The sequence below is a fragment of the Convolutriloba macropyga genome, chromosome 7, assembly GCF_964194025.1.
Source record: "Convolutriloba macropyga chromosome 7, txConMacr16.3, whole genome shotgun sequence".
In the NCBI taxonomy this organism is placed as follows: Eukaryota; Metazoa; Xenacoelomorpha; order Acoela; family Convolutidae; genus Convolutriloba; species Convolutriloba macropyga.
Genome location: NC_134474.1, coordinates 64,667,084 through 64,739,172, shown reverse-complemented (window position 1 = coordinate 64,739,172; position 72,089 = coordinate 64,667,084). Strand labels below are relative to the sequence as shown.

Sequence of the window (72,089 nt, the reverse complement as noted above, 5' to 3'; positions counted from 1 at the left end):
TATGCTGAAAATAATATTTAAGTTTAATTGGTCAGATGATGTATAATATCTAAAAATAAAGAACAGTCTATATCAATAAACAAAATTTGTCTAAATCTATGAATAAAGATTTGACTATGTCTTTATCTATATACAAAGATTAGACCCTATCTATAAATACAGATTGATCTATATCTGTAAAAAAAAGATTGATCTATATCTATAAATAAATTTCACACTATATCTATAAATTAAGATTGATATATATCCATAAAAGAATGATCTATATCTATAAATAAATATTGATTGATAACTATAAACAAAAGTTAAACTATATCTATATTAAAAGATTAGACTACATATTTATCTATACCTTTATCTTCAAGTAAAGATTGGGTTATATCAATAAATAAGTATTAGGCTATCTCTATAATTAAAGATTGATCTACCTCTAAAATTAAAACATTGATCTCTATCTATAAATAAAATATTGATCTATATCTATAAATAACATAAGACTATATCTTTAAAAAAAGATTGATCTATATCTATAAACAAAGGGTGATCTATATCTATGGTTAAAAATTAGACTAAACCTATAAATAAAGAGTAGACTATATCTATAAATAAAGATTAGACTATATCTATAAAGCAAGATTGATCTTACATTATAGATAGATTTTTATCTTATGTTATAATTAAATCATTATCTTATAATATAGATAGATCTTTATCTTATATTATAGATAGATCTCTATCTTATATTATAGAGAGATCTTTATCTTATACTATAGATAGATCTTTATCTTTTGTTATAATGAGATCTCTATCTTATATTATAGATAGATAGATCTATCTTTATCTCTTGTTATAGCTAGGTCTTTATCTCTTGCTATAGATCGATCTGTATCTTATATTTTAGATAGATCTTTAAATTATAAAATAGATAGATCTTTATCTTATACTGTAGATAGGTCTTTATCTCTTGTTATAGATAAAGATAAGTCTTCATCTTATGTTATAGATATATCTTTGCTTTATATTATAGATAGGTGTTTATCTTACAATATGGATAGGTCTTTATCTTAAATTATAGATAGATAGATCTATCTCTTCTTATAGATAGATCAGTAAGATAGTTGCTAAAAAAATTTACCAAGATAGTTTACTTACTTTATTTAAAATTCTATCTAGATTAGACAATAGATTAGATCACACCAGTTTTAATCCAACTGAGACTGCCAAACAAAGTAGATTCTTTTTATAATGAATATTTAGATTCTAAAGGAACAACTAGACCATTCGAGATCTATAAAATATATAAGAAAGTGAAAGGTGTGTTTATAGTGGCTATAATATATAGTGGCTATATAGCTCTCATGGGAGTAGAGGGCATATCAGCATTAGTTTATAGCAAAATTCTAATAAGAAAACAAATATGGGTTCTTTGATAATATAAATTTAAAGGATATTAGTAAGGCTAAGATTATATTAAATAGTGGTAAAAAGCTAACTCTTGGTTATGGAGCTACAGATCTTAGTGATCCAGCAATTATGTTTTTTATAAAGAATATTATTAAATCAGCTATTGTTCCATTCATAGTTGCTATTTATAGTTATTTATCCAAATAAAATGATTGAATGTAAAAAGTGCAATGATAAAATTCATAGTTCTGGGGGCAATGGAAAACATCTATTATATAACCATCATAAAAATACCATTCAAATTTAATATCAGGATCAGAGAGATTTGAACAGAGAATTTTTAGTAATTTTCATTTTTAAGATAAATGCACTAAATCTGGAACTGATAATACCATTATTGTTCACAGTAACACCTATAACAGTGATGAAGAAAGTAGCACATTTGAAGAAAGTAATAAAAACGATGACTCACTGCTTATCGATTTTAAATTAGGTCTTTTGAAAGAATTAAAATTTGAGATTATGAAAGATATAAGAGAAGTTATTTAAAAAATTTTAATTGAGAATAGAAGTATAATAATTGATGAAGTTATAAAAAATATACGATGTAAAAGATGCAAGATTACTACTAATGATTTTTATGAAAATACTTCTTTATCCAAGAAATGTAGACATTTAAAATATAGTTATAAAAAGTAATTATTATAAATAATAGATCTAAAAAGAGAACTTCTCACGCTTTGTAGTTTATTGAGATTCATTGTAGTATATTGATAGGTATTGAAGTTTAATGATAGGTATTAATGTTTTGATGGGTATTGTAGAGGATTTCTAACAATTGTATACCATTTTCAGTTTTGTAATGATTTTACCATTGAGCAATGCTTGATGATAAAATCGTTTCAAAACTAATAATGCTATAAAATTGATAGAAATCCCCTACAACACCATGTAATACCAGTCAATATACTACAAAACCTATCAAAATACTACAATACCTGTGAATACACTACAAAGCGTGAGAAGTCCTCTTTTTGGATCTATTACTTATAATACTTACTTTTTACAACTATAGTTTAAATTTCTAGTTAAAGAATTTCTAATAATTGATAAACCACATTGAAGGCAATTAACTTTTTTCTTTAGACAACATTTACAGATAATCGCCTTCATATAATATTCTGTATAACTTTTATTCTCCTTACAAATAGAGCATGCTTTATTTTCTTTTTCTTTACAATTCCTGCATATAGAGGTAATTTCATAAAAATTACCTGTAATTTTCCATCTATTACATTGTTCGCATTTTTAAATTTTTTCAGTTATTATACTTTAATTCTCAATTAAAATGTTTATAATAACATCTTTTATATCTTTTATATCACAGTCTCTAACTTTAGTTCTTTCATAAGACCTAATTTAAACTCGATAACCACTGAGTCATCTTTATCCTTATTTCTTCATATGTGCTACCTTCCTCATCACTATAATATGTGTTACTGTGAACACTAATAGTATTATATGTTCCAGGTCTAGTGCATTCATCTTTAAAATAAAAATTACTAAAAAGTCTCTGTACATATCTCTCACATCTTGATAATAATTTTGAATGGCATTTTTATAATAGTTATATAATAGATGTTTTCCATTGCCCCCATCACTATGAACTTTATTATTGCACTCTCTACAATCAATCAATTTTTTTGGATAAATAACTATAACTAGAAACTATAAATGGAACAATAGCTCATTCATTATAAAAAACATAATTGCTGGATCACTGAGATTTTTAGCTCCATAACGAATAGTTAGTTTTTCACCATTATTTAACATAATCTTAGCCTCACTAATATGAATGACTCAGATAAGAATGACTCAGAACAATATTCAGAAGTAGTTTTGATTGTATTTATTATAACGCTTGCGTCCTGATCCTCCATTTCTTTATACGAACTATTGAAATAATATTTTATAATTCTTCACATCTAAAAATGAATACTAACAAATGCAACAAATGTAAAGACAAAGACTGGTGTTGGAGATGAGACGAATGTAAAAGTAAAACTTTAATTTGCCTCTATGTAAGGATACTTTAACATTTAGAGAAAAACATAGTCATATGAGTACAATACATAGTCATATTATACAAAACATTATTATGATCTATATTGATCATAATCAATACTTAAAATGTGCCATGTGTAAAATAAATCAACCCGTTGGTGATTTCAGATTTAAGAAAGCTAAATGTAGATTATGTGTATATTTACAAAGATATAGATACAGACACACCTAAGACCAATTCAAAGAATATGCTGAATATAATATTTAAGTTTAATTGGTTAGATGATGTATAATATCTAAAAATAAAGAACAGTCTATATCAATAAATAAAATTTGTCTAAATCTATGAATAAAGATTTGACTATGTCTTTATCTATATACAAAGGTTAGACCCTATCTATAAATACAGATTGATCTATATCTGTAAAAAAAGATTGATCTATATCTATAAATAAATTTCACACTATATCTATAAATTAAGATTGATATATATCTATAAAAGAATGATCTATATCTATAAATAAATATTGATTGATAACTATAAACAAAAGTTAAACTATATCTATATTAAAAGATTAGACTACATATTTATCTATACCTTTATCTTCAAGTAAAGATTGGGTTATATCAATAAATAAGTATTAGGCTATCTCTATAATTAAAGATCTACCTCTAAAATTAAAACATTGATCTCTATCTATAAATAAAATATTGATCTATATCTATAAATAACATAAGACTATATCTTTAAAAAAAGATTGATCTATATCTATAAACAAAGGGTGATCTATATCTATGGTTAAAAATTAGACTAAACCTATAAATAAAGAGTAGACTACATCTATAAATAAAGATTAGACTATATCTATAAAGCAAGATTGATCTTACATTATAGATAGATTTTTATCTTATGTTATAGTTAAATCATTATCTTATAATATAGATAGATCTTTATCTTATATTATAGATAGATCTCTATCTTATATTATAGAGAGATCTTTATCTTATACTTTAGATAGATCTTTATCTTTTGTTATAATGAGATCTCTATCTTATATTATAGATAGATAGATCGATCTTTATCTCTTGTTATAGCTAGGTCTTTATCTCTTGCTATAGATCGATCTGTATCTTATATTTTAGATAGATCTTTAAATTATAAAATAGATAGATCTTTATCTTATACTGTAGATAGGTCTTTATCTCTTGTTATAGATAAAGATAAGTCTTCATCTTATGTTATAGATATATCTTTGCTTTATATTATAGATAGGTGTTTATCTTACAATATGGATAGATCTTTATCTTAAATTATAGAAAGATAGATCTATCTCTTCTTATAGATAGATCAGTAAGATAATTGCTAAAAAAATTTACCAAGATAGTTTACTTACTTTATTTAAAATTCTATCTAGATTAGACAATATCTTTAACTATAACTATAATTAAAGATCTATATAATACTAAAATACTAAAATGGGATGGGTAATTTCGCTGAATTTTGTAATTGTTTCGGTTGTAGTATATTGGTTATATGATCCATATTATGAGCTAAGCAAAAAAACTTTAAGGGATACAAATACTCTGACAAGGAATTATTCGAATATGAAAAACAGACCTTCATTATATAAGGTATATCTAAAATAGATGAAACACAAGTCATAAGAAACTATTGCTCAATATATAAAACTGTTCATGTATTTCGTGAAAATGAAGATGAATGGGAAGGGTATAACACTTATAGTACGAGAGATTTATCTCAATTAGAAGACATGAGTAGATTTATGGATTGTCTTCTATTATTTGATGATATGTGAGAAGAGATTAGATTACATGCTATAGATTCGTTATACTCTAAAGGAAGACATCATTTTTATAAAAAATAATATGTGCGGGTCTTACAGTAACAGATCTTAGTGTTAAATCAAGAGAAAATACACAAATATTTTAGTTAACCATAAATTCTTCTCTATTATCATTTACTAGATTTAAAGATAAGTTTAATATAGGTTAAGATTTTACTAAAAATCAAAAATTATGGCTATGGATTAATAAATTATGACATAGTCAGCAACTATTAAATTGCTCTAGATAAAACTGCTGTTAAGGTTTCAAGAAAAGACTATGATGATATTCTAAAGTATATAGATCCCAGTTTTAATCCTACTGAGACTGCCAAACTAAGTGCGTTTTCTACAAGTAGAATGAAATGCCCTTTGATAATGAAGCCAATTGAGGTAATGTTGTTTTTATAATGAATATTTACATTCTAAAGGAATAACTAGACCAATCGAGATTTATAAAACATATAAGAAAGTAAAAGGTGTAATTACTGAAAAACATAGTCGCTATAGAGATCTTATGGGAGTAGTGGGCATATCAGCATTAGTATATGGTTAAATTCTAATAAGAAAACCAAAAACGGGGTCTTTGATAACATAGATTTAAAAAAATGTTATTAAGGCTAAGATTATGTTAAATAATGGTGAAAAACTAACTATTCGTTATGGAGCTAAAAATCTCAGTGATCCAGCAATTATGTTTTTTATAATGAATGAGCTATTGTTCCATTTATAGTTGCTAGTTATAGTTATTTATCCAAAAAAAATTGATTGAATGTAGAGAGTGCATTAATAAAGTTCATAGTGATGGGGGGCAATGGAAAACATCTATTATATAACTATTATAAAAATGCCATTCAAAATTATTATCAAGATGTGAGAGATGTGTACAGAGACTTTTCAGTAATTTTCATTTTGAAGATAAATGAACTAGACCTGGAATTGATAATTCTGTTAGTGTTCACAGTAACACATATTATAGTGATGAGGAAGGTAGCGCATATGAAGAAAAAATGATAAAGATGACTCAGTGCTTATCGAGTTTAAATTAGGTCTTATGAAAGAACTAAAGTTAGAAGTTATGGTATAAAAGATATAAGAGATGTTATTATAAAATTTCTAATTGAGAATTAAAGTACAATAACTGAAAAAATTTTAAAATAAAAACAATGTAATAGACGGAAAATTAGTAATTTTCTATGAAATTACTTCTATATGCAGGAATTGTAAAGAAATAGACACTAAAACATGCTCTATTTGTAAGGAGAATAAAAGTTATACAGAATATTATATGAAGGCGATTATCTGTAAATGTTGTCTAAAAGAAAAAGTTAATTGTGTTAAATGTGGTTTATCAATTACTAGAGATTCTTTAACTAGACATATAAACCATAGTTGTAAAAAGTAAAAAGAGGACTTCTCACGCTTTGTTGTATATTGATAAGTATTGAAGTATATTGATAGATAATATAGTGTATTGATGGGTATTGTGGGGGATTTCTAACAATTGTATAGAATTATCAGTATTGTAATGATTTTACCATCGAACAATGCTTGATGGTAAAGCCATTACAATACTAATCAAGCTACACAATTGTTAGCATTCCTCTACAACACACTCTAATACGAATCAATATACTACAATACCTATCAATATACTACAAAACCTATCAATAAACTACAAAGCGTGAGCGATCCTCTTATTATATTTATTATTTATAATACTTAATTTTTACAACTATAAGTTAGATGTCTAGCTAAAAAAATTCTAGTAATTGATAAACCACACTGAACATAATTAATTTTTTTCTTTAGACAACATTTACAGATAACCGCATTCTTATAATATTCTGATTAACTTTCATTCTCATCAAATATAGACCATGTTCTATTTTCTGTTTCTTTACAATTCATGCATATAGAAGTATTTTTATAAAAATTATTAGCAGTGATCTTGCATCTATTACATTGTTCATCTTTTATAACTTCATCAATTATTATACTTTTATTCTCAATTAAAATTTTTATAATAACATCTTTTATATCTTTCATAATCTAATTTTAGTTCTTTCATAAGACCTTATTTAAAATCAATAAGCTGTGAGTCATCTTTATCATTACTTTCTTCAAATGTGCTACGTTCTTCGTCACTATAGTAAGTGTAACTGCGAGCACTTATAAAATTAGCAGTTCAAGATCTAGTGCATTTATCTTCAAAATGAAAACTACTAAAAAATCTACGTACTCTCACATCTTGATACTCATTTTGAATAGTAGTTTTTATAATGATTACATAATAGGCGTTTTTCATTGCCCCATCATTTGTATTTTATTATTACACTCTCTAATCAATTTATTTAGATAAGAAACTAACTAGCAACTATGACTGAAACAATAGCTGATTTAATAATATTCGTGGAAGAAACAATTACTGGATCACTCAGATCTTTATTTCCATAACCAATAGTTACCTTTTTACCGTTATTCAACATAACAATTTATTTCTAATATCTTTTTATTTGTTATCACAGACCCATTATTGGTTTTCTTTTTTGAAAATAGCCATATACTAATGCTGTTATGCCCACTACTCCCATAAAAGCTATATAGCCACCATTTATTTCAGTAAATGCACCTCCTACTTTCTTATAAGTTTTAAAAATCTCGAATGGTGTAGTTATTCCTTTAGAATCTACATATTCATTAAAAAAACATTAACTCATTTGGCTTAATTATCGAAGGGAATTTCATACTACTTGCATGAAACGCACTTATTTTGGCAGTGTCAGTAGGATTAAAACTGGTGTGATCTATAAAATTAAGAATATCATCATCATCTATTCTTGAATCCTTAGCAACATTTTTACCATGAACAAAATAATAGTTACTGATTGTGTCATATCTTATTAATCCATAGTCATAATTTTTGAATCTCAATCAATTTGAATCTAAATTAAACTTATCTTTAAATCTAGTAAAAGATAATAGAGATGAATTTATTGTTAAATAAACTACTGGTGTTTTCTTTCTTGATTTAACACTAAGATCTGTTACTGTATGACACGCATATATTATTTTTATATTATGATGTCTTCCTAAAGAGTGCAATGAATCTATGGCACGTAATCGAATCTTTTGTCCCATATCATCAAATATTAGAGGACAACGCTTAAATTTACTCATGTCTTCTACTAGAGATAAATCTCTAGCGCTCTAAGTGTTATACCTTTCCCATTCATCTTCATCTTGACAAAATATATGAACAGTTTTATATATTGAACAATAATTTTTTGGGCCTTGTGGTTTACCGTTATTAGATATACCATTTATAGTTAAGTTTTGTTTTTCATATTCGAATGACTCTCTTTCAAAGTGTTTGTTTCCGTTAAAGTCTGTACTTAGCTCATAATGTGGATCATATGATCAATATTTTACAACCAGAACGATTACATGGATAATCAGCGCAATTAACCACCCCATTTTAGTACTCCTAAATTATATAAACCCTCAATTGTATTTATAGTTAAAGATATAGTCTAATCTAGATAGAATTTTATATAAAGTAAGTAAATTATCTTGGTAAACTATTTTAGTAAACTATCTCGCATTCCAGTCAACTATCTTAATAAACTATCTTGGTAAACTATTTTACTTTTTTATCTATAACAAGTGATAAAGATCTATCTGTCTATAATATAAGATAAAGATTTATCTATAATATAACATTAAGATCTATCTGTAATATAAGATAACCATCTATCTTTATCTACAACAAGATATGAAGATCTGTCTATAATATAAGATGAGGATCTATCTTATATTTTAAGGTAAAAAACTAACTATAAAGAGGATAAAGATCTATCCATAACAAGAGATAAAGATCTATCTACAAATATAAGATAGAGATCTATCTATAATATAAGATACAGATATATCTATATTATCAGATAAAGATCTATCTATAAAATAAGATAAAGATCTATCTATAACAAGAGATAAAGATCTATCTAAAAATATAAGAAAGAGATCTATCTATAAAAAAAAGATAAAGATCTGTCGGTTGTAAGATAAAGATCTATCTTTAATGTAGGAAAAAGATCTGCATATAAATTAAGATAGATAGCTGTCTATAATATAAGATAGAGATCTATCTGTAAAATAAGATAGAGATCTAACAATAATAAAGGCAAATGATCAATTTTAATTATAGATATAGTCTAACCTTCATTTATAGATATAGACTAATCTTTATTTATAGATATATTCCAATCTTTATTTTAGATATCGATCAATCTTTATTTATAGATACAGATCAATCTTTAGTCATAGATATAGTCTAATATTATTTATAGATATAGATCAATATTTTATTAATAGATATGGATCAATATTTAAACAATGATGTAGATCAATATTTTATTTATAGATATAGATTAATCTTTATATACAGAGATAGCTTAATCTTTATTTATAGCTATAACCTAATCCTCATCTGGAGATATAGACACAGATAAAAATTTGTTAGTAGATATAGTCTAATCTTCAATTAACGATATAGTATAATCTTTACTTTGTTGATATAGATCAATATTAATTTAAAGACATAGATCAATTTTTATTTATAGATATAGATCAATCTTTACTTATAGATAGAGCCTAATCTTTGTTTATAGACATAGATAAAGTCTAATCTTTATTTATAGATATAGACCAGTCATTATTTATAGATATAGACTAATCTTTATTTTTAGATATTATACTTCATCTAACCAATTAAACTTTCTTATTATATTCCTCAGCAAATTTTTTGAATTGATCTTTGGTGTTTCTGTATCTATATCTTCGTAAATATAAACATAATCTACAATTAGCTTTCTTACATCTGAAAGCACTAATCGGTTGATTTATTTTACACATGGCACATGTTAAGTATTGATTATAATCATTACAATGTTCTGACAAATGACTAACATAATCTCTAGCTTTTATTTTTGTTCACATACAAAACAAGCTTATTCATTATCTAAACATTTATCGCAACACTATCCATGGTTTGTCTTTACAGTTTAGTATTAGTCGTTACTATTAGTTTTGATAAATACATTAACAAACTATATTATACATCTCAACATATTCTTTGAATCTATGATCTTAAGAATGCCCAAATCTATATCTTTGGAGATGAACACAAAACCTACATCTGAAACTTTAAAACTATAGTATGAAATATGTTTATTTAGTTTACAAATTTTACAGGTTAGATATTGAAATGGACCACTATAATGTTTACTCATGTGTTTATGTTTATCTCTAAATGTTATAGTTTCGTTACATATAAGGCAAATTTAAAGTTTTACTTTCACATTCGTCACAACTGCAACAAGAGGCTTTATCTTTACATTTGACACCATTCAGTTTTAGATTTAATAAAAATAAAAAATATTATATCAAAATTTGGTATAGAGAAATGGAGGATCGGGGCGCGAGCGTTAATTTAATTACAAATAAAACTACTTGTGAAAATTGTTCTGCGTCATTCCTAACTAATGATTACGATAGATAAGTAGAAACATTTAAAAATAAGAATAATGTAGGTGTAATTAATGGAGAAATAAAAAAGAGAGGTGATCGGTATGAATGTATAACATGTAATGTGACTCTAGGTCAATAATCAGAGTCAAAAGATAAAAATATAACTAGAGATATAACTGGATATATAATTGAACATATTAATATAAATGAGGATACAACTACAGGTTATTGTAAGATATGTAATACTAGATATAAAAATAAAAATACTCATTATAATCCTACACAACATGAAGAAAATACTAAAGAAAAGAAACAAGCAGATGAAAAAAGGACATCAAAAGTTAACGTATTAGGATGAGATCATAGTATAAGACACAATCAAATAACAGTAACCAGTAAAAATTGTGAAGTTCCTTTTTTCCTAGAAACATTAGAAGCATTACATAGTATTCAGCTTTATATTAAGTTTAATTTCTTTGATGTAGTACGATATACAAAACCTACTGGTGACAAATTAGAACATGAGTTCATGTTTAGACAAAAGTCTCGACAATATAATAGTTTTATGATTTGGATTTGTTGAATGGCGAATTAGAAACTAGATTTCAGGAGCAAGAGATGAATCACTCTGGTTGGAATATGCACTCTGGTTTTGTCCTACTAGTGGTTGTTATGCAGAACTCCCGTCTAAATCCAATCAAATAATAAATATACGTGGGTTAGCTTCAATTTGATGTCATTGTCACGTGAAATAAAAAAAACAAATAGATCATGAGTATACTGGTAAAGAGAATTATTTAAAACATTGAGACTTCAATTCGCTATACTTCTCTGCTATGGTACAAGCATTACCTACTGGTGAGATAAGTGTATGTGATGATAAAAGTTTTACTAGATCTAGCTATAGCTCTAGCACTAGCTCTAATAACATAGGTTATATCTATACTGTAGATATTAAATATGATGATGAGCTAGAACAAAAGACAAAGAAGAAACCATTCTTTCCCGAAACAACACAAGCTAATATTGATCAGTTTACAGACTATCAAAATGAAAAAATAGAAGATATAAACTAAATGACAAGTTGATGTTGAGGTTTATAGATAAAGAAGACTATGTGATTGATGGTGAGATGTTAGATTTGATTTTGGATCATTGACTACGGTTAGAGAATATTACAATTAAAAATAAACTACAATACGGGAGGAGAGAGTGGCTAAGACCCTAAACAGAGTTCAATATTTGGAAGAGAAAAGAAGCGAAAGCCAGAGGAGATAAAATTGATGGTACATTCTTTAAACTTATGAATAATGCATTCTATGTTAAGACTATTGAAAATGTGTATAATAGACAAGATAGACCTGCACAGCCATGTATTGTTTTCCAGGTTTTACATATTTACCCCGTTTTTTTTAGGACGAAAAGTCGAAAGAGTAAATAGAAGAATCTGTCAAGCGAAAAATTGCAAGAAATGACCATAGGGCTAACATAATTGCCTCAAACTTCGTTTGCAGACAATTAAAGATTTAACGATTCTTATAAGGCCGGATCTTCCTGAATCAAACGCTTTTTTCCTACTTGTTTTGATAACATGAAAAAGCTTTGAATAATTGTCATCTGTTTAGCATTAAAAACATTGAAATAGAACAGAAAAATTTGGACAACCAAAACGAAAAAATTGTTCCACTCAATTTTTCATATGTCTACGCAACGTTTAGGTAAATGCGACTTTTAGGTTCGACTTTCTACTGGATCAGGTTTTGTTAATCGAACAGAGTCGTTCCGTAAATTTAATTGTCTTTGTCTTATACAGACAGTTTAACTACAATGGCATAAGTATATTCTTATTATTTTTGACTTCCGCACTACTTATTTCCACTATGATCATAAAACTTTGCGATTTTTATTCATTTGTTCTTCACTTTGTTACTGAGTATCGATACTGGGATCGTCCCATTGAAGTTCTAACAAAGTCTAAAACAACAAATACAATGTGTTCAATAAGTTGCGAAACTGAATACTTTCGGACTATTTATCATTTTAAAAAATTGCGAATTTTTGAGTTTTTATTATTTTTTTTGTTTGGTTTTATATCACAAACAGATTATTAGCAAGTCTCATTTATCGCTCCAGTATCATGATAACATTAGTTGCTTGAGTTAGCTTTCAATTCTGACCGTTTTTGTAGTTAATTTGTCATATTTGTTGACTTGCCCTGTTATCTCCTTGGTTAAGTCTTGAATTAAATATTGAAAACCATGTGAACAAATTTGGTTTTCGGTTTATTAATAATGTTAAATATTCAATTGAAGCTAATAGATTTCGCAAAATTTTGAAAGATGTTTAAATTTTGCATACATTTGATTTTTTCAAATATCTTCTTGCCTATACCAAATTTTGACAAGTCCGATCACAATTATAGGAATGCAGAATTAAAATTTTTAAGATCCTCTCATTGGTTTTTACTGCTTACCCCACTGTTTAACTTTTTGTGTCAAAGACTAATCGAAAATAAAAACACTTTGGCTCCTCTCTATCTTTTTCTCGAGCTAAAAATTAAACTCATTAACAAGAGGTCTTAGCTGCTTCTCTTTGAAACACATGACTTGGATTTATGTTTAAATTATAACTATAACTTTGCTGAGTTAAATTTTTTTTGTTTTTGTTGATCCTCAGTCTCAATGAAAACAAATCTGATAAGCCTCTTACTGACAAATTACGCAAATTATTCTCCGATTCTTTTTTTAAGTTCAGTTTACTGATTGAAAAACTATTTTTTTAAGTTTTTTTTATTTTACTGAATCACTGTTTATTTTGGCTGTTATTCACTTGCATTGGAATTAGTGTCGTCACTTTCTCAAATGGCAAACTTGATGTTTTTGGTTAAATAACATTAGCAGGAATTGGCTATCGATTTAATCATATCAGTTTGATTTTGCAATTTTGATGCCAATAGTTTTAAAAAACCTTTCTGTATGTTTTTATCCAATTTTTCAAAACAAACGTGTATTCACAATATTACAAACAGTTTTATTTTACAGAATCCAATCACAAAAACTTTGCCGAAATTTGATTGCTTTCTGCTTTTGTCAGAATTTTTTATGTTTTATGTTCTGCAGATGTAGACTTATATGATACCATAACCAGTTTGCCAGATTAACCGCTCCGTAAGTAGGACAAGTTCCAGAGAAAAACATGACTTAATTGACCCTCGGTTTACGTAGCACTTTTCTAGCTTGAAAAAATTCCAGATAATTTTGATCTAGTTTTGCAGAGAAGATTCTAACATCCTAAAGACCCTAAATTGGGATCGAAAACCGAAATTTTGTTTCAAAACGGGATCCGAGTTCTTTTCTGGGTCTTAATTATTGCTGTTTGGTGAAATTTCTTGTTAGAGCTGTTCTTTTTTGCTCGACAAAATTGCAGTAGAATGATCTTACTTCTATCGCTTCGTTTGCCCCACTACTCATTCTGGTGATCAAGAAATTTGATCACACTGATATTAAACCTTTTTGTTTTACAAGTGTCCTTTTTAAAAAATCCATCAAAAATTAAACAAAATATTAGTACATTTAAAGGTAGTATATCTTTATTTCAGTAAACACACAGTTGAGCCAATAATGTGTATTAGCGAGGTCGAAGTATTATGTGCTATTGCACATTAGCGAGCTCATTGTTCAGAGTATGCGAGAAAATTTGTGACGAGAAAAGCAAGATAAGTGAAAAAATTTTCAGTATTTGGAAACTCTTCCGCAGAGAAATTGAAAACCAAATTCTCTTATAAATAATGAATGATATAAACTTTTTAATAGGCTTCCCAACAAAATATTTTACTCATATCTCTCTGCAAAAAAAATCTATCGAAAAAAATTGTCTAACAAAACAGTAGGGCTGATATAGAGTTCCCAACTCCCAAAAATAGTGGACTGCTGGACAACTTAGAGCGAAACCAGTTCTGAGTGTGAACGTCTTCTAAACTTCAATTAGGCTTTTTGTCGATTGCAGGAACTTCATTAGCTCTTTTTGCTATAGAGCGCCAGTTATTCGATGGTCAAAATTGCAGTCAGTCATTTTTGGTGAGAAGTCTGATTTGCGGCCAGACAATAACAAAGAGACTCGGTAATGTGCGTTCGCACCTAAGGTTCAGACCCCGCTCATCCACATTTTTGACTTAATTGTCTATCAATTGAGGAAGAGACGGAAAATATTAAAACTCCAATACTGTTCGAAAACTGCTCTTAACTCAAACCACTAAGCGAATTAATTTATGCCGCACTAGAGAGCCATCGAGACCTGCCAATAGCGAGACGAGTCAAGGCAAACAACAAAATCATTTTTATCACATTAATTACAACTAAAACTCATTTTTTCAAAGAAGCACCTAATAACAAAGACAAAATAACAAATAAACATGTACGTCCCCAGAAAATATGAGCAAAGTTAAAAAAACGCAAATATTATTTGAAAAACATTTAAATTCACAAGTTCCATGTAAAACAAGAACGCTATATTAAGCAATATTAACGTATTAACAAAATTGCAAAACAAAAGATCCTTTTAATGATATATTCTGCGCTGAACGGGCTTTCTAATGATACCACTAACAACTCTCTACGATGAAAATATGGATTGGCCAAATGTGACTGAACAAAAAACGCAGTTGAGCATATAGTTCTTCCCCCACTAAGGTGGCACAGAGCAAAAACTACTTAAGTTGATACTGATCATATGGTCGACCCATAAAGGACGTAAAAAAGCTCGTTTCATGGCCTGATTATGAATTATTGTTAGCTATCATGCATAAAGATTCATAAAGTGTAAGCTTTTCAATTCTGATGTCCTTTCGGAGTGTTTTGTGGAGCTGAAAATTCTGCAATTTAAGCAATTTACGGTTTAAGCGAGTTTCCAAGAACATGGCGCTTAAATAAGTGTCGTAATAACCCTTTTGTCTTTTATTTCAATACGCCGACTAAAAATTAAGTGATGCTTTTTCCAGTTTACTTAGTCACATAGGGTAGAGCTAGGAGATCTAGTCGATTAGACGCTTCTGAGAATCGGAAAAATGAATTGTAGCCGACTTCTTGAATTTCACAGGTCAAACAATGTAATTGGTTTTAAAAATTAAAGTGATTAAGTAATTGTTTTAAAGTAATTGTTTTGCTGCCACCATGCAATGATACGAATTCTCAGAAGTGCAGTTTTGTCAAAAGTGATCCCTCAAATTTGTGAATTCCAGTGAGTGAAAATTCCATCTTAATTCAAGTTCTGACATTGGATATTTTGTCACATTGGGTATGTTGCCCTGACACCAAAATGTAGTATATGGATTTGATTCCGTGAGTTATTTTCAAAATTACTTTAGGTGACTCATATCGCACAGAGGATCTTTCTTCTGCCTTCCAAATAAATCTGTTCAGAATTCACCCATACTAGTGAAATGCACTGTTTTAAATGAAAAAGCGTATTTAAGAAAGAGTGAATTGAACAAAAAGTGTCTGTTAAGTAACTCAGCTGATGATGTGACGGAGAGTCAATCGATTGGTAGATTTGGTTGGTTGGATGGATGTATATGGTCGGTTGATTAACAACAACAACAACAAGAATAACATTAACAATCATTATCACTTATAACTTATAACAAATCTAGTTAACCACAACCACTTTCCGAACCTGTAGCGTTACGTATCTGTAAAATAAATTGAAGCCATAATTTGTTTGAAACCTATTCAGAAAGGGCTAAATGAAAATAAACAACAAAAGTATGCATAATAAAATATAAGACGCAATACACTACAACCATTTAATATATGCACTTTATACATTCTGATCATTAATGACAATCTCCATATTCACAATTTTAGTGTCTTTTTTCTTGTTGTGACTTCTCAAAGACAGCACCGCAAACTGTAGAACCATTGCGACAACGATGAACACGCCTCCGATCACCGAATTGAGAGCAACTGGGCTCGGAATCAACACCATCTGTAGAACGAACGTCAACACAATTCCGAACAGCTTCACCACACAGGACACCGAAGCCAGCGTTAGCTGTGTTCCTATGATCGCCGTTAGACCTCCGAATAGCTGGAATACGACCGCCATCAAAGCCAGACATCGGTCGAATCCAGAACAAGCCGATAGCTGGAACTTATTAATCGAGATCTCCGGTTTTGTCAAGAACAGCAGCCCGATGGGGTAGGCGACCCAGTGCCAGAGAGCTGGTACGGTATTGAGTTTGTTGATGTATACAAAGTATGAAGCACCCACGCAGCCAGAGGTGGATGCGAGAGCAATTCCCTTCAGGTATTTGAAATCCATATCCATATCTGCGATTCCATTGGGCTTGCACATAAGAACCATTCCGATCAGTCCAATAACTGACGACAAAACCGCCAGCCAATGAGGTCTTATTCCCAATCGAATTGCTTCCAGTATCGTAGACCATACAACACCCACAAACAGGACTACCACAATAGAATCTGTAGCGCTTATGTAGTCCAACGAGAGGAAATATACATACGTTGCCAGGCCTCGCAACAATATTCCATTAGCAAGTGCCTTCAAGTATGGTCGAGTAAGGAGCACATCTAATTTTTGATCTTGAAACATGCAGAAGGTGCCGACAGATAGGCAGGTTCCAACAACACCCATCGCCCAAGAGACTTCAACTCCGTTTAGGGAGCTCAATTTGCACAACAATCCGCTGATGGAGGCCAAAGTTGTACTTAAAATCAGCACCAGGATTCCCAAGAACTTGGAACCCTCTCCGACGTGGAGCCGGACAATCGAACTCAATTTCTGACAAATCATGATTGATGTTCACACCTTAGATCTATTTGATCTTTTTCGCTATTCGACCTTTCGCGTGGAGCGGTTACAATTGGCCGACTTTCGCTTCGATCCAGTGAAACACAGGCAGAGAGAGAGAGAGAAGAGACTCTCAAAGTAAAAGTGATAAAGAATTGGATGCTAATTGAGGCACTCTTGCCATTCAAATGGCAATAAGCGCTCGAACAGACTACCGTTAGTAACTTAACTAATAATAGTATAGTAATTATTATAACCAAGTAAACTATGTATAGGTATTGCTTTGAGTAAAAAGTAGGTTAATTAGCTGATAAATTAGTTTGGCAAAGCACAGCACGGTTAAGAGCACAGCGAGGTCAGAATCGAAAGACTGCTAATGCTAAACCTCGCGCTCCAACCACAACACAACGCAACGCAACCCACGATATATATCCAGATAATGATTCCAACAGAATACCAACAGAGATGATATAACTAAAATCCCAGCACAAAACAAGTCTATAACTTTTCTTCTTTTGCAGAATGTTGTATGGTATGTAAAGACGTTAGTCTAGTTACTTTTCTGTCCTTCAGAACAAGTATGATCAAGTAACCAGGACAACTTGATAGTTGGAACCCAGGATCTCTTTCGGTTCCTGAGATGTTGACGACGATGATCACGCTCTTTTTTTCTTTCAATCGAATAGAATACAACAGTCCCTTACAAGTTGCTCCAGATAACTGCAATCTTCTAGCTAGCCGTTTCTAATCTGGGGGGTCTGTGTGTATCTACAGGGGTTTTGAAGGGGTTCGGGAGTGTCGGGGCTTCTATATTAACCGAGACATCGTAATACTGTTTTGGGAGGCTCCCGCTGAGGCATCGGTGAAGGACAAGACCTTCGTTGATGCCATTGCTGCGCCTCCGGTTGGAGTTGCTACTCAAGAGAGAATTAGCACAAGAATTTCTTCGATAAAGAATCCAAAATAAGGCAGGAATTAAGAACAATAAGTCACAAATTTGTAAAACAATAAAACGCGCTGATGCTAACTAGCTAGTTAGTATCCAATAGGCCCGATGCCAGAAAGAGGTTACGCAACAATTAACCACCTCTTTGAACGTATCACTAGGGTCTAGAAATTATAAAGGGTCAATCTCTCTGAAGGAAAACTTCTAACGTAAATGAAAATTTAAATGACCTTATCTGTATGGATAAAAGGTCACGAATTTGACGAATTCTAAGGTCGATCAGCTCTAGTAATAATTGAGATGATCTCTGGTCAATAAGTGAGGAAGCAAAAGCAATGTCTGCACTATTTAATTGAACAAGCACCTAAGAGCACGCAATGATAACGACGATTAACAACAGTTAAGCTAAATTAAAATAAAAAAGAAGCAAGACAACTTAAAATGGATGCAATAATAATAATTGGGATGCAGAAATTAATAACAGAAATTAGAAAAACTCACACTTTGGGGGGTAAGAAAGAAGTTCGGACTTGAAATTTAACGACAAAACAGATTTATTTCTAGTACAGGGTTCGAAGGGAACTTTGTTCATTCTCCCCTTCTTCAAGGACAACACAAGCTTACCAACAGAGAAAGACTGGCTCGAAATTTTGGATGAGTTCGAATTCGAATCGGGTGACGCTATGGTGGGTAATTCACACTTGAGTGAAGATGAAAGGTGTGAATAGGTCGGGGGGCTATAGGTTATAAAGGCAAAAGAGAGTTGGTTGGTAGGTTATGTAACAAGAACCTTTAGCGTTGTTCTGTTTGCTATTATTCCTTCCGTTTTGACAACTCTTTAAGACGGTTATTAACAAGAAGTACCACACGCAGTAACAACGGTGGCTATGTTGGTGGTGGTGGTAATGGTAAGACCTCAAAAGAATGAATAAACGAATTTGAATATTCGAAAATCGTACACTGAATGACCGTATGCGCTACGTTTACTACGAATAAGAGAGAATGCCGTATACTTATACGTGTAATAAAGCGCAAATGTGTTTTACAACGGCGTGCTGTATTCTTTTCTTAACATTGACGAGAAAAAAAAACGACAGAGGAATTATGAAGACAACGTAAAAGCGCTCCTTGAGGTATAATAGAACCAGAGCAATATTACTGTTCTTCTTTCTAAGTATGACTATATGTGAATGTATATAGTCACAAAATACACCGCAAATCCAGCACAGAGAAACGTTTTAAGCGTCAAAATGTATATTAGAACAGCAATAAAGGCAATAAGAACAGGCTTTGTTGTGTGTGTATGTGTGTAAATGTGTTTGTATGGCTTCACTTTTTTCAACTGAGAAAAAAATAATTGAAATAACTGCGCTGCTTTAACAATCCAACTAACTCGTTCAGCGCGTTGCTTAGTACTAATATGGTGTGTAAATGTATGTAATGGTATTTAGTGGTAAAGGGCGGCGGTTTTGGTATAATGTAGGGAAAGATTTCGTATGTGGAAGAATGCAATTTAAGCTGTGGTGGGATAAATATACGTTGCAAGATTCAAATTGAGAAGGGATTGTAATAAAATGTTTGAATATTATATCGAATGGGGGGAACTATATTTGGAAAGTGAAGGGACTACAACTGTATATTTCAACTGACTTACTCTTCGCTATTTCAGGAGTGTGGAATTCAATAAAACATTTATGAATTCCTTTATTTCGTTCCCGCTTATTCTAACAGGATTAGGAGGGAGAGATATAATTAAGGGAAAGCGTAGCGAGGAGGGAGGAAAATAAGGAATAGGGTATTTTCTATGGAATGGGATACAGACGTGAATAAATGCAAGTAGTCGGTGTAATTGAGTGAGAAAGTGTGACGACTAAAAAACACTCACAAACTGTTCTATCTTTACACCAATCTATAAATCTATATCAGATTGTATCTCAAATGAAGTAGGGCTCGAAAGTCTCTCATAAAATAGAGTGACTTGATATGAAAGGCAGTTGTGAGTGTTCTTGCTTCCTTGTACACACAAGGTAAGGCGAGAAAATCACAGGACAAGAGCGAACGGGACACTGTTTCAATTAATCAATGGGAAGAAAGAAAGGGGGTATAGGGTAAAAGGGAGTTACGGTGGGAACTGCAAACAAATCACAGCGGGTGTCTGTGAAAGGGAGGGTTGAATTTTCTTCAGGTAGACCCAAATTAGCGAATTCGAGAGTAAATTTTCTCAATGACCTTTAAGATTTGACAGAACAGAGAATTCTGTCACGTTTTGTAACAAAAACACATGACGAGTCTGAAATAAACAACACTTTATTAGGGACCTACAGAGTAATATCAACACAAAGACGGCCAATGTAATAACATTTGTGTTAATCTAATTAACGTTTATAAACCCGATAATTCCTCCACTAATGCAGTTAGGATTAAAAGCTTCCGCTTTTTCCATGCCATTTATTTGTTTTTCAACTCCGCTTCTTATAATGTCAATTTTTGCAGCCACCGACATAAAAGGAGACTTATGTTTCCGTGATTTTGCTGATTTTCCCCTTCTCTATCTTAATTATTTTTTGATATTAATAGTTTTATGAAGCTGTCCGTACGAAATTGAGCTGCCCTCGTTTGTTCACAGCAGGGGACCTTATTATAATCAAGCCTGACAATATTAGTTTCAACGGTGTCCAGATTTAAAACAAAAATCGCAGATCAGATAGAAAAAACTTCAATATCAGTAGCTGAGACAATAAACTAAAATCAGACAAAATAACCTTTAGCAATAGGTCTTTTTTGCAGAAATCCAAAAAGTACTGAGCTATTAATTTAGCTGGCCAAGATTAATTTATGTACATTACAAATGATAATTTTTGAAGTCAATTTTTTGCTACTATTTTTTTTGTAATTTTAATAAATTGATTAGTTCATAAGTGTAAAATCTTGGTCAAAATTACTGATATTGGTAATATGTCATTGTATTACTTATCTTACAGTGGAACTTAAATGTTTTTGTATTTAAGAAAAGTGAGCTAAATATGAGTTGCATAGTTAAGTATAAATGCATGTTAAGAGCCATATGCGATTAATGACATTTAATTTAGATACAAGACTTTTTCGGAACTGAATTTTGAAAACAAAAAAACAAGGAAAACTTATGGAAGTACGTTGTTGGCCTGGTGGTAGCACCGCAGTGATCACTCAGAAACAACCCCTACAATTATTACCCATGTGGCTTTTTAATACAAGACCATATTTTTGTTGACGCAGCACCTGTACATATGGCGGATAGACTTTGGCAAAATATTCGTCATAAACATGTGTCAACGTGGGGATTATTACGGTCCAAATTAAGAGTGACTTCTGCGTTTAATTTAAATCTGCAGGAAAACAGTATGGCCAGAGTACACCTTGACAAAATTATAATGCCTATAGAAATAATCATGGGGTTAAAAATATGAAATACAGGCTCGGAATGAGAAATAATGTCTAATTATAGATCAAACAAAAAATCGATTGCAGATAAATGTCGTCGAAATGAATCGAGTCAAAATAAAAAGGGTGATATGATTTCACGTAATAATTTGTTAACCTGAAACGGAGACTAAATTCAATTTTTACAGTTGTACAGCTTTATTAAGCATATTAAGCTGTTTCGTCTTGCATCGGTATCTAGCCTAAAGAACTGGCCTATCTAGCTCTAAACATCATGTAAAATCCAATTTTAAAAATGAAATTAATAACCAGAAAAAGATTGGCAGACTGTTGACAGCTTGTACTTTGAAAGAACAGAAACGATATTATCGAACAACTTGCAGCAGAAAACTTTATAAGTATACGATTTGCTTGGAAAATCACGTAATAAATTACAGATGAAACTATTAAAACGAAGAACTACTCCAAATAAAAGAACTTAAATTCAATTTTACTGCTCTCGAATAATAAGCCAAGGTTCGGCTTTAGTTGTAATTGGCTTAAGCTCAAGGATTCCAGCCCCATCGGGTAAAAGCAAACATAACCAATAAACCTCGGAAGAATTGCTATCGTACGACTAGTGGGAGCTCTAATCTATTGTAGCCTGCTTCAGCCGGGGGGGGGGCTAAAATTGCCAAGGGAGCTTCAAATGGGGTCATTAGAGGTAGTTATATACCATTATAGCCATTAATCAAATTTAAATTAAAAAATGACACTAATTTGGGCGCATTTTTCATTTCACTTTTAGTAGTGAACCGCCACCACTTGAGTTCAGATGTTTACATTTGTGAATGAGAGAAATTTGTATCACGCAAAACGAAGCCATTTGCGCAAAAATCACTCGAAAAGTCGAATTGCCCGAGCAAATACTTTGCATAAAAAACACACGTTTACAATAACTGCTTCAAACTCGTTCGAAAGCAATTAATAACACCCAGAACAACTAAAACTATGCTTGACGATATGGCAGTGCAAACAAAAAGAACACGTACGTTGCACGACATAATCCAAACTTAAAGTTGGCATCATGTGAGAAAAGAAAACATCTAATGGATTTTTTTTTGAAAAGTAATGTAAAACAATTCATTATCTAAATAGAAATATGGGTAACTACGTGGCAAATGTCTACAAAGTAATTCTATAAAAACATTTTGGTCAAACGAATGACAAAATTTTTTATCATTTTGTCAATTTGCATAACCATTGTTCTTTTTTTATAATAATTATTTACTCAAATCGTGGAAATTAGGGACAAAAACATGAATTTCGTCACTAATATTAACCTATGAACAACATAGCTGGCAGATTGCCAGAAAATAGCCGCAATAGCTTCGTAGATCTGCAGTCTAAAAAAAACAGTAAAAAAGACAGACCAAAAAAATCCGTCTTTTCATTGAAGGCTGATATGTTATATTTTGATTAAAAATGTGTTTAAGTTTTTGCTGCATCTATTAGCTGCTCTCCAATAATCTTCATTTAGAGTGACACACACCCATTTGACCTTATCTCTTTGAATTAAAGTAAATAAAAGTCAATTTCAAAGTGAGCAAGTCATTTTTGAGAGTGAGGTAAGTCAAGTGTGACCAAAAATTTAATCACGCGAATGAACAAAAAAATTCGCTCCATTAAGAGCGAAAAATGACGTCATGCACGCATTTCAGTTGAAATTGCACAGACGAATGAACAAAAAGCAGATTTGAAGTGGTTGTGACGTCATATGGTCGTAACAAAAATCGCGACGACGAAAAAAACAGCAGGACAAGTACTGACGTACAATTCGAAGAATTTTAATTGACTAGACAAACAATTAGACCAAGAACAGACTATGAGTGAATTGGGAAAACCATTTCTAAAAAAACCAGTTCGAAAAATTAAAAAAAAAACAGAAAATTGATGTCAAACTGCCGCATGTGAACAAAAAACCATAAGCGAGAAAGAGAAATTTGGTTCAAACAAAAAAAAACTAGTCCTACAATGAACCAAAAATGGATTAAGAAAACCACTCAGAAAAAAAACCCGATCCAACAAATCGAAAAAACAGTAAAGACAGAGTGAAACTGCCGCATGTGAACAAAAAAACCACTAGCGAGAAATTTATTCCGTAAATTTCAAACAAATATCATCTCAAAGCAAATGACTAGATATATCAAGTTTAAATAAAAATTAAATTTAAAAGTCCCTTTTTCATCGAAATTCCCTTCCAAGTATCCGATAAACCCAGATAAGATTTTCCCAGATAATCTGAAACACTTTGGCAATTAGTTTCAGCAACGCTGCAGTAAAAACTTAACTAAACATACATATCGTGAAATTAATTACGGAAAATAAGGACACCACTGACAACTAAATTGTGGAAATGAGTTATGTTGAGATAGTGGAAACAAGATGCAGAAATCTGAAATCCTGTAAAAAGTTGACGCATAAATCTGTGACCTATAGCGTGGCACTTAGTTGCCTATATTGTAAAAAGTGGTGCAGAAATAGCCCCAAAAATACGCCTCGTTAAAAAGTGACAAAGAAGCAAATTTGTACTAAACTTTACTAGTGTCACCAAGTTCCACACAAACTTAAAACATAGTAGCAAAAAAAATTGTGACAAAATCGAGTAAAATTATTCCCGAAATCCAACATATACCACGTAACGACACAGCAGAAAATAACCCCAAACCATCAGACTAAAAATTTAGAATTTTATATGTATTCAGGACGAACTTGAATTTTTGATTACAAAAATTTAGAAATGTCAATGAACACTGCAAAACTTTGCGGTCCCGAACTAAAAGGAAAAACTTCGTAGAAAACATAGCTGGAAGATTGCCGGAAAATAGCCATGATAGACGCTTGTGACCTTCCATTAATTGGAAAAAAACAGACAGATCGACCACCAGTCCTTTAATAGACCACTAGACATTTTGAGGTAGATTCGGATTGTCAATTTTATGACACATACGGTCTAACAGGAAAAAGCCTAAAGCGCTTTTTCAAAATTGATATTCAAAATCAAAAACTTAAGACTAATACTCAAGAATTAGGGCATAGAATTTTGGCACTACTTAAATACACACTATTGATCTTTAACTAGTAAACGTTCATAAAATTTCAAGTTCCATAAGTTCGAGTTCAGAAGTCATTTTTTGAGGAGTGAGGCAAGTCACGCAATTGAACAAAAAGCAGAAATGACGTCAGACAAATTTTAACTGCAAAGTAGTAGATGTCACTGAAGTCATTGAAAAAGTAAATTCCAAGAAGTCAGGTCGTAAGAATCATCGATGGAAACGACGAATTAAAAAAAACACGATGTCCCCAATAATATCCGCTACCGCTTCGCGGCTATTAAAAACATTTAGTAGAAAAAATTAGTTAAAGTTAAGTTTTTGTTCTCGTAAAATTGAGGTTTTCAAAGCAGTGTGTAATCCCAATTTGGTCTATTTTAATTGTCTGATCTTCTAAAAAAGGTAACTGATACAACAACGGGAAAATTGCGAATGTTTTTGTTCGTTAGATTTATTCATAGGGTCAGATTTACAACAACTTAAGTTCAAACCACAAAATAATGGTTGCTACTATTGCAAGAATTTTTGGAATGTTTTAATGTACACAATTTTAAACGTTTAAGCATGCTGTTGGCAATAACAGTTATATATTTTTTGTTGTATGTCCACTGCTGCAAATGTCCACTGTTGCAGTGAGACATTTTTGGCATACATTTTCTATTGTGTATATTTACTTGACCGTCTTCTGAATAGTCTAAATTCGTTCAAATCTTTGATAATTTTTGATGAATTTTTTAACGAATTAATGAGAGAGAAATTTAGATCACGCAAAATGCAAAAAGTTAAGGGCGTAAAAATAAAAGTCACTCAAAGAGTCAAAACAGTCCAGCAAAAATTTTGCATTAGACAAACACGTTTTCAATAGTTGCTTCAAACTTCGTTCGAGAGCAATTCATAACTTTTACATATCCGCTGTTGTGAAACAAATTTTTATTTCGAAACAATTCTTTTGATAGGCAATTAACATCGCCCTTATTTCAAAACAATGAATATTGTCAATATGGTTAAATGCACTTGCTCCTTTTTGTCTCCAAAGGAGCAATCTGTGTCACTTGAATACGAAACAGATGTCACATAATTTAGAACCAAGGCACAGAAAACCGTTAACTAAATACAAAAGATATAAATACATGATGGCATTTTGACTTTGTGCTACGATATTTTTGCATGTGAAAGACGACCAGCATCTGATATGAAACGTAAAGAACCATTTGATCAGCAATATTGAAATTAGGTCCTATGCCGAAATTGTGAAAGCTCCCAAAATATATGACTAAAACTAGCAAATCATAGACACTTGACAATGAAATAAAAACATCCAACTTACGTCATCTATTGTTAGAATCAGTTGATCAAACAAATGTCACACTTAACTCTGTCACAAATACAACTTCACGAAAGTAGCCAAACCAGGTCATCAAAACAAATTCGGATTTGGAATACCAAAACAGGAATAGTAAACATTTCTTTTGCAATTACCGAGTCACCAAAATATCCTCTACGTAGCCATAACGTTTCAAAAAATCTGATCCTAAAACGAATATTGCAAGACCTAAGTGTTCGATAAGTTTTTGCCTGCTATAGTCTGTACCTACAATTTTTTGTTCTTCAGAGCGGGCAAATTATTTAATCAAAACAGCAATAGGATACTGCTATTGATCATTTCAACAACAATTATAAATACAAACAATGCATGACTGAGAGCAGGATATAAATATAGTCTCATTTCTTAATAAAAACAATATCACTTTAAATAAAAGTATATGGAAGATTGCAGAAAATCTGTGATAATTTGCAAAGCAGTTTAACCAAAAAAGATAAAAAACATAGAACTTTGATTATTATCAACAAAAACCATCTCCGCTTCATAAAAAATCAGTTAAAACGAAACCAAAGAAGAGGTTGACCTTTGTTTTCCAAGGGTGACATTTGTTTCAAAGTGGATGGAACCTGTCATTGATGAGACCAAGTTAAAAGTTGACAAAAAGGGGCATCCATGTTCAAAAAACTGATATATTTCAAAAGAATTCAAAATCATTACAACCATTTGCTTTCATTCATACCACAATAGGAAGCCAGTAAGACCAGCCATTAATAAGAATAAGTCTTACGACTAAATAAAACATGCAAAAACCAGAAAAAGCTATTAAAGTGCAAGAACAGTCGACGCCATTAAAACTATCAACTATACTGTGAAAACATTGAGGACCCGTCATTATGATGTAGAAAAAGAAAAATCTTAAACTGAATATAAAAAAAGAACATAAGGTTTTATGAAAACTCGTATTCATCAAAATCATAAAAACATTAGTTGAAACAGAAAACCGCTAACGCGATCAACTTAAGTTTCACTAGAAACAACATGGGAGGCATCTATCTTTAATGACACTGAGCTTCAGATAAAAAGGGGCAAAGTTAAAAAATCTTCTATGAAAAAATTTTTTATGGTCATAAGTCATTGGTTATCAACTGAAAAAAATAGATATGGTGACTTACCCACCCCTCTTTAAGTGAAAATTGTATTTTGATTAAGGAATCCAAGTCATGAAATACAAAAAAGTAACAAATGCAGGCAAAACTAATGCATGAAAATGGTGACCTATTCTCTGGAAACATGGTATATGGCCATTGGGCCTCATTTAAACGTAAATAGGATCTGCCATTAATGGAATAATGATATGAAAATTGACTTGTCTGTAACGGTCATGAAAAAACAAATTGTGATAAGATTTCAAAAAACGGCGACCCAATACAATTCGAATCCGTTGGCTGTAAAAATCCAAGATGAGACAAGAGCTAGTTTTTCTATCGTTGCACGTCCACTAAAAACACATAATTGGTTCAAATGATAGTCGAACACTTAATTTCAATTGAACAAAAAATCCGTTAAATATTTTTTATAAAAACACGTTAAATATCGTTCTCCAAAAAATGAAATCTCAAAAAGACCGCGAAAAATGCAATGAAAAATCCGAATAGGTTTCTAATGATACCACAAGTCCCTACGACGAATATATTGGTCGGCCAAAATTGTCTGAGAAGAGAACAATTGAGCAGATAGTTCCTCCATCCCCGCCCTAAGGAACAAGAAATTATGCTCAACTAACTCTCACTAAACTCTCAACAATAAATTTCAAAAGCTGTCGCAGCGCAAATTGAGAAATAAGGAAACAAATTTAGAGCAATGAACTGGCAATCTTCTGCATAAACCAAATCAGTTTTATACAGAACTAAGCAAAGTAACTCGAAACGAATGCAAAGCCACGGCCGATTCCACAGAAATCGCAAAGTCATTCAATAATTAATTTGTCTCCATAGGCGACATCATAGCAAAAACAATTGCAAACCTACAAAGTATTTCTATCTATCTGTATCAAACCGAATGGTAGAAAAATAACAATTGAATTCCCAACAGATTAAATACAAGTTTCAGAAACTTTGGTAGCTCATATCGCGGCGTAATGCCTCTCATTCGTGTTGAAATTATGAACAGATCTATAAGCGACACATCTTTAAGAGAGTCGTTCCAACGGCATCAAATCAAAACTTGATAAATTGATTATAAATTCATATAATGGTTTCCACTATTTAAACATCTTTAGTCGTCAGATATTGTCGTCCTTCAAGCATACAATTCTGATTCTGAATTCTACACCTGAAGCGGAAAAAAGTGATTCAACACGCCTTTCAACAAATAAAGTGAAAACGAGCCTATAATAGGCAAAAAATGAAAGCTCCCTAAAAGGAGCGCAAAGTACAGCTTCCCAAATTTCTAGACGTTTAATTTAAACTTTTACGAATCATTTGCCGATGGTGGTAAAATTGTTATAAGCTGCCATTAAACTGAAAATGAGAAAAACAGGAGCTTACACAGATATATGCAAAAAAATAATGTCTTGCGAGAAAATTCCGCATAAAATTAAGGTAAGTCTCACAACTTGTTTGGCCAATACAATGAGACATTTTTCTCTGTTGACTTGGAAAGTTTTGCCCTTGGAAAGTTTGTAAAACAACTTCCGGCACCTGATAAGGATTTTTCAATCTAAAATCGCCATAAATTTGAACTATTGGGACAGAAGGAAAGATCTGAAATAAGGAAAATAAGAAAAAACAAGAAAAGGAATTTATTTAAAATAGCGAACACGGAAGACACTAACAACAAATAAAATTCCAGATAGAGAAACTTTGCTGAAAGAATCAAATGATACTTTCACGTAGCTGGCAGATTTCCAGAAAATAGTCGCAATATCTCCTTAGATCTGCAGCCTCATAAAGATAGTAAAAGAAACAGACTAAAAAATCGAACTTCTTATAAATGTTTAGATGTTATAATTTATTCAAGAATCCGTTTAATTTATTGCTGCTTCTATTAGCTGCCCTCAAATACCCTTCTTTGAATTAAAGTAAATAAACGTCCATTTCAGAGTAAGGCAGCAATTTTTGAGAATGAGGTAAATCACGTGAGAGCAAAAACTAAATCTTGCGAATGAACAAAAAACTCTCTCCGCTAAGAGTGGAAAATGTCGTCATGCACGCGTATCATTTGAAATTGTATAAACGAATGAAAAAGCAGCTTTGAAGTGATTGTGACGTCATATGGTCGTAAGACAAATCTTGACGTCGAAATAACAGCAGGATAACTCCTGATACAATGCGAAGAATATTTATTGACTAAACAAAAAAACTAAACCTAGAGAGGACTATGAATGGATTAGGAAAACAATTTAGAAACAAAGATCCAAAAATTGAAAAAACAGTAGAAATCAATGTCAAAATTCCGGTAGAAATCAATGTCAAAATGCCGCATGAGAACAAAAAGCACTAGCGAGAAAAATTTTTATTCAAACAACCTTTTCTCACTAGTTAGAAATTAGAGCAAAATTTTACGCCGCAAAACCACTCGTTTTTCTGCTCCACTTCCTGTTTCAAACGCATTTCAATTTGAACTGAAATCACGAAAACGTTTGAACAGATCTTAAGACAGCGCCCCAATACAATTCAAATTCTTTGAAATGTAAAACTTTAGCGTTGCGGCTATAAAAAAGAATTTTGAACTTCGTAGTTTCTAGAGAAAACAGAATTCAAAAATTCTATAACCTAGTTTACGCTCGATGAATTTGCCAATGATATCACTCATATCTTTCTACGTCAAATAGGTCATAACTGAATGGCATAAATAAACAGAAGAGTTTATAGTTCCTCCCACACTAAATGGGGTAGGAACAATAAAACAATAAATATTCCCCAACTGCCATAGTGTAATAGTGACCAACCAAAGGGACTCTTCAGAGCACCATGTTGATGACCTTTAAATTACATGCTGTTCTCCAATGTATCCTTTAGCACAGTAAAAATAGCCCACGCAAACAAGAAGTACTTAAGAGCTCTTACTGCATGAAGGAGAGAAAATTTAATATAGCGGAATACATACAACAAAGAAACACAAAGCAAAAGTAACTGGGGGCCTCTAATAAATAAATAACGGCTGACACGGCCGATAGTTATCCTAATCAGGTCCTGTATTTAAGCTTTAGTTCAAGACTGTTTCAGATAAAAAACAGGACATGACTATTACTCGGACACAAATGTAACGGAATTCCGCACTTCAGGCAAAAGTAAAAACGAATTCTAAAAAATTAACCCGATTTCCTGGAGAAGGGGTGTGCAGAGGGATCTAAACAAACAAAAAATTGGTTTTCGCACCTTGATATGTCTTCTCAGCAGGTTCAGTGAATTGTACACCAAGATTAGTAAAGCTCGAAGAAGCTCAGCGACTTAATATCACGTTTCTGATGGCAAAAAAACAAATTCTCAGACGAAAATAAAACTATCAGACGAAAATGCAGCAGTACAAAAAATTATAAAATAGACAAACGGGACTATTATAATTGCTACAACTTCGTTTGAGAGGTATAGGAACTAATTTGCAATTGATAGAGCGCGATCGATTACCGTAAAACTAATCTGTTAAGACTCGTACGTGTAAGCAATATTCGCATAGATTGGAACAATCTCTGCGTTGCATATCATACATTTCTGTGTATAATTATAAACACCGACTTTGGATGTATATCCAACCATAAGAGCTGTTCGATGCGTCTTGTACAAATTATTACAACCAAGTGCAGAATTATTTAATTATGACTTAGCTATCGTTATTAACAGAATGATGCAAATTTCTCAACAAAGCTAGCAAGACTAAAGGCGAAGATCATCATCCCAGATGTGACGTCAGCTCTTTTTTGCAAGTATCAAGGCAATTCCTTCATCTGAACAAAACGGGGAAGACAACAACACTGTTGTTCAAAATTAATTCAAAGCATATCGCTCGCAAAACTTAGTAATCATAGTTAATTAGAAAGACTAAAACATCTTTACAACATTACTTCTCCAAAAACATTTACGCCATGAGTAACTTCTTTTCAACATTTTGAGCTCAAAATTGAACCATGCTAATCCGGGACTACAATTATAAAAGCATTATGCAGACTAATGATCTGAATTAAAACCCTAATTTTAAATAGCTGCCAGAAAAATTTAGGCGACAAAACTTGTGAGTTGAAAAGAATTTGCAGACAACGGGAACAAAACTATCATCATAAAGATTATTCTCATTAAGGAACAAAAACTATTCACAATATATAATTCATCACTTCATTCGCCGCTTCCCTCGAAATTTGTCACTTCAAGTCCATATAAACAAACAACAGTAGGTACCAGCAATGCTTAACAAAGACAAAACAAACAAATTTGTTCACGCTTATTCGATCGATTTTTGCGTACATAAATGTTGAACTAAATAAGTGAAGTCTGGTTTGAGTGTTGAACAAACTTCAATTGAGAATTTATGACCTCCAATTACATTCACGCTTCGTTCAGCATAAATAGCTTCAAAGTAGAGCCTAGACTTCGTGTAGGCAGAAAGCACAAGCTGTTACGTAAACTGACAGTTTGATCACTCACTGAACAAGAACGAATATTCAACTTTCAAACAAGTGTGAAGGTTGAACAATCTGTCAAGTGTAAACATTTCATGCATCAAACCTTCCGAAATATTCCGTCTTTGCATTGCTTTCAAGTAGAGGTCGTTAAGGGGGAAAGATTAGCAACCCTAAGCAGTACGCTTATTTGTGAAACAAGCCCTCCTCCCATGTTGAATTTTATTCAAAGGTCTTAATAGCTGCCGCAGAGCCAAAGCCAATCTCACAAAAATCTTTCCTTAACTTGACAACAACTTTTTTCTTGGCACATGCTTAATTTTTTAAATAAGATCTTTGAAAAAGGTTTTTGCTTTCCGATGCGTGTTAAAAGTTACACAGAAGACGGCATATATGCACAAAGAATTTCTATTTTTTTTTAAATTTACTTTCATCAAAAACTACAACACATTGCTGGACAATTGAATTATTGGTTCGATTGTGAATGTAATTCAACAATCATTCTGAGGAAAAAACAGAAGCATCCGTTCAACAACTTCAATTCAGGTATGTCAACTTCTTGGATTTGTCATAAAGACACGTCATGACTTTTTCCAGATTCTGGATCGTCTCCAAGACTGCCTCGTAAGTTTTGTCTTTGTCGTCTGTCTGGAACAACTCCAGTACTCCGGATCCCTGGTCAATGGTACCTCGCAACAGTCCATCCAAAATCATCTGACTCAGCTTCTTCTCAACGTCTGCTTCTGGGAGCTCAATAAGTTCTGCCACTTTCCGCACCTGCACATAGGGTGAAAAAAATGGCATATCCGAGGTTTGAAACATTCCCCTCTGACCAAATATCATGCAAATGGTGATGAGAGGAGTTTTAGACACCAACCTCCCTTAGTACGAGGGGAAAAACAAAAACAAGAATTTAATTAATGTCCATTTGGTAACTTTAAATGTTGTCACATCTGAAAAAATGTGAAATTCATACAAGCCCCACTTTCTAGTTCAGAAAAACTTCACATTTTGAAAGCATCCCAGCCTAAAACAGTTGGCACCATTTTAAGGCACAGTAGAATTTCATTACATTGAAAATTTTCATAATGTAAATTTGATAAATTAATAACTCTATGCCTTCATCAATATATCAATCAACTCGAACGTATGAGCTCTATATCCATCAAGAAAATGACTGAGGGGTTGACAAAGGGGCATCAAACAGTTAAGACTAAGAACCGCTCTTCACACCTTGACATTGTCTCCTTAAAACAGTTTTGATGAATCGCATACTTATTAAAGCTCAAAGAGAGCTGCTCGATCACTTAATGCCCTCAAAGCGCTATCTGTTTATCTTGGTTTTTTTTAAAAAAAGTCAAATGAGTCGGATAAAAAATCGGTCAAGCAAAAAATGGCATACAAAAAACCACAGGACTAAAATAATTGCGACAAACTTCGTTTCAGAGGAATTAAAAATAGTGATATCAACACAGTAACCGTAGTTAAAAAAACTATCCAAGAGTGAAAATACGTCAAATACTTAGAAATTCATCTCAACAATTAGTTAAATTATCAATAAGTCAAGTATCTCCTGAAAAAAACCAACTCACAACTGCTTTCCACAATTGCTGCTAAAAACCGTTTCAAACGTTATCGTGTTCAGTCATATGCACTATTCTGTTTAGAAAAGAGCATACTTATTTAGAAAACAAAATTGGAGCATACGAGATTGCTGGGGTAGAAAAAAGAGAGACTATTTTATTGAAATGATACGATTGATTTTTTTCGGAAACTAAAAAAAAATATCAACTACCATTTCAGCCAATACACGAATCAACAGTTACAGCTGCCATGCAGAACTATTTTTAGCAAAATTTCAAGTCAAAGCAGATCGCTTTAGCATCAAGCCGCCGAAAAAAAGACCACTTGAAAAAATAGTAGCTCGACAGCAAAAAAGTTTCCGATGAAATTAACAAATTAGCTTTTAAATCATTTAAGAGGTTTTGAGGACTACAAATTGTATGAATCAATTTACAATTGTGGTATTAATTTGAAGTTCTGCATCTAAAGTTCATTACAAAAGAATTTTTAAAAGTCATTTCGTAAAATATAGTGACACAGACAACGTCCGCAACTTAAAAATTTTTGGGAATTTTAGGAAACAATTTTGGGAATTTTCGACAGGTTTTCGAAGAATTTGTTTATTTTTAACCAAAATGCTGATTTTTTATCGCTTTTGCCAAATTTGAGAAAATTTCATCCTGAAAAAATTACCCCCCCCCCCCCGCTCTTCCGTTTTCAGATAATTGTTTAACTACGTCTGCCCAAAACACAATGTGAAAAATTAGCCTTTTAATATTGACAATTTTGGGGTTTTGGATTGTTTGTTCTAATTGGATGCTAAAACTGGCTTCTAAAGGAAATTAACTGGACTGTGGGGACAACTTTTGCACAAATTTTCAGTTCTTCGCTTTTTTTCTGTCGAGAGAGGTGATCCTGTAATTTTTTGCTCAAAAAACGTGGTTTCTAAATATCTTTTCATTGAGAGAACAAAAGTCTCCCTACGATTGGGTTTTCAGATATTTGTAAAAAACGAGTTATTGGGGGACTCCGAGAACTCTTAATTTGTTTCTTATTATTTCCCTATGGTAAGACAACAACAAATTGGTCCTCCTACCTCTGAAAATGGGCTCAGCGTTTTTTCGCGAACTTTAAAAGCAATACAAAGACAATACAGAAAAAACTGTTTACCATCTTGGTCAACAAAAATGGACACTTGAAAGTGGTCCATCTATAGACATACTTTTAATTCAGTATATTGCGGGTGCCTAAACTTGTGCCTAAACTTGTCGCATTTTATCCTTTCTCAAAGATCCGAAATGCATCAAGAATTACTCTTTTGCCTAAGCAACAAGTTGAATTTGATAAAGACTCATATTTTGACTTGCCAAAGTGTGCGAAAGTCGTTCAAGCTATTCAACGATTCTTTCCTGGAGATAACAAACGAATTTGCACCTATGAAAACCTTTATAGCCTCGAAGTCTAAAAATCCAAAATGGCTATGCAACGAGATTAAAAACTTGAGAACACAAAAATTGACGCCCATTGCAAATGGAATCAATCAAGAAAACTCTATTTATGGAGAAATTCAAGGAATTTAGAAAAAAGTTAGATTTACTCATCAAAAGCTAAAAAGCAATATTTTCAAAAAACTTTAAGTAAATGCGTCGGAGACTCAAGACAGACATATAAACTACTCAATGATTTAAGTGGCAAAAGCATTCGTAGTCAAAGCATTCCCTTCAGCTATAATGGAAAGGTAAAAGATCAAAAAGAGATGTTGCCAATTGTTTCAACAAATTCTTAACAGGAGTAGGGAAAAATGTCGCACACATGATTCCTCATCAACCGTTAAAACCCATAGAGAATCAAATACAAAGTATGCAGCTGTTTGAAACTGATCAAAGTGAGGTTATTGAGATCATATATAGCTCGGATAATAAAACATCATCTGGGCAGGATGAAATTGGCAATGTGTTGGTGAAAACGACAGGTCAAAATGTAGCGCCGTTGTTGACATATTTCATCCATCTATCATTCAAGAAAGGAAAATTCCCAGGTGAATTAATAAGGCAAAAGTTTTACCTCTTCATAAAGAAGGTGATAAAACTGATGAAAACAACTATAGACCGATATCTTTATTAGTGATCTGGAGCAAAATTTTTGAACGAGTGATGTTCAATAGATTATACCATTTCTTTGAGAAGTTCAGTCTGTTAACAAAGAGCCAGTTTGGTTTTCGCAAAAAACATAGTACCATTGACGCTTTAATTCATCTAATCGAAAAAATACGAGCCAATAAGAACGAATCAATTTAGTGTCATTTTGGACCTCAAAAAAGCATTTGACACAATAGATCACATAATTTTGTTAACTAAATTAGAAACCTATGGTGTACGGGGTAATGCCGTGCTTGGTTTCAGTCATACCTAACTACGAGATACCAAAGGGTCGAATTAAATGGCGCTTCTTCCTCTTGGCTACCAGTAAACTGCGGGGTCCCTCAGGGATCAATTTTGGGTCCTTTGTTATTTATTATCTATATTAATGATCTACCCTCATGCTGCAAAGCTAGCAAAATTACACTATTTGCTGATGACACCAATATTTGCTCCATAGGACTTACACAAAATGAAATTCAATCAGATTTAAACAAAGTAAGCAATTGGCTGAATTCCAATAAATTTTGTTTGAATAATACGAAAACTGTGCAAACGAACATAGGAAATAGTGCTTCCGGAAATAGCTATACTCTTAATAACTGTTTAATTTCTTTGAGCCTGTGTAAGTATCTTTGTATACGCTTGGATTATAAACTGTCTTTTGTTTCACATGTCGATTATGTTAAAAAGAAAAACAGTGCGGGATAATATCTAAGTTAAGACACTATGTTCCTAGGAGGCAATTAATACAATATAACAAAAGAAATATTAACCCTATCATCTAATATGGTATCTTGGTTTATGGATGTATATCATATTCCTCTCTATCAAAAATATATCTTCAGAAGAAAATTTCAAAATTCAATTTCGCAAACATATGGATCACAGCGAAGATATATTTGTTTAGAACAAAATTCTTACGGTCTATGAACTGCACATCTATGAGCTTTTGAAATTTGTTCTAAGGTCTATAAACCAATTGCATTCTAAAACGTTTTTGAATGACCTATTTGTCTTTGAAAAACCAAAAATTACTAGAAGTGATGCTTTCTGCCTTTTGAATGAACCATTTTGTAAAATTAAAATTGAAGGTGCTCAGTCAGATATAGAGCTGCTAGGCTGTACAATGTGCTTGCCACGCAAAACTTGTTTGAGAGCTCAACAGGATATACAACAAATGAAATTCGCCTATTTTATCATAAATTAAAAGACTTCTATCTACTCAATAATCAAGAATTAGTGAAACATATTTTCAGCTTTTGAGCTGGTAATTTTCCTTACCTTTATCCTGCATGCTAAAGGAGTACCCAGATAGGGATGGCTTTTCTGTGGAAAAAACGTTTTTTTTTTTGAAAATTTAATTGAACGCTAAAAGCAATACATGGTAGGGTAAGAACAATGCTGACCGGCGATTCTGGCATAAAATAGTATGGCATCATACTTAATAGAAGAACTAGACTTAACCCATTATCCAAAAAAATATATATTTTTTTTATTTTTGATATTTTTGGATATTTAGATATAATAAGTGGTCCAATTGAAGGGCAGGATTTAGCGGACCGCTCGTCCCGTTGCCTGTCCCCTCTGGGTCTCTTAAATTAATATGTTTCTATATTATTTTGTTTATTATTAACACCGGAGAAATTCTTTCTTTAAAATAAAACAAAAACTAATTGATCAACAAAGTTCACCCCACTGAAATAGGGAAAAAATTCAACGTGAAATTTGTGTGCCTGAATTGCATGACTCGACAGCTAACAAGCTTAACAAATTGAAAAACTCAATTTAGAAAATAAGGTATTTGAACAAAAACACTTTAAAAAGGTTTACAGGCATTTTATGTAAACAGATAGTTATCCGACAATCTGTCTATTTTGACAAGGTCTTTCTGTTCATCTGCTTACAACTTACTATTTTCCCTGTAAACAGTGCCTTTTTATGCTGGTTACAGCTCGAACATTAACGATTCTTGTTGAGCCATATTTGTTCCTACCCCTCTTGAAGGGGGAGGAACTATATACTCAAATGGTTTTTTTTTCAGAAACTTTTGGCCGATCGATATATTCATCGTAGAGAGTTGAGACTTGTATCATTAGAAAGCTTGTCCAGTGTAGAATATGAAACTCAAAAGAATTTTTTAATTTTCTTTTTTTACAGGGAGTAATCGAGGTTTAAACTTTTGGGAAAATGGAGTGAATTCCGTTGATTTTATTCACATTTTCAGGAATTTTTGACAAAATTTCGTTAAATTTGCTAAAATTTGTTAAATTTTTTCAAGAAAGTGTTGTTAATTTTACTCTTAAAGTAAAAAAAAACATTGTCAGCTATTTTCATTTTATTTTTTTGTCAAAAATTCTGGCTAAATATTTCAAAATTCAGACTTTCATCAAAAACAGCACGAAATAAGTTTCTTCAGTCCCCTTTGATTAAATTTGCAGGAAGTACACACGCAAGCACCACTAACACAATCTTTCTAGACTCAAAAGGGGGCTATTTTTACTTCAAATTCCGTTGCGAGTGCTCCATAATTAAAACTTTGCCGTTTTTTGCTAACTTTACTCGTTGATTATCACAAACGCAACATTTTTTTGATTTTTTAACTAAAATATTTAAATCCATAACAGTCGAAAAAATAAGCGTTCTTAAGGGACAAACAGCAGTAGCAGAGCTAGTTTTGGACCAATCTTGGACTGTTAAAATCCAAAAATAATTGGGATTGTAATCAGTCGCTCTTTTTTATGAAAAAAATTCGATCTTTTTATATATTAATTAAATAACAGAACATTTCCAATCAAAGCTCACTAGTGAGAGGTGCAATTCGCTTCCTAATAAGCTCCAAATTATTGTATCCAGTTTATTACTCGAAAGCTTATGGTCGTTTTGACTTTTAAAAGTAACTGATCTTCAAATAAGTAATGGCTTATTGCATTTTGCTTCAATTTTTTTCGTAATTTAGTCAACTTACAGCTTAGTGTCAGCAAGGAAAGAATGCTTATTCTTTGTACTTAATTAAAATTTAATGTTTATTGTGGTTTTACACTTGAATTTATGGTTTTCTGGCTTTGATACTACTAGATTCCACATTTTTATTTTCAGGTATTTGCCCATTTTTCATGTTTTCCAGTTTGTCACATTATCACGTTATTGACAGTTCATACATCACATAATTGGCGTTCAAAATAAGGCACATTCGATAATATAAAAATCCTTAAGGATATAGACTCTGGTTTTAACGGCTTCGACAAAACTTTCTCAAAGATTTTAATTGATTCTTTTTTAATTTTGTCTTTAACTGTCGTTTTTACTTTGTCTTTTTAGTCGTATGAAATTTCCTGTACAATGATCCTTTTTCATTGGCTTATCATGGAAGAATAGATGGGCCGACATTCTGATATTAGTAGATAGCTGATGGCTTTCATCTCATTGAAAACAATTGTTTTCAAAAAGAAAAAAAAACTTTTCAACTTTTTCAACCTGCTATCGTTATTTACAGGCCAAATAAGACAAAATTGTTAAGGGACGGTGTCAAAGGTTTTGGTGACACAAAATCTAATGTTTTTAAAAAGAAGTCGTCATGACTTTACTGGTTTCGATACGGGTTTTTCACAAAAGAAAATTAATTTTTTATTTTTGTCATATTTTACGTTCTTTTTGTAGACGTAAGGTATATTCTGGATAAAGGCAGGTCTCAAGGGCTTCCTTTGGAAGAATGAACGAACCTATTTAATTATTTCATTTTGTAATTAATGGCTTTCATGTCTTTGGAAATGTACTGGTTTCGATACGGGTTTTTCACAAAAGAAAATTAATTTTTTTATTTTTGTCATATTTTACGTTCTTTTTGTAGACGTAAGGTATATTCTGGATGAAGGCATGTCTCAAGGGCTTCCTTTGGAAGAATGAACGAACCTATTTAATTATTTCATTTTGTAATTACTGGCTTTCATGTATTTGGAAATAGTTTTTTTTTTCGAAAAACAAGCATTACTTATTTTTGCCTTTTTTTCTCTTTTGTCTACTTGTTACCTGATTTCATTAATGAGATATGCTAAAATGCATTACCGGTGTTTGAAGAAGGTGCAATCAAACATTTTTTGAGGGCCAAAGTATGGCTTAACGGCTTCGAATGCATTTTCTGGCAAAACTTAACTGATTTATTGTTTGTTGTCTACTTGTTGTTTTGTAACCGCATAAAAAATTGAACACCGGCAGTTCTTAATTCCTTCTATAGAAGCATTGGTAATCCTACACCTATGGGATATTTTAGTTGATTTCTAACGGTTTTCATTACTTTGGAATTATTTCTAAAAAAATAACAGGCGAATTTTTCAAATCTACTGTTTTTGTTCTTTATTGTCTAATTGTTACCAACCCTTATTATCGATTGGTCCCATATATTTCTGTGAATTACAAGTTATTTTGTTTTGTTTCAGTTTCATCTGACGCTATTTTGACTTTGTTATTAGGTTTTGTTTTTTAAAACAGACATAAATTTTTTGATGTAATTAATGTTTGTTGTTGTTGTTTGATATTGCTGTTTGTCTTGACTCGCTTTCTTAATATTGACATATCTCATCAATCAATGCATCATTTTTTTACTCCACTGAGTTATTTGCTTCAGAGGCTATCTTTTCGTTCATACAACAAATTTTTTGAAAAATTCTTGAATTTTTGGGGTTTTCTATCGGTTCCTCATTTGGTAGACAATTATGCCAAAATCGTGGATGAGCGGGGTGGGAACCTCCAACCGCACATTACCGAGCCTCCTTGTCTTTTTGATACTTTCTGACGGGGAAGCTTTTAAACAAAGAATACAGAGTCAAAATCAAGCTGGTGCAACACAAAAAATTTGGTTAAGTTCCGTTAATTAGGAGTTCTATAGGTTCTAGCCCATTTTGGACGGAAAAGGGGAACTCACGTGAACTGTAGAGTAAGGCTGTACAACTCTGCACAGATTCTGCTCCATTAGTCGTTCATACAATTTCTTCAAATGGTGCACCATAACTGGGTCACTTTGGAACACATCACTGTACTCTTGTACATAGTTCTTGTACACTAACAGTTGCTTCTCATGATAGGCTGTTGCAATATTCTTCAAAGCATCGATATCTCTCCCATTGTACTTCAACGCCAACTTACCACTCACAATAGATTTCACTTCATCTGCTTGATTCATTATGATTTTGCACAGAAGCATGTATTTAAGAGCGCGTAATGCATGTGGCGAAGAGACACTGTCAAAGCCTTCGAAAGCTTCATAGAAATACGAGTAGGCAGTTTTGAAATCCTTCTCTTCTGAGGCGTGAATAATTCCAGACTGCAAATCGAGCTGAGCTTGCAGTTTTGGAGGACAGTATATGGTAGTGACTGTGGTCCTTGCCGACGTTAGCGAGGCACGCGCTTTCGAGATATTGCCCAAGGCGTGATAAATTCTGCTTTCGTGTAGGAACACTTCCACCAGCAGTGACTTGTCATCCACTTTCTTCAGCTCGTCCAGTAGTTTGGCAGCAAGGTCAATACCGTCTTGGAATTGCCCGAAAGTGAAGTAAAGTTCGACCAATCTAGCCTGGAGATTTTGTCTGAGGAATATCCGCTTCTCTGTGGTTGCCCACTCGATGCAGTCTTTACACAGTTGAATCTCGACCCCTGTTTTGGCCTCCATGTCCAAGTAAAGGTCAATGAGCGTTCGCACCATTTTGGCCGCCTTAGCTTTGCTGACCTATAAAAAAATGAATACTCAACACATTCCTATTTTTCATACAAAAACCTGGGAGCACTTATCAAGAAGCTATCAAAACGTTCAAAATTTGAAAGGAAACGCAGTATTTTAACTTCATGTTTTAACTAAAGTTCCAGTTTCATTTTATGGTACCAAAAAGCGTTTGCTTGACAGAATTTCTATATAGACTCTTCTGAAAACCGCTTCTAAAAATAGAATTGTTTTGAGCAATGATTAAAAATAGGGTGTTTCACTCCAACTTAACTTAAAATTACTAATGGGCTTACAGGCTCCTGTTGAAAAGAAACCATTTTGTGACATTTGAAAACATAGTTGGCAGATTGACAGAAAATAGCCGCGATAGCTTTGTAGATCTGCAGTCTCCAACAGATAAATAGCCGGAAAATAGCTACCGTTAAAAGCATCTTAACTCATATCAAGATTGAAACAGAAAAAGAAAATAGAGATAGAAATTGACAAAATTTTTTTCTGAGTTCGAAAGTGTTTAAATTCGGCGTGCAGTTTCAGTTAGATTCTAAAACCAAATTCTCGCTTCTCAACTTCAAACTATTAGGCTTAATACTAATGTCAGCCAGCAATCACTCCAATGAACTTTGATATAAGGCACTAAGATTTAAAGACCGGGCTTTATCAGTTTATCCGTTTCTTTTGATTTTGCTCTTTTGACACCGAACGTATTTACTACATTGCGTAAATCAATGAGTGAAAAATTTAAAATTCGTTCAGTTGAACAGTGAATGACGTAACTCTGGAGTAAAACGTGAAAATCTTGAATTATGTAAAACGAAGAACGTGACCGAAAGTTAAAGCGAATTAAAGAAAAGAGAGTGCCTAAAAAATCAGTTGAGAAGCTAACGGCGGCCATTAAAAAAAAAGAGAACCATCTATTCTTTTTAATAATTGCTAGAATTTATCTTTTGATTCTGTATAAAACATTGCTGCTTTTATAAGCAGCTCCAAATAACATTTAATTGCAGTGACAAAATCATTTTTGAGAGTAAGGTAACTTATGCGACCAAAAACTTAACCACTTGACTGAAGAAATACTTAATCCACTAAAATAGAAAAAATTATGTCACGCACTCAGCTCAGTCGAAATTGCAGTAACGAATGAACAAAAAGGAGATTTGAAGTGATTGTGACGTCATGTGGCTCTACAAAAACGGTAAAATGCAGCTCCTCAATTATTGCATGAGGAACAACTTTAATTACACTCAATCACCTACCCAATATTTCGCAGCCAAATATTAAACAACAAATTGAAAGAGCAAAGAAAAAACCTGAATAAAACCAAAAATTTATACAATTCATTACAGTGAAAAGTGATTTGTCTAGCTTTCAAGTGTCACTTCATAGTAATAACACCTATAGGATTGCTCTTATTTAAGAATTGATCAAAAACTACAGCAAACACCATAAAATTCAAAGAAATGCGAAAACGTTAAAAAAGACAATTGACAAAAAATTATTCGATTTTCTATAACAGAAACAAATTTAAATTGACAATTATCAAGAGATAACCCCGAAGTGCTAGAACAACTAATTTTAGCCACAAAACTCCCAAAATGCAATCACAAATTAAAGAGCAACACAAATTGGTGAAAAAATCAAACAAGGTAAGTGGAAAAAATAACAGACACCAAAACTCGCTTTAGATGCTCAAAAATGTTTCCAAACGCACCGCACTTTTACCAGATTAGATAATTGAGAAAAAACCATTGACGAAAAAATTCGGAGGACAAAAAAAAACTTTCAAAAGTCACATGTGACCAAAAAACTATTGCTCGCTTATTAAAAAATTTTTTGCCCCTTCTTTTCTCGCTCTCTCAAATACGCGAAATGAACAGACAACACAATCTCTTCTTCAAAAAGTTGACCTGAAAACTTTCACGCATTTCAATTCCTGTTTCTAAAAAATTTTCCGAAATGTTGAACAAAATGATCTGCAAAATGCTAAAAATCTACCTTCCATCAATTATTTTGGGAGCAGGTTTTATTACCGAATTTGCTCCGCCATTTACACATCCGACACCTGGCAAAAACATTTAACAACAAAAATATAACGAACGAAAAAACAAAAAATTTGCATTATTTATTTTATTTCAGTGAACAGAGCCCGAACTAGTCTTCAACGGCATCTTTAAGGATTAAAACCTATAGAACAGACCTAAACTAAAAACTGATCAAGAACAAACGAAGCGAGAAGCCTAAAATCAAAAGAATTATGCATTAAAATATAACAAAAAATCGGCTTCAATTTGCTTAAATAACCCAATTATCTTCAACAAGAACAACAAAAATAAAATCAATTATATTCAAATACAGCCAAAACACCTAAAAGAACTAATTTGAGAAAGGGAAATCCACCAAATGCTATAACAATGATGAAGAACAAAAAATCTGATTTAAAAAGCGTCCAATATAGCGTAATGGTAAAAAAGCTCAAAATCGAATCTAGAAGTTTATTTTTTTTTGCTTCAGATGCTTAAAAAATTGCTTCCGAAGGCACTCGTACTAAATTAGGCATGCAATACAAACATATTGAACTGAAAAAGAGAGTTTGAGCTAAAAACTGCTCGTGATAAAATCCCTCAGCTAACGCTCGCAGTAGTAAAATTTGGGGTGGTCTACCGCACAGAAATAGGATCCCTCCCAGCCCAGTCTCGGACCAACTTCAAAATCATACAGCTTAGTGCTGGAAGCATGCCTACATTGCCGAGCTACGGATACCAAAACTTCTTAGACGAAATCACGCTAAAGCTGAGTAATACAAACTTATAGTACGATTGCGATTAGCGATTCGCCGAATAGTCATGCAATATTTTCTTAACCAATACATAATCTAACTAAGTTTTCTTTTTAAATCATTAAACAATAAACCTGAAATAAGGCAACATGGCCCAGATGGTAACTCGCGTAAACGCATAATCACCTGGGTTACGTTGCCTTTTGGATTCCATTATAATTTATCAAACACAAACAAACAAAACTATCTCACTTTTGTCTTTGTTATCAAAGCTATCTCAGTTTTGGGTTTTTATCAGACCTAATTAAAGAAATCGCTCTATAAAAACAACGAAGAAGTAAACTTCTCGCATTTATCAAAAATAACCATGAAAAACAGTCCAGAAACCTCAGATAACTTCCGATATATTGTTTACAGCGCTCAAGTCCTAATTCCATCTCAGTTTTCCTTTGAGCTAAACACAAAAAGACGCAAAGTTGATCGCAAAGAGAGGGCAACCTCACCACGCAAGTTCAGCCGAAAGGACTAGCACATTGGATTGACCAATTTACGGAATGGCAGTTTGCAGTTGTTAACCATGAGCCACAAAAGACACAGCAGCAGTTCAGATGGTGTAATGACATACCATTTGAGCACCAACACATTTTGGTCTATTCAAACGATAGTCCAAAACACATGGAGAAGATTATTAAATCCTATATCCGTCATGAGAGTAAAGTCCTCTTTGAGATCAAAGCCAGAATTTTTACGCCAACAAGCGCTTCCCAGACCTTCAATGAGCAGTTCTTGCGATTTAATTCATCAGATATTACAAGACGAGGAGATATCTTCGAGCAGTTCACCAGAAACGCTGATACAGTAATGGACATATCACCTAAGCGTTGCAGCGCAATGGACATAGTATGGGAAATTGAACGCTCTTGCCCGAATAGACTATTGGAATCTGCAAGCATGACAGAATATCAGAGGAGAATTATAGCAAAAATTGAGAGCCTTGAGAGTACCGACTCCCCATTTAAACAAACTTTGGAAGACTATATTGATATTTTAGCGACTGGGTGGGGATCGATTTACAGAACTGACCACTCAGTTTATTTGGAAGTTCAATGTGGAATGAACAACGCACAGTGCACATGCTGGGAATGTTGGGATGCCCCATTAGAGGATAGTTGTGACGTATACGAGGAAAATTCCGATGAGTCATCAAAACAAACAAAAGAAAGCAGATAAAAGAAAAACTTCTATGCAAATCATTTTCTGTAAATGCACTCTGTTAAACAGTTTGTTACGTAATCATTTTCATGATAACAATTCCTGATATTAATAAAGTTTTAAGCAACTTTGAAATTGTATCTAAATTGTTTCCTAAGAACAAAAGAACAAAGAATGCGTTTTTAGCTGTCTGTATGTTTATTGATCCGAACACCGATCTGCAAATCATTAACAAATTGGCTCCGCATGGTGGGTTGATAGGACCTGGTGACAGTAATTTGCATGGCTATTTGAAAAATTCAAAGATCTTGAGAACAAATGCTGCTTTTCATGATGCTTACGGCTTTATGAAGGAACAATATGATATAGGACCTGGGTATGTCTACATGTTGTCGGAAATTCCAAGCCACTTTCTTCTTGGACACCTTACAGGAATTATCTTTTGGATTTTGTTCAAACTGGTTTTTTGGTCCTACTTTGTAGCTCTTCCCTTTTGAATGAATAATTACGATACAGATAAATTCACACTGCGCATCTCTAAGCTTGCATCTCTTCATTTATCTCAGACAAGCATCAAACGAGAAATTATTTTGAGAAAACAGTGTTGGAAAAAAGTGGGTCAGAAGTTTGTATTGGTACGAACCGAAATTGATCTCACAATATCTGAAGTAGAGCTGCTAGTAGAAGCATTCAGGTTATTGGAATATTTTATTTCAATATCGCAACAGTCTGACCAAATTCCGCCACCAGAGGCACCTCCCAGAGCTACATTTTAAAAATGGGGGATGACTTGCCAGACTGTCAGTTGGATTTTGCAACCAAAATTTTATTTGATCAGAACGACCAAGAAAGGCCACCGTGGAAGCTATGTGGAAGCATAGAAAGATCATTAGTCTTTTACAGTTTACACATTTTTCTTTTACTCGGTGCCATAGCAGTTAGTCTTTGTTTTCTATTCATCACAAAATTTTCAACAGAACGCCCTGAAATTTGGTCGCTGCTAGCATTTAGTATTGGTTGTTTAATTCCAACACCAAAATGAATAAGGTTATAGTGACTGATCCTCATTTGTTGATGATGGTGGTAGGACCCAGTGGCTCAGGCAAAACTCGATTGGTTGCCGAACTCTTCATTAAACAGAAAAAACTGTTTTACCCCTGCTTTGACAAAATAATATACGTTTATCAACATTGGCAAAAAATTTATGACGAACTCCACAATAACTTGGGCACAGGAATCAGTTTTATTCAAGGACTTGACTGGAGCAAAATTAATTCTACTCCCGATAAAGCTCGCCTACTGATAGTTTTTGACGACGTCTACACTGATGCAAGCCAGCAGGAGGAGTTTTTGCATTTAGTAATTTCTGGTCGACACAAGAACCAGCATGCAATAATACTGAAGCATAACTTATATCAAAAGAGCCGAAACTCAAAAGCCATTGACCTTAATGGTACTCATATGCTTTTGCAGAAGAATCCTAGAGATATCTTACAAATTGATGTACTTGGCCGTCAACTGGGCAACCGCAAGCTCGTCTTATCGGCCTATAAATTAGCAACCAAGGAACCTTTTGGTCATTTGTTAATTGATCTGGATCCTAGATGCAGTGAGCATTTACGGCTGTGTTCCAAACTGACAGACCCTCACACAATATTTTACTGCTCAGAAATCTCGCAGAACAAACTTGAACTTGATGAATATTTCACATCATCGGACTACTTTCAAACTGCTTATAGACTTCAAACCTGTTCTGAAGCGCTTCGCAATACTTCACCTAAATGATAATTTCATAAAATTTTTACTGGATTATATATATAACATTGTTCAGGGAAATGTCTCATTAGCAAACAGTGTACTTAAACAGAACAAATTACAAAAATTCAAAAACCTTCTTTCAGTTCTGTGCAACAAGAAAGTTAAAATCAAACAAAAACGAAAGCTGTTAGCAACAAATCCAGGACTGCAGCTTGTTAAGTTGATCTACGAGCCAATTCAGATTCATTTTGAAAATGAACAATTGCAATAAATCGATCGCTCAAAAATTCATTCTCATATCACAACAAACATACAATGAGCTGCTAAACGCAAACAACACAATTAAACAAGAGTCCCCATCAGTTAAAGAAGTTTTACTATCAGACAGCAGGGCAAATGAATCTGATATTGCAGCCCAATTGAGCGTTGCAGCTACATTAAACAAAAAGAACTTAAAACAGGAATCAGATCAGGAACCTCGCGAAATGCTAGCCAATGAGCATCTTCAGACGAATCTGAGCGGAAACGAGGTAAAACAAATTGTAGAAGAGTTATTGTCAGCTGGCATGTCGAGTGGTAAAGTTGAAAAATCCAAAACAATTATCAAACTATTGCAAAATTCAGACACAATAACTGTTGACAAGCAGACTGGAAGGATACAAAGCAGAAGAGGAGGCCCTCAATCAGATAGCAATCTATTTGAATTGCTGATCAATATCCAGCATCCAACAAAAAAAATTTCCAGGAGATCTTGAATTGATAAAGGAATTAAAGATTGCACAACACCTGATTGCAAACACAAACGCCAAAGCAGTAAGCCCAAAGCTGACAAGAGACTCTAACACCACATGGCTCTCCATGTTTGCATCCAAGTTCTGAAGATCTTATCAGCGCAACTTATCAAACTGCTTCTAATATTAGGCGGAGTAGAGAAAAATCCAGGCCCAACAAAGAAACTTAAATGTGGAAGTTGCAAGAAACAATTAGGAAAAGGTACAAAAAACAAGCCCCTTTATTACTGCACGATATGTGGTTGGGTCCACAATCAATGCTCTGGGGTGCTTAATGCAAACGAATACAACAGCTATAACTTTACCTGCACCAAATGCAAGCGCGAAAGAGTTGTATCAACAGCACTTTCAAACAACAAGGACCTACAAAAAGTACATAAATTTTTCACGGAAGTCAATCATCCTTCAGCATATGGTAGCATTAACACGTTAATCAAGGAAACTGGAATCAAACGGCAGACTGTCGAGAACTACCTTACACACAACTCAACATATACCAAATTCAAACAAACGCGACACCGTTTTCTACGACTTAAGGTACAATCCTACCGGTTGAACGAAATCTGGTCACTAGATCTTGCTGATATGCAATCTCTAGCCAACGACAACAGGAATACTCGTTATCTATTAGTGGCTGTCGATACATTGAGTCGCTTTCTGCGGGTCCAACCAATGAAAGATAAGTACGCCTCAACAACGAGGCGTGCTTTTGTCACCATGATTTCCAAAACAAAACCAGAAAAAGTGTGGACTGATGATGGTAAAGAATTTCTAGGTTCATTTAAAAAACTTTGTGAGCAAAAAGACATAATCATTTACCAAACAAGAAACGAAAAGAAGAGTGCATTTGCAGAACGCAACATCCGATCAATCAAATCATTAATACATAAATATTTAAACGAAAACCACACCAGCACTTACATTGACAACTTGCAGAGCTTCGTAACTGTATTAAACGCCCGAGTGAACAGGACAACAGGGCTTGCACCAAAGAGCGTCACAAAGCAACATACAAGCTATTTAGTATCACTCAACCTGAACGATAAGATCCAGAAACCACGTTTTGCTGTTGGTGAAACTGTTCGTATTAAAAGAAACATCGAAACATTTCACCGTGGTTACAAAATTCAATTCAGTCATGAGATATTTAGAATAGATAAGATACTCACTCTCAACCCTCCAACCTATCGAGTAGTTTCCCACGAGACAAGCGAACAAATCTACGGCAGATTTTACGAATCTGAGCAGACAAAATTTTCAGAAACATAAAAATGGTTAGTGTAGAACACTCAAATAGTTTCTCGATAAATTTAATCTCCAATTCCTCCACATACACCTATCCCGGAAACACAATGTCATCTTTCACCAACTTTCTCCCCAGATCAATTGACCTCAACAAAAAATTCGGTCAATGGCAAGTGGCGTTGGTAGAAATCTCATGGCCAGCAAAATTCAAAAATGTAACGCAAGGAAATACACAACTTTACAAACTTCAAAATGAAAGTTCAGATTCAGCCGACAGCAACGACGACGACGACGAGTCAATAGAACCAACAAGTGCTGACGAATTATACGTCGGAATAGGTCGTCGCCGCCGTCACCATGGAACAACCAACGCAGCCACAACTTTTCAAAAAGCTCGAAACTTGAGAATCAAAATTGAAGCTGGCTATTACCCAACTCTTGACCACTTAATGACAAAGATTTTTTCTAAATCCTTTGGAAGTAAACGAGAGTTTTGGCCATTGAAATGGAGCGTGTCGAGTCATAGTCAAAAGCTAAAACTATTGTCCACAGACAACATGAGCGGTATCCTATCAACAGAAGATTATCAAACGGCCACAAGCGAAGGAGAGCAAACAGAGGGAGATGAATCAAACAGAGCTAAAGGTCCCTCTAGTATTGAACTTCTTTCTACAGAACTTCAAAACATTCTCGGAACCAGTCTCCTGAAATTAGGAGTCGAGCCTAAATATCCTATTGACCTACTGGGTGGGCGACATACGATGTTTGTTTACTGTGATCTCATCCAAGATGAAATTCTGGGAAGCACCCTCACTTCACTTCTTAGATCCGTACCCCTAACAAAAGTTACCAACAAGAATGAAAACACAGCAGTCATATGTCATCATTCTTTCTCCAACCTGCAGTGGAAACCGGTTGTGAAGTCATCATTTCAATCAATAACCATAACAATTCGCGACGAAACAGGCCATTAATGCCATTTCTATCAATCGGTCGCAGTTGGCTAACACTACAATTTCAATTTTTACCTCATTAAATCATTCTTCCCACAGCCGACGGTAAAACCAGTCGCTACGAATCAATATTGAATAATGGACGCACACTATGACGCACAAATTGCGAGAAATCAAGACAACTATGTTACACACGGCGGCCCCGCAAGGCAATTTGGTTCAGGTGCCGCTGGCCTTGGCGCCCTCGCGGTGAGAATTGGTCGATGCACATTACCACTTTTGAGAAAGTATGCGTTTCCTTTTGCTAAAACAGTTGGACGGAATTTGGTGAGCGCTGCAATCCCTGAGATTGGAGAAATAATATCAGGAAAGAAGCGGCTGAAAACGGTAGCAAAAACTTCTATCAAGAAATCAATTTCTAAAAGCATAGCAGACACCGTCGCAGGAACGCGATCGCCGCACGCGCGGGGGCGAACAGCCGCGTCGGGCGGGCGAATCCGCGCTGCCGTTCCGCCCGCTTGCCGGCCGACCGGCGGGAGTCATCCTAAACAAACACTCTTATCAGCAAACAAACAGCAGATAAAAACATCTCCGGCACAAAAGCGACGAGCGAGTACGACCATTTCTAAAGAAACAAAACCCAAACGCAGTCGAAAAGATATTTTATCAAACATACGGTACTAAAAATGGCCGAGTTTACGAGCCTAGCAACCGATATTGCAAATCCAGTAACCCATACAGCTCTTGATTTTTTTGAAAAACCGAATGTTCTAGTTAACTATGAGAGTGGATTTGATCAAGAAATTTACCCACAAGTGGGTTCAAGAGGGCCCACATTGGACTTTTTAATCAGTGGAGACCAACGCAATTGCCTGGACCTTAACTACATACAATTGGGGCTTCAAGTAGCAATTTATACAGCAGAAGGGAAAGATCGCGTGAAAATAAATGATGCTAGCAAAGTCGTGTTTGCTAACAACACACTCCATAGTCTGTTTTCTCAAGTTGAAGTATATGCTAATGGAATTCTGATCTCTGACAGCAACAACAGTTATCATCATCGTGCATTTCTCGAGACTGAGCTGACAACAAACAGCGATAGTAAGGAGACATGGGCGGCCTGTCAAGGTTACTGTTACGATCCCGAACCCTCCTCTGATGCCAATAAATCTGAATGGCTTCAGAAACGAATGAAATCTACCTTGGAAGCAGAATATGTCTTCAGTCTTTACGGATCACTATGTAGATTTTTTCAGCTGTGAAAAACTGATGATACCGGAAGTCGATATTCGAATTAAACTTTATCGCGCTAGCAACGAATTTAGCTTGATAAGCTTAGGCGATGACGCTGACCAGTTGTTCACAGCAGTTATAGAAAAATCTTCATTATTTGTTCGCAAAATAACCGTAACTGAGTCTGTTCGGCTTTCCATTGAGAGAGCATTGCTTAAAGCCCCAGCGAGATATCCTTACATCGAATCCCTATGCAAGAGTTTTATTATGCAGTCGGGGCAAAACTCTTTTGTCAAAGAGTCCATATTTGGTACGGAACCCATCAGGCGACTAACATTGTGCATGGTGGCAAACGACAAGTTCAGAGGTTCAAAGAACTCAAATCCTTTTTTGTACAATAAATACGATTTAAAAAGAATTGAAATTATACGCGGTAACGGTTTACCAATAGCAGGCACTCCAATAGACACCGAGAGCAATGTTCGTATGTATCACAACAGTCTCTCAGCACTCGGCTTCAAACGGTGGAAACAAAATTTCTCTAGAAGATTTTGCAAACAAATTTATTGTGACTTTTGATTTGACATCATCACAGGAGGCATCAAAAAACCTTACATTATTCCCGGAACTAACAGGAGCACCTATTACTCTCAAATTATTCTTCTCTGAGGCTCTTCCAGAAGCAGTTGAGCTCTTTATGATTGGAGAACGCTTCAGTCAACTGTTCATTGATGCAAAAAGGAACGTTTCCAAGAACCAAACAATATTCAATGGATAATGTCAGCTTAAAAAACATTATGAGAAATTTTCGCTTGCTCAAATTTTCTTTTGGAGGTGTCTGGTCAGCGGACAATTTCCCAAGAATAGAAAAGGGGCCACGTTTTCAGATAATTAACACTTCACCTGTTAAACTAAAGGGAACTCACTGGATACTGCTTGTTGCAATAAGCTCACTTGTATCTACTATAAACAGGCAACGGAAAAAGAAACTGAAATCATTTGTTAACATAATAATTTGGAATAGCCTCGACATTCCATTGAGTTTCTTTATAGATTTCTATAAAAGATTGGGTTTGCTTTACTCTGATAACTCCGCTAAGTATACCATACATGAGACTGCTTCTTCCCCTCACCCGCAATCTCCCTCCTCCAACCTATGTGGACTCTACTGTATATACGCAGCATTAAAAATTTTCGAAAAGGTAGGGCATGCCGATTACGGAAACGCAAGCGACCGACTCAAGGCAACGAAGCAGTTAAAACTAATCCTTGAAGCAGCAGTAAAAAACATTGGATTGATTAACGAATTAAATTTGATAAGATATTTTAATACCACACTGCAGTCAAACTATACTTTTGAAATTTTTGTAATAAAATTTTAACCCAGAAAAATTATTCTGCATCTGAGTATTGAACAATCATCCGAGATCGCTTGGGAGGCACTGATTCAAAATAACTCTCATCACAATTATCCCCGTCGTCATCAACAACACTTTGAAAAGATATACAATCCTGTGCATTGCACTCCTCAGCTTCATCAAGTATGAAAGGGTTTCCCCAGCCCTCTATCTCATGACAATCATCGTCTTGGTCACTGAGATCGCTCCAATGCACTACTGCCTCCTGTTCATCATATTCTCGCGGAAAAAACCCGGGATCAGGTGGGGCTAAAACAAAACGAAATTAGAACCCTATAATTCAAATAAATCAAAGTAAAATAACCATAACCAAAGGAGGAGCTTGATGGACAACTTCCGGACACCGAGTCCAAATCAAAGGATGACAGTTCCCTAAATTCGGTAAACTGCTCCTCTTCATCAGTCGAGTCGCAGCTGTCGTCATCGTCAACAACATCAGCACAACCATCAGAGCTAGGTCTTGAGCTGGTCTGCAAAAATTGAGGAATCTGCTGTAGGCTATAATGTCCGTAAGGAAGTGTATCTACGCCATTTGCAAGTATAAATCGTTTGTCATCGAAACAACTTAGAGCCGTTTTATTTGTTGTAGTAACTTTGATCTGATGATTGGATGAATGAATCCTTGTCATTGGCGCGCGGCTGCTGATACCACTTTGAAGACATTCCAGGTATTTCTCGTGATGCAGAGTTTTTTTCAGGACTTTTTGAACACCTTCTGCACTTTGCTTAACACCACTCGTAAATTTGATACTGTACATTTTGGACCGCAAGATTACGCTTTCTTCTAAAACTGCCCCGTTTAACTCATCCGTCATTGTTAAAGGAACCTTTTTATTTGTTGGATCAAAGAGAGGATGCGAAGTTGGGTAGTCACTAAGATCCAGTAAGTGCTTGAAATCTTGCATGTCTCTGTAGAGATCCTCAGTTTCTATGCGATAGAGAAGCGAGTCAGTGTCTTTATACGTAACACAAATTCGCTTGCCGTATCTAGGTCTCATCTCGTTATAATGAAAATTGTATAGAGCAAGCTTTGAAAGATCCAGGATCGCTGCTCCAACAGGCGTTGGTTTGTCCCACTTTATATTTGGTACAGATAAATATACCGAGCACAAGTTCTCACTAATAATTTGAAAAGATTTGAAGGTTGGCTTTGACGTAAGTTTCGAGGCTTTGCTTTCTTCAGAAACAAATTGAATATTTTTTCTATTTCGTTTATTCTCCATTGTTTTACCGAAACATGCGTTAGACATCAGTTTGTAAAAATTTTTCTCAAAGGCTGTTGCCGCCTGTTTACGCATAGTCGTATTTTTTTCTATATAAGGGCGCAGCCAGTCTGATTGATTGAATTGAAGAACGCGGTAAAGAGCCAGTACTTGAAGCCCCTGCGCTAAATAGAACATTAGGTTTTCAATATGGCAGATGTAATGCTGCTTGGGAAACAACGTCTCCACTAACTTTGCAACAGATGTCCTGTTCGCAGCAAGATTCTTACTATAGGGTGACAACCATTCCTCACTTATTACTAGTTTTTCAGGCGCTAAGGGGAAATCAGAGTGGTCGTCATGAATTGATGCTGGGTAATCCAGGTCTACTTCAACAAAATAGCCCAAACTATTGTTTTTCTTATAGGTGTCGATGAGTTCCTCAATATTTGAAAACTAAGCCCACTGATATCCATCTTTTGGTAACTTTTTCATCATGATTCCTCCATAAAGAGAAGTAACGTCAAAAAACGCTCCGTACACTGATTTCTCGTTCTTGTTGTAATTATGCAAATCTTTGTTGTTGGCCCGGAAATGCCGAAGCGCCCCAACTCCATTCAATCCCCCTCTTATCGCCTTTTCGCAGAAAAGAAGCATATCAACATCCGATAACAACCCAAGTTCAACTTCGGTGGTTACCAACATCGCATCCCAGCTAAGATTGGGGGCACTATAGAAGTAAGCTGGATCCAAGCGGTATACCTTAATACAAACAGATCGGAACAATTCAAATACATCAGCAAGTAGGAAAACGTCAGTTTGCAAATACGCATCGTGATAGTCGCCAAAAGAGTTGCATTTGAACAGATGATACATGTCAACTGCTTTTCTGTACATCTCTTCCGTAATATCTATCTTCCCTGTTAAAGTATTTCTCCAGTCGTCACCGAAAGGGGGCAGACCAATTTCATCAAATTTTTCGAAACAATTCAAATAGGAGTAGGGAAAGAGACCTTTACTCCTAATTTTTCTGAAGTCGGAATTGGAATAACTTTGAAAATGGTGTCGGAGAAGTTTTAAATCATCATCTTGAAGTGTCTGCGCTAAAGAATCAAGACCTGAAGCCATAAAGTTGAAACTATCAAGAAATCGAATTTCGTTCCGAACAATTCTTTCAACACCAGATTTGTTTATATAACTACGTATCGGAACTTGAACCGAAAATGAAATAAACGTTTCCTCATTTCTTGAAATTGCCGAAAGAATTTCGTTATCCTTCAACTTGAGGTATTTGACAATGTGATGCGCATCATAACGAGATAGATTGTGGAAGAAAACAGGGAGGAAAGATCCTACGGTAACCTTCAAATTACACGCATTGTGAGCCACCCCAAAAACTGTTCCTGTTAAATGACAATGATGGATAACCTTATCGTCGTCCATTTCAAAACATTTTTGACAAATGCAACAGGGGTTGGCCCAATGTTCAATAAGCTCACGTTTTTTTGAATTCGATAGCTTCAGAAATCGAAAGCGTTGGCGTTCCGATTCCGTCCATTTGACCCAGCTCCGCAGAGTGTCCATCAAAACTGCAATACAATCTTCGCCTCTATAAAACTTTTCCATGCGGACCTCAGAATTTCTGCTGTCAACGAGAACAACACCAAAACTACAGGGATACTGATTTTCGATAACACAACTTGAAGCACGTCCATTATTCAGGCCGTTTTCAATAAGCTTCTCAACGGATTCGAATGAATCCGTGCGCACATCAAGAGCTTCTAAGTCCGCATACACAACAAAAGGACACTTGAAAGTCTTTTGCCAGTTTTTAAATTTTACTGTTGAGCCATCTTTGGGCATTTCAATAACTTGCGGCTGATGATGCTCACAAAGAGATTTGTGAAGTTTTATTTTTTCTCGTGCAATGCTCTGCAGACAACGCTCACAAAACTTTCTTATATTGTTCTTCGACCTCGCAGTGGCGGGAGATCGGAGCAGAACTTTCATTACACGATCCAAGTTTTTAATCAGACAGTAATGCCAATTGTTCTCTTCAGATAGGAGAAGCAAATCTATCCGCTTCGCGGAATTTTTGTACTTTGTCAAGTAAACAGGGTAAATCTTTTTTTGTTCGTACGCGAATACATTGATTTTCAAATGATTGTTTTTCTCAAACGTTGGAATGTCAGCTAAAGCTATTGGCATTTTTCGTGGATTGTAAAATAAACGGCTGAGATGTTTCCGATAACTTTGAGGCCTGTCCTGATTTTGTTTTACCGGAAAAAGTGCAGCTAACACAGAGTAACGGAAGCACAGATTGTCTTTCCAGTTTCTAATGTTAAGAATTGACTTGCGTTGATTTTCAAGTTCTGGCGGCGAAGCGATATAAGAACCAGCCCGAAGAGGCGCAAATTTCGAAATTTTTAGTTCAACCAGGTTTAATTTTTCAATTACCCAGCCACTACCAGCCGTGCCGAAAACGTTCATTTTAGACAAAAGTTTATCGACGTGCGAATAATATTCGTCAGCGGTTAGAGTTGTTGAGAGACTTTCCATTGGACTGTGGAAGTAGCAGACAGTGCTATCGTCTGTTAAGGGCTTGACGAAACTTACTTCAATGCAAATTCCAAACTTAATTGTAATCATAGTCTCCAACTTTTTGCTAACAAATTCTTCAATGGCAGTTTCGTTATTCACAAGGAACTCAAAAGGGTCGAAGCTAGAGTCGTTTGTCATTTTCAATCGAAAAGACTGAAAATGTTCTCGCACAGCTTTTCTCTCACGCTCCAATACAAACTCATGGCTCTGCTGTATTTCAGATGGATTAGTTCTACGTGTAGAAGCGAAAACTGAATGTTCGGCAGAGCAGTGATTCTGCCAGTCCTCTTCAAGACCGAAGAACGTTTGACAAGAGGTGCATCTTACCGAACGATTATATTTATGAATATTCTTGAGATGACGTACTAAATTTTTGGCAAGCGTAAAATTTGTTGGGCAATGACCGCATCGAAAAGTTGTATCAGGAAGCTCGGAGTGCTTTTGATGTTTATGAGTAAGAAGGTCTTGTCGTTTCGAAAAGTTTTCGTTGCAAAAGTCGCATTTCACCATAATTCCTAAACCAAAATTTATTATAGAGATTTATCCGGATGTCACTAACAAAATATGCCTAAGTTAAGTCTGGCAAGGCTTTAACTAGCAAGACACGCCTTCCAAAGAAATTCTGATTAAAATTAGTTAGAGGATCAGGAACAATTTTTGTTCGATTATCCTGCAATCCTTGTAGCAGTTTGGCCACAAGGAAAGCTCTGGCGTTGTTCTATGAACAGCGCCAGAAAAGATGCGAGGGTCCAGTTTATTGAAAACCGGGAAGCCAAGCATCTTTTGTAAGTTTTAGTCCCGAAGGGGGGTGGAGGATAGTCTAGAAACAGACACCGAAAAACTGAAGTTTTTCGAAGTCTGTTTCCTAACTATCCTCCACCCGACTTCTGCCTGGTCCCTTCGACGAGAGGTAGCCAGGTCTGACAAAAGCCAGAGGGAGGTTTCAGTACCCTTGGTGAGGTATAAGAGAACTGCAGGAAACAAAAAGAACAAAACCAAATAATTTGATTATCAACATTGATAATCAAATTATTTGATTCTGTCCTTTTTGCAACCAGCAGATCTCTCACAACACCAAGAAAACTGAACACTGAACTCTTAAGTCTCTTTTACAAGTAAAAATATGTAAACTAAACAAGAGCTAAAAGGATGTGAATGATATGTTCCAAAAAATTTGATGCATTCTTTTAGCTCTTGTTTAGTTTATATTTTCTAAGACATAAACGGTCCGTCCCGTGACGGCCAGGACGACTAATGAGTGCGTACAGTTTTAGGTCAATTCCAACCATCTTTCTCTCAAAATACGGAAGAGCACAACTCTTCGAATTCTCTTGGCATAAAGTTCCTGCTGCTTGCGAGGCAGTCTGATCATATAAACAGGAGTATTTGCTCCATATTTAAAATTTAAAGATACCTTTGAGCATTTGCAAGCACCATCCATATTCAACTAAAGCAGAACAGCTTTAAAGAGAAGAGCGCGACGCAAAGAAAAACGACGGGATCATACTATACTAAATTTAAAAAGAACGGCAAAAATATTAATGATAGGAGCTGTGATAAATGATGATACCAATAAGAACTCCTTCCAGATTCATTTTAAATACAAAACGTTTGCAATCCGAAATCAGTATGGTGCTGACCATACACTTGATAATTTATTTACGCAAAAAAAGATAAGCTCAGACGCAAAGGAAGAACTTCGTTCTTCTTTCTTGGTAAAAAAAGGAAGAGCTTTGCTCTTCGGGAGCACCTGGCATAAAGTTCCTAAAACCCCAATTCCTTCAATAATTTTTTTTTGTGAAATTCTTTAACATCCCAAACACCTAACATCTTTTAACAGAGTTTGTCTTTGACACCAAAAACCCTCACCTCGTAGAATTCTATTATATTTTGCAATCTTTGTTTCACAGTAGAAGGAGAGAAAGTCAGAGAGAGATTAGTGTTGCTATTCAGAGGTTCAAGCAGTTGAGAAATAAAACCTATGAGTATAGCTTGGCCTCGGTTATTGAAATCAGACAACCGCAAATGATAAGAGTTCCTGATTTATTAAAGAAAGTTGAATTAAGATAATTGAAATATTCGCATTTCCGTGTCATCAAAGGAGAATTTGTTCACGCCAAAAGATATAATTAACTAAAGTAATCAAATTTACGCCACAATGGGGTGCTCAAGGTATGAATACGGAATATTGTGATCCCCCAGCTATTAAAATGCCAAGATATTTTTAATTTATGCAAACAATTAGAATTATCGCAAAAAGATAACCACTATAAAAGGAGGCCACCGAGCAACCGATTCATCTCGTCACTCAAAGTTAAAATCTAAACGAATCAAACTGGTCAGGCATGGAAAGTACAGTGGGATACTTCTTCGAATATCGAACGTCAACGCGATTGCTTAGAGTGTCACGAGATCAATCGGAGGACGGGAGCAATATCGAGATCACACTGTTCAAGTTTGCGAACAGTGAACGGTATCTAAACCAATCAGTTTCGGTGCCTGAGCACCACTTCACAGAAGTAATGGATTCGTGTACCCTTGATTCGGACATATTGAAAGTTATCAGTGAGGGGAAATTCAATAGTGAGAGGAGAATTGTGGTTAACTTCAACGCTTGCGAGCGAATGCGGGTTGACAGTAAGAACTGCGAAGTGATTCGCGATATAAAGGGTAATAATTTGTTTCATCTATGCTGTAGTCTGCTATAGGTTGGGGGTAACAAGTTTTAAAACGGTATATGGCTGGCTTGATGTAAGCAATAGGATTGATAGATAAATGTCTAGATAATTTTGTTTCTATTTAGATTCCGACACCACGTACTACCGGTTCGCGGTCAAATACTTTGACCCCCAGGACATCATCTTGAGTGTCTTCTTCTACTTTAAGAAGTTTTGCCTAAATGGAGATATGTGGGAGCTTAGGTATACGGCAATGCATTTGCGAGAATTTACAGCCCTAATGATCTACCACAGACAGTACAATCGAGCGAAACGAGAGAGAATCACTAAACGAATGATTCCTATTGCTGAAATCAAACCAACCAAAAGGGTAAAGAGTGAGAGCGAAAACAACCCACCCGCGGTTGTTGACTTGGCGTCAGAGGATGATTTGCCTCTAATAAATTTCAGAGAATCATCAGATTAGAACTTTAGAAACTTAATCAAGAAATTGAAAACTTGTAACTTTGTGGAAAGTGTATACACTAATACTGTTGTAGTACTATATTTTGTTTAATTCTCTTATTAATGCAAAACAACTCCATCTAAATTTGAAATCTTTGGTTCAAATTTTGTATTTCGTACTTCAGCATAAGACGGTTGATTTCGGGTTGATTTCAATAGACAATTCTAGATAAAGTTGGTTTGATTTGACGAGGCCAAAACACAAAATGTGATGAATGAAAATCAGACAATGAAAATTTTATTGTCTTCTTTTGTCTACTGTTGAATTGTTTTGGATTCATTTTTATTTTCACCAAATAAAGATTCGGTAAATTGAGCACACAAGACAAAGAAGCACAACGGACATCAAGCAAACTGGTCAATTTGCAATATGTCAAACACAAAGATAAAGCAGTGAATAATGAGCTAATAAACGAACTTTGTATGAACTAACCTTGATGAAGTTTGGTATATGTTGGCCAAAAAATGTGCCAAAAAGATGCTCCTGTAGTACGGTGGTTTAGGCTAAAAAGCTATAAGAAACAACTAAAAGGTATATAAAGCACCAAATGATTGGGTTCGAGACTAATTGGTGAAGGGAGACATTTTCTGTGCGGTAGACCACCCCAAATTTTACTACTGCTCGCTCAGCTAAAAAATCCCTCGTCGGCGGCAATTTTAGCCAAACACTTTGTTGTCATGCATTTCACTCCTGTTTCAAATACCCTCCAACAAAATTGACGGAAAACAAAGACGCTCCACATGTACTCCACTTCGAGTAGTAAAAAAGATAGCTCCTGAATTGTGAACAGAGCCGGCAGGTTTCCGGAATGGCTGCGAAAGAATAGACTTGCGTGCCGTATAATAGACAAAGAAACGGATACAGATATAAGTTGAAAAAGTTATCGGCGCCGCTCAAAAAAGCTTTGTTTAGCGATAAAATAATAAATTTTGCATAAATTCATTGCTCAGAAGCTTTTTCATTGGGGACTTTTATTACATATATGGGTTGATTTGACCTTAAAATAAATCAAATTAAAGTTTTAAGTGCAAAAATTCATTTTATTGAGCGAGGTGTCAGGTATGTTCAAAATCTATTCACGCAAATGAGCTAAAAACGTTGGCTAAAGAGAGTGAGATTCGAAGTCACGAGCGAAATGCCGTTCGTGTGAGGAAGAAATCATTCAGAAAATCTGACTTCAGCTTTGCTGTGTGAACAAATATAAAACTAAAAAGAGTTTCAGACGACGAAAAAAACATAGCAGGACAAGTCCTGAAGTACAATCCAAAACATTGAATGGAAAATTAAAAACTGCTGTAACTGATCAGCAGATGAAATGAACAATGTCAGCCAGAGAGAAAGAGTCTCCAAAGTTAAAACACTAAAATATTCAAATAAACTAAACAAAAATATTATCATTGCCAACACTATTGAAGATTTTACAATAAAGGCCAAATTTTATCCGTTCAAAAATAACCATTAACCAACGCAGAAGCCTTGAAAAGGTCTATTATCCAGAAAAGATTTAGCATAAACACTTAGAACAATGATATGAAATAAGATAAATGCTTAAAAATGAAAATTGCAAATTTCTTTAAGTTTTCTAAACCTCGCATTATATATATATATATATATATATATAAATATATGACCAAAACCAATTGTTTGATTTTCGAACCTTTCCAGTAGCCCATCTGCATTGGCCCTTAAAGATCACTGAACTCAGAAAATGACAAAAAAAATTGAAGACAGTCGCTAATTCTAAAACAATGCTACAAAAATTTGTGATATTAATATTTTCACAACTGTTTCATTGTCACCAGAAACTATTCAGTAACCTAATTTCAAGCCTAAAGTGCTTCACAGGCCCATAGTTTGATAAACTCGAACAGGAAACTGACCAGAATTTTCAGTTAATTTGAAAACGTCCGGAAATTCAACTGTTAAAAACCCTACCATTCCAACTAGAAACTCGGCAATAACCTATTATCCACCACCAGAGGGGGTTCCCTGGTCCTAGGGGCTGGAAAAACTCTAAAAAATGGCACTTTCAAAAAATTGAAAAAAGAGCAAAAATTAGTATATTTAGTGTTTCAAACGTATAATGTTCTAACGCATCAAGTTCGAACGTATCATGGTCACACCGAATTTGTTCAAACACATCGAAACATAGCACAAAAAAAGTTATAAAAGGTAATTAACTCTTTAACAGGTTTCATAATTTTTGTTCGATTATCCTGCAATCCTTGTAGCAGTTTGGCCACAAGGAAAGCTCTGGCGTTGTTCTATGAACAGCGCCAGAAAAGATGCGAGGGTCCAGTTTATTGAAAACCGGGAAGCCAAGCATCTTTTGTAAGTTTTAGTCCCGAAGGGGGGTGGAGGATAGTCTAGAAACAGACACCGAAAAACTGAAGTTTTTCGAAGTCTGTTTCCTAACTATCCTCCACCCGACTTCTGCCTGGTCCCTTCGACGAGAGGTAGCCAGGTCTGACAAAAGCCAGAGGGAGGTTTCAGTACCCTTGGTGAGGTATAAGAGAACTGCAGGAAACAAAAAGAACAAAACCAAATAATTTGATTATCAACATTGATAATCAAATTATCTGATTCTGTCCTTTTTGCAACCAGCAGATCTCTCACAACACCAAGAAAACTGAACACTGAACTCTTAAGTCTCTTTTACAAGTAAAAATATGTAAACTAAACAAGAGCTAAAAGGATGTGAATGATATGTTCCAAAAAATTTGATGCATTCTTTTAGCTCTTGTTTAGTTTATATTTTCTAAGACATAAACGGTCCGTCCCGTGACGGCCAGGACGACTAATGAGTGCGTACAGTTTTAGGTCAATTCCAACCATCTTTCTCTCAAAATACGGAAGAGCACAACTCTTCGAATTCTCTTGGCATAAAGTTCCTGCTGCTTGCGAGGCAGTCTGATCATATAAACAGGAGTATTTGCTCCATATTTAAAATTTAAAGATACCTTTGAGCATTTGCAAGCACCATCCATATTCAACTAAAGCAGAACAGCTTTAAAGAGAAGAGCGCGACGCAAAGAAAAACGACGGGATCATACTATACTAAATTTAAAAAGAACGGCAAAAATATTAATGATAGGAGCTGTGATAAATGATGATACCAATAAGAACTCCTTCCAGATTCATTTTAAATACAAAACGTTTGCAATCCGAAATCAGTATGGTGCTGACCATACACTTGATAATTTATTTACGCAAAAAAAAGATAAGCTCAGACGCAAAGGAAGAACTTCGTTCTTCTTTCTTGGTAAAAAAAGGAAGAGCTTTGCTCTTCGGGAGCACCTAGCATAAAGTTCCTAAAACCCCAATTCCTTCAATAATTTTTTTTTGTGAAATTCTTTAACATCCCAAACACCTAACATCTTTTAACAGAGTTTGTCTTTGACACCAAAAACCCTCACCTCGTAGAATTCTATTATATTTTGCAATCTTTGTTTCACAGCAGAAGGAGAGAAAGTCAGAGAGAGATTAGTGTTACTATTCAGAGGTTCAAGCAGTTGAGAAATAAAACCTATGAGTATAGCTTGGCCTCGGGTATTGAAATCAGACAACCGCAAATGATAAGAGTTCCTGATTTATTAAAGAAAGTTGAATTAAGATAATTGAAATATTCGCATTTCCGTGTCATCAAAGGAGAATTTGTTCACGCCAAAAGATATAATTAACTAAAGTAATCAAATTTACGCCACAATGGTGTGCTCAAGGTATGAATACGGAATATTGTGATCCCCCAGCTATTAAAATGCCAAGATATTTTTAATTTATGCAAACAATTAGAATTATCGCAAAAAGATAACCACTATAAAAGGAGGCCACCGAGCAACCGATTCATCTCGTCACTCAAAGTTAAAATCTAAACGAATAAAACTGGTCAGGCATGGAAAGTACAGTGGGATACTTCTTCGAATATCGAACGTCAACGCGATTGCTTAGAGTGTCACGAGATCAATCGGATGACGGGAGCAATATCGAGATCACACTGTTCAAGTTTGCGAACAGTGAACGGTATCTAAACCAATCAGTTTCGGTGCCTGAGCACCACTTCACAGAAGTAATGGATTCGTGTACCCTTGATTCGGACATATTGAAAGTTATCAGTGAGGGGAAATTCAATAGTGAGAGGAGAATTGTGGTTAACTTCAACGCTTGCGAGCGAATGCGGGTTGACAGTAAGAACTGCGAAGTGATTCGCGATATAAAGGGTAATAATTTGTTTCATCTATGCTGTAGTCTGCTATAGGTTGGGGGTAACAAGTTTTAAAACGGTATATGGCTGGCTTGATGTAAGCAATAGGATTGATAGATAAATGTCTAGATAATTTTGTTTCTATTTAGATTCCGACACCACGTACTACCGGTTCGCGGTCAAATACTTTGACCCCCAGGACATCATCTTGAGTGTCTTCTTCTACTTTAAGAAGTTTTGCCTAAATGGAGATATGTGGGAGCTTAGGTATACGGCAATGCATTTGCGAGAATTTACAGCCCTAATGATCTACCACAGACAGTACAATCGAGCGAAACGAGAGAGAATCACTAAACGAATGATTCCTATTGCTGAAATCAAACCAACCAAAAGGGTAAAGAGTGAGAGCGAAAACAACCCACCCGCGGTTGTTGACTTGGCGTCAGAGGATGATTTGCCTCTAATAAATTTCAGAGAATCATCAGATTAGAACTTTAGAAACTTAATCAAGAAATTGAAAACTTGTAACTTTGTGGAAAGTGTATACACTAATACTGTTGTAGTACTATATTTTGTTTAATTCTCTTATTAATGCAAAACAACTCATTCTAAATTTGAAATCTTTGGTTCAAATTTTGTATTTCGTACTTCAGCATAAGACGGTTGATTTCGGGTTGATTTCAATAGACAATTCTAGATAAAGTTGGTTTGATTTGACGAGGCCAAAACACAAAATGTGATGAATGAAAATCAGACAAAATTTTATTGTCTTCTTTTGTCTACTGTTGAATTGTTTTGGATTCATTTTTATTTTCACCAAATAAAGATTCGGTAAATTGAGCACACAAGACAAAGAAGCACAACGGACATCAAGCAAACTGGTCAATTTGCAATATGTCAAACACAAAGATAAAGCAGTGAATAATGAGCTAATAAACGAACTTTGTATGAACTAACCTTGATGAAGTTTGGTATATGTTGGCCAAAAAATGTGCCAAAAAGATGCTCCTGTAGTACGGTGGTTTAGGCTAAAAAGCTATAAGAAACAACTAAAAGGTATATAAAGCACCAAATGATTGGGTTCGAGACTAATTGGTGAAGGGAGACATTTTCTGTGCGGTAGACCACCCCAAATTTTACTACTGCTCGCTCAGCTAAAAAATCCCTCGTCGGCGGCAATTTTAGCCAAACACTTTGTTGTCATGCATTTCACTCCTGTTTCAAATACCCTCCAACAAAATTGACGGAAAACAAAGACGCTCCACATGTACTCCACTTCGAGTAGTAAAAAAGATAGCTCCTGAATTGTGAACAGAGCCGGCAGGTTTCCGGAATGGCTGCGAAAGAATAGACTTGCGTGCCGTATAATAGACAAAGAAACGGATACAGATATAAGTTGAAAAAGTTATCGGCGCCGCTCAAAAAAGCTTTGTTTAGCGATAAAATAATAAATTTTGCATAAATTCATTGCTCAGAAGCTTTTTCATTGGGGACTTTTATTACATATATGGGTTGATTTGACCTTAAAATAAATCAAATTAAAGTTTTAAGTGCAAAAATTCATTTTATTGAGCGAGGTGTCAGGTATGTTCAAAATCTATTCACGCAAATGAGCTAAAAACGTTGGCTAAAGAGAGTGAGATTCGAAGTCACGAGCGAAATGCCGTTCGTGTGAGGAAGAAATCATTCAGAAAATCTGACTTCAGCTTTGCTGTGTGAACAAATATAAAACTAAAAAGAGTTTCAGACGACGAAAAAAACATAGCAGGACAAGTCCTGAAGTACAATCCAAAACATTGAATGGAAAATTAAAAACTGCTGTAACTGATCAGCAGATGAAATGAACAATGTCAGCCAGAGAGAAGGAGTCTCCAAAGTTAAAACACTAAAATATTCAAATAAACTAAACAAAAATATTATCATTGCCAACACTATTGAAGATTTTACCCTAAAGGCCAAATTTTATCCGTTCAAAAATAACCATTAACCAACGCAGAAGCCTTGAAAAGGTCTATTATCCAGTAAAGATTTAGCATAAACACTTAGAACAATGATATGAAATAAGATAAATGCTTAAAAATGAAAATTGCAAATTTCTTTAAGTTTTCTAAACCTCGCATTATATATATATATATATATATATATATATATATATATATATATATAAATATATGACCAAAACCAATTGTTTGATTTTCGAATCTTTCCAGTAGCCCATCTGCATTGGCCCTTAAAGATCGCTGAACTCAGAAAATGACAAAAAAATTGAAGACAGTCGCTAATTCTAAAACAATGCTACAAAAATTTGTGATATTAATATTTTCAAAACTGTTTCATTGTCACCAGAAACTATTCAGTAACCTAATTTCAAGCCTAAAGTGCTTCACAGGCCCATAGTTTGATAAACTCGAACAGGAAACTGACCAGAATTTTCAGTTAATTTGAAAACGTCCGGAAATTTAACTGTTAAAAACCCTACCATTCCAACTAGAAACTCGGCAATAACCTATTATCCACCACCAGAGGGGGTTCCCCGGTCCTAGGGGCTGGAAAAACTCTAAAAAATGGCACTTTCAAAAAATTGAAAAAAAGAGCAAAAATTAGTATATTTAGTGTTTCAAACGTATAATGTTCTAACGCATCAAGTTCGAACGTATCATGGTCACACGTAATTTGTTCAAACACATCAAAACATAGCACAAAAAAAGTTATAAAAGGTAATTAACTCTTTAACAGGTTTCATAAACGTCAATTTAAGACTGGTCAAGCAAAAAAAAACTCGAAAAAGACAAAAAAACGTTAAAAATTGCACCATTACCGTTCAATCTTGAATTCCGACCTTCCGAGCAACTTCACCACTCTAAGCACTCAAGAGATTGCCAAAACCATATAAGGGAGTCTAATGAAACCTGCGATTTACCTGTTTATCCCGTTTTGAAAGCTCAAAGCCATGGAAAAAGGTGTGAAACCATCTCACAAATAACATGGCATGACAAGTGTTCTGAAGTACAATCCAAAGAATTGAATGAACAACTGAGAACTAAAGAACCTAACCAGCAGCTCAATTGAACAATCCCATCTCAAAAGTTGAGAAAATGAAATAAACGAACCAAATAAACAAAACATTAATGATTGCTATAAATCTTGAAGCTTTTACCCTGATAATAGCCAAATAAAGTACAAGTATGATACAATTCAATAAAATCATTAACTCAAGCACAAGCCTTAAAAGATATTTATTTGCCGCTACAGTTAAATATGACAAATGCTTAAAAAAATGAATGCAAAATTTGAGAAGCTTCCAAATCACGCAGGGAAAAAATGTTCAAAACCTCTCGAGTTCTGATATTTAACCCATCTGCACGACTTAAAAAGTCTTCGTTGGCTAGTAAAGATCGTTAAACTCGAAAATGACAAAATCAAAATAAATTTGAATTAAATGCAAATTTTAACAAAAACTTTCTAAAATTTGTGATATTAGTATCTTCAGAACAATTTCATTAGCTCCGGAGACTATTAAGTATCCCTTTTTGAAGCCTTCAATACCTTTACTGGCTCAGAAAGATCGATAAACTTGGAACATGATAATAATATTCAGAACATTTGAAAAAATATAAAATTTTATGAAAAAATTGCCGAGACTCGTGTTAAAAAAATATTGATAACCATTCCATTACTTCTAGCAGTTATGCAGTTATCTATTATAAAAACCTAGATCAGGAGCTTCCTCGGACCCTAGTGCCGGAAAAACTCAGAAAATATCAAAAATATTCAAATTTGAAAAATGAGAAATTAAAAAAAAACAATTGCTATGACTCGTAAAAATAAAATCTCAGAAAACACTCCAATACCAATAGAAACCATGCAATAACCTATTATCAAACCCTAGAGCAGGTTTCTTGGCTTTTGAGGCTGGCGAAACCTAAAAGAATGACATAAATATCTAAAACCTTGAAAGAAGTTCTATCAGAAAATTGCTTGAAAGAAGTTCTATCAGAAAATTTGTGATATTAAAATGCTGAAAACCATTCCATAGCCAATAAAAAACATTTAGTAACTTCTTATCAAACAATAAAGGAGATTTGCTGGCCCCTGGGGTTGGAAAAACAATGATAAAAAATGTCGAGAAAAATTTGAAAAAAATTGCAATTTTAATTTAAAAAACTGCTAAAATTCGTGATCCTAAAAACCATTCCATTACCACTATAAACTATTCAGTAAACTATTATCAAACCCTAGAGGGGTTTCCTTGACACAGGGCAGAGAAACTCAAAAATGAGAAACTTCTCAAAGAACTAGAAAAATTGAAAAAATTGGTATGGTATGCTTGTTTATGTTTAGAGTACCAAAATAAGTAGCTCTTAAAATGGTCATAAGAAGTTATTAGGTCTTGCAAAAGACCTTAATCAACTTTTGAAAACCTCTATTTTAGACTGGTCAAACAAAAATTTCGAAAAAAAAATTGCAACATTTTGGGCTCAGAAATTCATAAAAATGAAGTTTTAACCTTGAACTACGACCTTCCCAGTAGCTTCACCACTTTAAGCTTTGCAAAGACTACCAAACGCGGCTAAATCTTACAAATAAACATAACAGGACAAGTTTTGAAAACAATCCAAAGAGTTGAATGAAAAACAACTAATGTATCTGACCAGCAGATCAATTGAACAATCTCAGCCAAAAAGACAATCTAAAAAGGCGAAAAAACAAAAACGATCAAACAAACTAAACAAAAAATCATTGCTAAAACTCTAGCAGCTTTTATTCTGAAGGCCATTTACGATAATGACAAAAAACGCGAAAAATTCCCCCATTTTGGGGTCAAAAACTCCTAGAAATGACCTTTTTAACCTTGAATTACTGCCTTCCCAGTACCTTCAACACTCTAAGCACTTGAAGGACTACTAAACGCGGCTAAGGGCGTCTAATGAAACTTGATGCACGCTGATCTTTACCTGTTTTAAAAGAAAGGTGTGAAAACATCTTACAAAAAAAAGACAGCGCCCCATTACAATTCAAAAATCTTTGAAGTGTAAAAAAACCAAGAGCACCGCAATATATCTCCGCTAAGGTTACCGCTTCGCAGCTATAAAAATTTGAGACCCAGCTATTGCTTTGCGGCTATTAAAAATAAACCTGTAGGAGTTTTGGCCTGTTGTCGATGATGAGCTGTCTGAGGTTGTGGTGGTCTTTCTTCTCAGCCATCTGTCTGGCCTCACTCAGGATAGTCTCCAGACTGGCATTGATGTCCACTTCCACTCCCGCAGCTGAAGAAGAAGCGGATGGTGTTGATGTGGTTTGAGGAGGTAAGACTGCTGTGCCTGCTGCCATTCTATCTCAAACAACCATCAATCAACTCATTCAATCATTCACTGAGAGAGATAGGGAGAAAGAGACAAGTTCTCAGTTTACGTTCTTTTAAAACAGCTCGGCGGTGAGGAATCAGCCGAACAAACAAGGAGGATTGGTAATGAAAAACGCTCGCACATTATACTCTAACGCGTCAAAAACTTGGAAAACAAAAACTTGAAAACACTGAAACGTTAAAATATTTATCCTAGATGCACATCCTCATTTATGAATTTGAACATAGTTATGCTGCTACATAACGAGAGGACTCACCATAGAAGGCCAGAGTAAAGGTTACATTCCATTTTCGAAAGAACAAATATTCTAAAATGTTTTGAACTAATTGTTCTGGCAAGTTAGTTTGCGTACTCTTCGTTTTAAACTCTCAAAGATTGACCATCGACAGCTTTTCGAAAGAGCTAATAAAGCTTTGCAACAAAAATCTGAATTAACTCTTAATGTGTTTAGTTCATAATTGTTGCATTAAAAAAGTAAAATAATGTTTTCTTTTCTCAACATCTGTTAAATTTTTGAATGTAAAAAAAACTGATATAAGCTTTCAAGACTCCCTTTTTCTTGCAGAAACAAAAACAAATAGACAGTCTCATCAATGAATGAGTCAGTTCGCCAAGAGCTGTGCAATGATGCCACTTTTATATTACTCCGCAAAAGACTCAAGTTTACCACAAAAGACTGTTTAACATAAAGATTTTAACACCAAAACAAATTGGGAGAGTTTGAACAAATAGAAAAGGGGAATACAAGCCAATTTTCAAATCTTCGAAAAAACTGATTAATTCAAATTTAATTAATCTTAAATTACATTAAATTGTGACTTCAATCAATTTTCGTCGATTTATTACCAAAATAGTAGGGCTTGGTTCCTCTTCAATTCACCACGTCGCGTTTGCAATTCCCGTGACGAGGGTGGGGTCCTGATATGTGACCACTGATAGATAATCCCTACGCTGTTTTGTAAGCATTTTTTTTCAGAAAAAATTGATTTTACAGTAATGCAACCTGAGCTCATAGAAATGCTTAGCTTGGATTGTCATTCAATTGAACTCTATTATCAAAAGAGTTTTGCATAAAAAAGACACGTCTACAATAATTGCTATAAAAACTTCGTTCGAGAGCGAGAGCAATTAAATAACGTCACGAAAAGGCCCATATCATCTTCCAAACAAATTCCATGCCAATCCAACAACCGCTTGATCAGATAATACTCTTTTTGAAAACCAATAATCAAAGCACAATATAAAAATACTTTCGCTGTGCAAACTTGAGAGCGTGCAATTTGATTGCTTTGATGAACAAATGCTTTTTAGGTAGTTTTCGAACAGAGAGGGATAGCAGCAAACTAGCCTAGCGATGCCAAAAAGAGCATATTATTGCAAAGAATGGGAAGCTACAATATAAAGGTGCTTGAGAAAATGTGGCGAAAATGTTGTGAAATCATACTTAGAGAACGAACTCCAAATTCATAGACCAATTCGGCCCCATTTTGGAGCTACAGTTGTGAAGATACATGATCTTAGAATATACAATATAAAATGATTTCTCGATGATTGCAGCGAGAAACATAAACCAACTGATGGAAGGCGAATTGCTCTCGAAAAAAGTTAAATTTCATACTTGAAAATGTTTTCAAAAAGGTTTCAAACTACAGATTTCGGCAGTGAATTCACACAAAAAGAAAGAAATTTCTGCAGATCACCGCATCAAGAAACATATAAACTCGTTAGCAAAATTAAACAATTAAATGCAGAATTCAATTAATGAGAATCAAAGCTAAACATTTTTGAGATGTCTGTTTAGTTGATTTTAAATGCAAAACTGTTGAGATAATCTTTCTGAGAAAAACGTTTAAAAAACACAGCAGCGATTATCTAACCATGGTCACGCCTTAAAACTCCCTGTCGTCACGACTTTCACAGGAAACTTGTTTCGACAGTAGTTGCAAATTAGCAAACTATTTAGCCTCTGAAATCACAGAACTCATGTGTAACTTCACCGGTTCACGGCACAAACGAATATACAATCATTAGCAAAAATTAAAAAACAAATCACAAAACTGCATTCAAAGCTGTTTTTGAAGAGCGTTTCATTACGCTCCAAGAGAAATTAAGAAAAATTTTAAGGAGAAAATGCAGATAGAAATGTACCAGTTTGCCTTAAGCAGCTATCATCTGAGTTCCACGTTAAAATTATTTAAATCATAAGTCAAATACACGCTTAAATTAATCAAGCTGCAGATATTTCACGTGAGATTCAGATTACCGCTACTAACGTAAAACTGGCAAACTCCTATCTGGATTTTTTTTCGGAAGGGAGGCTTGTCAGTTTTCACAAACTTAGAACTATAAAACTTCTGATGATGATGCGTCGATTGAAGTTTAATTCAGAACTTAGATTGAAATATATATTTTGTTGCCTCGCTTTTAAGATCTTCACCTCTAAGATTTTCTCTATATACCCTTGCAAAAAGGGAGACACTTCATGGCTGAGGGGAGCATTTTAATAACCTTTTTCTCATATAAGATTTTGACAATGGATGTCTCGAATGCTGTACTCAGATGTATTCAGCAAGCTTAAACTACACTCTTCAAGAAAATCTATTCAATTATTTGTGAATTGCAATGGTTTTCAAGAACTTTTTCAACGCAGTAATTGCACAGTTAGTGTTAAAACTTTGATGACCACCTTTTC

General features: G+C 34.1%; 1 protein-coding gene across 1 annotated transcript; it reads right to left on the bottom strand.

Moving 5' to 3' along the window:
* Window positions 1-31,403: 31,403 nt before the first annotated feature.
* On the bottom strand, window positions 31,404-69,372 carry LOC142343245 (26S proteasome non-ATPase regulatory subunit 11-like). Its single transcript, XM_075395021.1, has 3 exons — window positions 69,168-69,372; window positions 40,667-41,467; window positions 31,404-32,821 (listed from the first exon to the last, which is right to left on the bottom strand). The coding sequence occupies exons 1-3, from the start codon at window positions 69,360-69,362 to the stop codon at window positions 32,582-32,584; spliced, it is 1,236 nt and encodes a 411-aa protein (XP_075251136.1). The 5' UTR covers window positions 69,363-69,372; the 3' UTR covers window positions 31,404-32,581.
* Between the last annotated feature and the right edge of the window lie 2,717 nt (window positions 69,373-72,089).

Coding starts and splice junctions, on each gene's coding strand:
- LOC142343245 (XM_075395021.1), bottom strand. CDS start 69,362: ATGGCAGCAGGCACAGCAGTCTTACCTCCTCAAACCACATCAACACCA. Junction 41,468..69,167: donor ACAGGCCAAAACTCCTACAG/GTTTATTTTTAA, acceptor ATTTTTTTATAG/GTCAGCAAAGCTAAGGCGGC. Junction 32,822..40,666: donor AGCCTTACTCTACAGTTCAC/GTGAGTTCCCCT, acceptor CCCTATGTGCAG/GTGCGGAAAGTGGCAGAACT.